Consider the following 71,205-nt stretch of genomic DNA (forward strand, 5'->3'; position numbering starts at 1 on the left):
GGACAGAGTCTGATGGGACAGAGAAGGGAGGGAACAGAGCCTAATGGGATTGAGGCTGATGGGACAGAGGAGGGAGGTAACAGAGGCTTATGGGACAGAGGAGGGAGGTAACAGAGGCTTATGGGACAGAGGAGGGAGGTAACAGAGGCTTATGGGACAGAGGAGGGAGGGGACAGAAGCTGATGGGACAGAGGAGGAGTGAGGGGACAGAAGCTATGGGACAGAGGCTGATGGGATTGAGGCTGTTGGGATAGAAACCAGTGGGACAGAGGCTGATAGGACAGAGCCTGATGGGACAGATAAGTGAGTGGACAGAGGATAATGGGACAGAGGAAGGGAGGGTACAGAGGCTGATGGGACATAGGCTGATGGGACAGAGGAGGGAGATGACAGAGGCTGATGGCAAAGAGGTGGAGAGAGGGGACAGAGGTTGATGGGACAGTGGAGGGAGTGAATCGAGGCTGATGGGACAGAGGAGGAAGGGGACAGAGGGTGATGGGACAGTGGAGGGATGGAATAGAGGCTGATGGGACATAGGAGGAAGGGGACAGAGGCTGATGGGACAGTGGAGGGAGGGGACTGAGGCTGATGGGATAGAGGAGGGAGGACCCAGAGGCTGAAGGAACAGAGGAGGGAGGGGACAGAGGCTGAAGGGACAGAAGGTGATGAAAAAGAGGCTGATGAGACAGATGTGAGATGGGACAGAGGCTGATGGGACTGAGGTTGTTGGGACATAGAAGGGAGGTCACAGAGGCTGATGGGACAGATGATGGAGGTAACAGAGGAGGGAGGGGACAGAGACTGATGGGACAGAGGAGGGCGGGGACAGAGGCTGATGGGACAAAGGACGGAGGGGACAGTGGTTGCTGGGACAGAAGTGATGGAGACGGAGGCAAAGGGACAGTGCCTGATGGAACAGATGCTGATGGGACAGAGGAAGGAGGGGACAGAGGCTAATGTGTCAGAGCCTGATGGGATTGAGGTTGTTGGGATAGAAACCAGTGGGACAGAGGTTTGTAGGACAGAGGATGATGAGACAGAGGAGGAGGTAGGGCATAGAGGCTGAAGGGACATAGGACGGAGGGGACTGTGGTTGCTGGGACAGAGGGGATGGAGACGGAGGCTGAAGGGACAGTGCCTGATAAAACAGAGGCTGATGGGACTGAGGAAGGAGGGGGAAGAGTCTGATGGGACAGAGCCTGATGGGATTGAGGTTGTTGGGATAGAAACCAGTGGGACAGAGGTTGATAGGACAGAGGATGATGGGACAGAGGAAGGTAGGGTACAGAGGCTGATGGGACAGAGGATGAGGGAGTGAGAGAGGATGAAGAGACAGAGGAGGGAGGACACAGTGGTTGTTGGGACAGAGGAGGGAGGGGACAGAGGCTGATGGGGCAGAGGAGAAAGGGGACAGAGGCTGATGGGAGAGAAAGGTGTGCACAGAGGCTGATGAAACAGAGGCTGATGGGACAGAGGATGAGGGATATTACAGAGGCTGATGGGACAGAGGAGGGAGGGAACAGAGGCTGATGGGAAAGAGGGGGGAGGAGAGAGAGGCTGATGGGACATAGGCAGATGGGAAAGAGTTGGAGAGAGAGGACAGAGGCTGATGGGACAGAGGAGGAGGGAGGAAACAAAGGCTGACTGGACAGAGGAGGAGGGGACATAGGTTGATAGGACAGAGAAGGAGGTAGGGGATAGCGGCTGATGGGAAAGAGGAGTTAGTGGACAGAGGATGATGGGACAGAGGAAGAGAGGGTACACAGCTGATGGGACAGAGGCTGATGGGACAGAAGAGGGAGGAGACAGAGGCAGATGGTACAGTGGACGAGGGAGATTAAAGAGGCTGATGGGACAGAGGAGGAGAGAGGGGACAGAGTATGAAGGGACAGAGGAGGGAGGAGAAAGACTGAATGGAGAAATGCTGATGGGACAGAGGAGGAAGGGGACAGAGGCTGATGGGACTGAGGTTGATGGCACAGAGAAGAGAGGGGACAGAGGCTGATGGTACAGAGAAAGGTGTGTACAGAGCCTGATGAAACAGAGGCTGATGGGACAGGTACAGATGGGAAAGAGGAGAGAGGGGACAGAGGCTGATAGCACAGAGGAGGGAGGAGACAGAGGAGGGAGGGGACAGAGGCTGAAGGGACAGTGGAGGGAGGGGACAGAGGCTGATGGGACAGAGGCTGATGGGACAGAGACTGATGAAAGAGAGGCTGATGGGACTGAGGTTGGTGGGACAGAGAAGGGAGGTAACAGAGACTGATGGGACAGAGGATGGAGGAAACAGAGGAGGGAGGGGACAGAGGCTGATGGGACAGAGGAAGGAGGGGACAGGTCCAGTAGATCCACTGAACCCTCAGCCACCCAGGCGGTGCTGCCCAAGGAAATTAATGGGGAAAAGTTGAAACAATTTGCTGGAATCACACAGCTGGTACCTGGGAGCAGTGGACTACGGAAAATACTAGAAGTGAAGATATGTTTTTCGGTTTCTTCTCCTCTCTGTTTTCTCTGCTTCCCTCTGTCCACCTCGACCCCAGTGCCGCTTGCGATGTCAGAGACCGTGGCTGCCGAGCGGAAAATGGTCCTGGAGAGCTGACGTACTGCCCCACGCCCAGTGCTGCTGTTTGTTACTGGGATAAAAGACAGCAGATGCTTCTGTCTGTGGCTGGAGGCGCTTAAGTGGGATGTCTTCAAGAGGCTGTTTTTGGGGGTGGGCAGCCCAAGGCCTTCCATGGTTCCCAGCTGGTGCGACCCGTGCGGACCCACCGGCAGGACCAAGGGCGTGCGGATGGCTCCCTGAAAAGCCGCCTGGGACTCAAGGGCAACTCCGCCACACGCCCATCAGGAGGCAGGTCCCTTGTCGTTCCCTGAGGTGAAGGACAGCAATGCCAACAGAGACAGCAGCGTGGCGGGCAGACTACCTCAGTCCTCACACTGTGGTTGTGGTGGGGCTTCGAGCAGCTTAGCCGAAACCCGGTTTCTGTGTCTCTGTCTCTGACCTCTGTCTGTGTGTCCTTCCTCGTCGCTCTCTGCCCCTCGCTCTGTCTCTTTGTGTGTCTTCCTCTGAGTCCCTGTGTTGGTCTGTTTCTCTCTCTGTTGCAGCACACACACACACACACACACACACACACTCACTCTCACACACTCACACACACACACACTCTCACACACTCACACACACACACACTCACTCTCACACACTCTCTCTCACACACACACTCAAACACACACACACTCACACACTCGCGCGCACACACACACACACTCTCACACTCTCACACACAAACTCGTACACACTCACTCTCACACACACACAGACACACTCACTCACACACACACACTCACTAGCTCACACACACACACTCACTCGCACACACACTCTCGCACACACACTCTCGCACACACACGCACACACACTCAACACACACACTCTCTCACACACACATCTTTCTCACATACACACTCTCACACACACACACACTCACTTGCACTCGCACACACACACACACACACTCTGAACACACACACTCTCTCTCTCACACACACACACACACACACTCACTCACTCGCATGCACACGCCCTCCCCGTCGCTGGCTAAGCATCCTGTTTCAGTGTTACCTGTGTGGAGAGGTCTTGGTGCAGAACAATCAGCTCCCCATCCTGGCACCACCGAGTTAGGGTCCACACAGGAGTTACTCTGGGAAGGTCACGCCCGCCTCCCAGACAGTCCCTGCTCCCTAGTTTCAATTCCCCTTCCAGCGTTCTTTCCCCTTAGAGATGATTCCTCTTGAATCGGAACAATGCTGCAATGAAACAAACGTCCTTCTATGAAACCCACCAAGAGAGCCGCCCCCCCCCGCCCCCCCCCGCCCCGTCCTGGAGGCACATGCAGAGGAACCCCCAGGGACAGCAGCCTGCCTCCCCTTATGCCTGCAAACTCAGGCTCCAGGGCTCCACACCCCCTCACTCCTGGCTTCCCTTTCTTCGAGTGGCACCACCACACACAGGGTGCCAGGGCCCCTGGAGAGTCAAGGGACTGTAACTTGGCTCAGGAGTAAAGGATTTGGGGGTGGCGTGGCCAAGAACTGGGTCTGTTCTTGTGTGAGTCCCAGAGACTCACGATCCCCCCACCCACCGGAGCCTCCGGAACTTGGAGGTGGGAGGGCAGGGCGGGGCAGCAGTGGAAGGGGGGCGGCGTGCCCACCTCTGAGCCCTGGCGGATGGGCAGGAGGCCCAGGATGTTCGCAGCCTTCCTGGGTGTGTCACACCCCAGGGATGTGATGATTTGGGGGGGTGTTGGGGGGACAGCCACAGACTTTGTCTTCACTTTCTCCGAGTTGCACTGTGAGCCCTGAGATGGGAGAGCTGTGTCCGGCCACGCCTCCCGGCCTCCCAGCCTCCCCCTGCCACAGGCCGGAGCTGGGGGAGCCGGGACACGTGCTGCCCCTCTGGAAGGGGACACTGAAGGCGCCAGCTCTTGGGGCAGCTGGGGTATGCTGGCTCGGTGTTCTAATTTCCGTGTTCTCCGCCTTCATCCAGAACCCGATGCTGGGCAGTGTCTGGACTGTGCTGCGCGGCCACGCACGGGGCTGAGGAGGCGACACGGTGTGTGTAGGAGCTGCACGCGGGCGGCCCGGCCTTCGGGGAGCAGGAACTTACTTGAGACGAGATTTAGAATCCCATGATCACTGTAAACGTCACAGGATGCCTGACTCAGAGGCAAGGCTGAAGGAACCCAACCTTCAGTCCTCCGGGCATCAGCACCTTTGCCTGCGCAAAACTTTTGGATCCGTCTTCCCGTCTAAGGCCGCCATTCGATTGGCCATTGCTCCTATCAATCAAAGTCGACCGCACACATTTCCCACTACGATTGGCCTCGGCACCTTTGCCCCGCCTCCAGGCAGACACTCACTTTCACCGGTTTGGGCAAAATGGCACCACTGCCAGTAAGGATGACTGACCTTGATGGTACCAGGCTCTGACCTGAGCCGCCCCGTCCAGCGGAGATAGCTCCATCTTTCGCCAAGCTGGGTCCTCTCCAGGGAGCCCCGTAGCGGACAGGCGCCAATACCAGCCAGCGAGCCGCTCCAGATGCCATCCCGGCACCCGGACCCCAGCGCCTGGCCTGGTGACGCCCTCACAAAGAACGCTGCCCCAAGCCTCGCGAGGCTTTTGGAGCGGACAAGAAGCCCAGCCTCACAGTCGCGCAGTGCGCCTAGTTCCCCCCGCCCTCCTTTTAAAAGAATCCTCACGCAGGGATATTTTTCCCATTGAATTTTTTTTAGAGAGTGGAAGGGAAGGAGGGAGCGGGATGAGAGAGAGAGAACCTCAGTGAGAGAGACACAGGAATTGGTTGCCTCCCAAATGGAACCCGACCAGGGCAGGGGATTGAACCTGCAACCCCAGGATGTGTCCTTGCCTGGGAAGTGAACCTGACACCCTGCAGGGCGCAGGCCGCCACTCTAACCACTGAGCCACCGGCCAGGGCACCCTTTTTTTTCTTCCCTAAACGGAGTGTCTGGAAATGAAACGTTAAGTCACAGGATAGAAACAAACAATGTTTGCCTTTTACCTCCCTGTTACTAACAGAAAGCAGGCCTCCCCGGGCTCCCAGCCTCAGGAATCTCAGCATGGCGTCCAGAACTGCCCAGGGAATGACACTGAGTTGATGAGGCGGCCACGTCAGCTGGGATTACAGTGAGATATTGGGGGTGCCACTGTCCCACCAGCGCAATGCTGTGTCCATGCCTTGAAGAAGTCTCCTTCCAATGGCTTTGCTAAGCAAAAGCGTCACTTGAACTGCAAAGGAATGGGCTTTGTATTTTATCAGGAAGACGAGGGAGTTGGTGTAATCTCCTGGGTGTGGACTTTGAAGGCGATCAGGCCCGGAGCACGAGGATCGAGCAGCGCGCACGCCCGGCCCTTCCCCTTCGGGCCCTTTGGGGTGTTAGGACACTGACCGCTCTGGCACTCGGGGCGCCGCTCACAGTACGTGTAGCCACAGGGGATGCCTGTCAGTGTCCCTTTCATTCCACCGACACCCTCCTGAGGGGCCAAGGACCATGTGGCAATAGAATCCCAAGACTGATTCTCCTGAGGCCCAGAAGGCACCCCGGAAACCAGAACCCTGGGGCTTTCACAGAAGATGTCACGGAAATGGTAAATGTACTTACTAAGGGTATTGACCCCGATGGTCATCACACACATGCAAATTAAAGCCGGCAAATGTGTGCCTGGAGGTGTGAGCACAGGGGTAACGTAAGTGGACTTAAAAAGGACTAGTGCCCTGGCGGGTGTAGCTCAGTGGTTAGAGCGTCGGCCGGAGCACAGAAGGGTCTCGGTTCCATTCCGGGTCAAGAGCATGTACACTGGGTTACAGAACTGATCCCCAGCCCTGGTTGGGGCATGTCCGGGAGGCAACCAATTTCTGTGTCTCTCTCACATCGATGTTTCTCTCTCCCTCTTCCCTTACCCTTCCATTCTCTCTAAAATCAATGGACAAAATATCCTCGGGTGCGGATTAACATAAAGATAAAAAATAGAAATAATAAGGTTAGGATGTTACAAATTATTATATATAACTAGAGGCCCAATGCACAAAATCTGTGCAAGAGTAGGCCTTCCTTCCCCCGGCTGCGGGCACTGGCTTCCCTCTGGTACCTGGGACCCAGGCTTCCTTCACAGCCCTGGCTTCATCAGGAAGGTCGTCCGGAAGGTTGTCGGGAAGGACGTCTGGTCTAATGAGCATATTACACTTTTCTTATTACAGATAGTATTCAGATGATATAATATGCATCTGAAACAAAAAAACAGTTCAGGAATCCCCTCCTGCTCCGCCCCAACCCCCACCCCAGCCCCACCTCTCCCTGGCTCCCTCCTCGGCTCTGACCTAAATTAAAAAAAAAAAATAGTTCAGTGTAAAATGAAAAGACATGCTTAGGTCACCCCTGGGGAAGGGGACCTCAGCTAAGAGGCTGTCCCTGAGCATGAGTCCTCCCCTCCCCGACTCGTGGGCAGCCTCCCGGGAGGAGCACTGTGTTTTCCCCGGGGCTCAGTGTCTTATGGGGGCTCTGACCACTGCTTTCTGGAGCCCGCAGAGAACTCAGAGGGAAGTATCCGGGCCAGCGCTGCCACTCCTTTTGGGGTGCCAGTCCCGAGAAAGACGAGGGAGGCAGATAATTACACCAGGCCGCCCAGGAGGCCGCCAGCCTGTAGGTGCTGCAAGGAAAAGCTTCCTACGGGCGGCCTGGAGCACAAACACCGTCATTCACAACAACACTTTGTTTGCAGGGCGTTTAAGAGATTTTCCCAAGACTTCTCATAGAGGAGAGCGCATTTGGTCCTGAGATAAGCTGTTCGGCCTTTTCAAGGACGGGGCTGAGCTCAGACACACTGGGCGCAGAGCAGGCGGGGCTGCAGCTTCGGTTCCCATAGCATCGCTAGGGTGTGACCTGGGGAGAATTACTCCCATTTTTCTGAACTTTAATTTTCTCACTGCTGAATGGAGACACGAAGAACAGAAAAGGACAATATACTCGGAATGCCTAGCTTGGTGAGGGCCGCGTGGGGAGCCCTGCCTGCATGGTGTTTGTTATCAGTTATTCTGTCCCGTGGACGCGGTGAGTGGTGACGACGCCCTGACTGGAACACAGCACCTGCTGGTTCAGGCCTTTTCCTCTGTACAGGTTTGGTTGGATAAAATAACACCACAGCCCACCGATGCTGCAGAGAACATCTGTGGACGTGGGCAAGGCCCCCCTCCGCTCCTCCGCCCCCCCCCCCCACCCAGGGCTGGAAGAAGAAGAGGACACGCAGCTTCGTGGCACCCTGACCTCAGCTGAGGGCATGAACCCCAGGGCCCCCTAAGCCGGCACCTGCCATTGGCGCCTGTTGATCTAACAGGATACCACCGCCTCTGGGAAGCGTCGGTTTCCCTGGAAATGTTCTACTCTCTGGCAGTTTTGTGTGTCACACAGTCCTTTGTTCTGGGCCTGGTGATTAAAAATGGACTCTCACGGGTTCCTGGCTGTGTGACGTTGGAACAGTGACCCCCAGGCTGCGACGTTAACGGCCACTTCCTTTTTCTTATTCTGTGCCTTTTAGTGGGAAGATTTTGAAATCAACTAACCTGGTAACACGATGACCCAGGAAATTTGAAAGACAGAATGGGCCACACAAATCCCCCCATGAGCCTGTCCCAGGGTAACTGGGCTTACAGAGAGGAGCAGGGACTGCTCACGTTCAGAGGACATTTCAATGACTCGCTTCCCGGGAATAGCTGCAGCTCTCAGCTGGTTTAAAGACACATGAGCTGTCAGCGATGCAGGAACTCAGGTTAATTAAATAACCCATGGACATGCAATCACAATTTTTTTAGATCGGGGAGTTTACCGGAATTTCACGGAGCCTGCACGTGAACACGATATGGTGGGTGTTGTGCCCAGATTTCAAGGTTCCCAAATGGCCCAGCAAGGAGCCAGCGAGTCCGATGCAAAAGCAAAGAGTCTTTCATTTCGTACCTGTTCGGCTCCCCAACCACACTCACCGATGCAACGGTAAGCCCCAGTGGCCGATAGAGAGCGAGGCCTGATGGGATTGTGGGTTTTATAGTAAAAACCTTTTATGCATACTAGAGGCCCCCGTGGGGGTCCCTCCTCTGGCCTGCGGGGCTCGGACATGTCCTGAGGGGTCCCGGATGGTGAGAGGGACAAGGGACCCCACTGGTGCACAAATCTGGGCACCAGGCCTCTAGTTATAGGTCAAATTGTTTTTCTTGAAATCTTGTTTACGGCATGTAACATATTTTAAATAGTTTTTCAAGAAAAAGAGAAAGAAAATGCCAAAGAAATGAAAAATGAAAATAAATAAAATAGAGCTTAGTAGAGGTTTTCAAACGAGCAATAGCATTCATGTGTTGGACTTACTGGAGCACCTGCAGTGATTCCGAGGGGACGTGCACACAGCTCTGCAGGCCTGCTGTCTGATGGATCCAGGAGCCGAGGGCAGCTCGGGGGCGGCCCACAGGCTCGGGACAGACCCTGGGACAGACTCTGGGCCCCACGAGGACGCCCCTGTCGCCACAGGCTTGGAGCGGAAGGCCGTCCCTGAGCGCGTCATGGCCGGTGTCCGTCCTGCCGCGGGGAAGGCTGCAGCGCCAAGTGCACAGTGACCACCTGGGCCGCGTTCCGTGGACGCTGGACCGGCAGCGGGAGGTCGGGGTCCGTGGCTCTCACTCCCCATCGGGACCTTCTGTCTGAGCCGAACCCTGTGGCTGAGGAGGTTGCGGGTCCGGGAAGCCCTGGAGCAGAGCCCTGAGCGGGGCCACATAGGGCGGGGCCGTGGCCGGGTCCAGCGCCCTCTGCAGGGAGGAGGGTGGCCTGGCCGGTGAGGGGGCGTCTTCCTCAGACACAAACCCCGACTAGGAAGGCGCCTCCCTCCTGGAGCCACTGGTGCGGGCAGAGCGGGGGTCGCTGCCCAGAGGACCTGGGGCCTGAGCAGGGCGGTCCTCAGCCCGCGCCCCAGGGCCCCGCGGCCCCCACTCGCCATCTTCCTTGCAGAAGCCTCCTGGCTGCCCTGGCCGTGCGCTGCCAGCAGCCACACAGGTCGGACAGTGCCCACACCTCCAAGTTGTTGGCTCCACAGGCTCCAGGCTGACTTCCGGGAGGGGCTGGACTTCCGCGCAGTGGGCGGTACCTGCGAGGGCCCGTTGTGCGCCACCTCGTGGCGGGAGGCGGCAGCACAGGGAAGTGTCAGCAGCCAGGTGCCTCCTGGGGGAGCTCTGTGCTCTGAGCTGGGGCAGCAGGGGCTGCTCTAGCTCCCACAGCAAAGCCCTGCAGGTCCCAGTGCAGACGCCTCCGCCTGCCCCGCCATGGAGGGGCCCTGCTGCTCGCAGGCATCACGTAGGCACACGTGGGCGTAGGGACTTGGAGACCATGCCCACAGGGAATGTGCCCTTGGCCTGGGCGCCTATTGGCCAGAATTGACGGGAAATTTCTACTCAGCTTGCTGTTGCCACTCAACCCCGGGCCTCGTGCCTCCGTGTGCCGTGTGGGGCCTCTTCTGTGGTGTGTTCTGTGCCCCCGGTCCATGCGGATGGGACAGAGTGGCCGTGGCCTTGTTGAGAACGGCCTTGGCCTGTGGACTCCAGGTCAGAGGGGTCTCAGGGTCTGGGGTGGGTGGGCCTCACTGAGTGACAGGTGTCCTGGTGGAGGGAAATGAGACTCGCTGGCAGAGAGAAGGTCATATGACTTGGACGCAGAGATGGGTGGGCGGATGGGGCTCCCAGCCCGGGAACCGAGGACAGCTGGCTCCACCTGAAGCTGCGAGAGGTTTTCCCTGCAGCACCAGGAGGACCAGCCTTGCCCTCTCCCTGATCCCGGGGCTGAGAGTCTCACAGGCAGCGTGGAGAGCTCCGGTCCCTGCCCACCTGCCCGGTCACTGCCTCCTGGGCTCCTGGAGAGAAGCCACAGGAGAGGAAGGGGCTCCAGGCTGGGGCTGAGGAGCAGGAGGAGGGGTGCCTGGGGCGCTGGCTCATCCCTGATGCCCTGGGCACCTCCCATCCTATACCCTGACCTGTGGACCTGGGTTTATATCTGCCCAGAGGGCCTGAGGACCAGGGTGCAGGGCCGTGCGAGGGAGACTCAAGAGCAGGCGTGACAAAGCTCCTCTTAGGTCTGAGCCCACCTCCTCTAGTGCTGCCTGTACTCAGCACCCTCACTACCCCCACCCAAGTCTCTACAGCGTCTCCCTTCTGTCTTACACCCTGGAGCCCATGACTCTTTCTCATGCAATGGTTTCTCTGGTGCTAATTGGGAAGAGGGAGTCAGTCGCCCCCTTTCACAGGAACCAAATGAAGTGAATCCATTTATTCCCAAGGAGTGCTGACAAGGGCTCTGGCACAGAGGAGCTGCTCAGTGAATGAATGCCAGCGCCCTCCGCAGGCACTCAGGGCAGATGGTGGACAGGAAGTTCTGTTTCTCTGCTCCTGGTGAAAGGCCTGGTCGCAAACATAAGACAGTTCAAGAATGACACGGAGGCTGACAGGTGAGAGCTTGGGACAGGGTGCTGGTGTGCACGCATGTGTGCACGAGAGAGAGAGAGGGAGGGAGAGAGAGAGAGAGTGGGTATGTGTGTGTTTGCAGGACATGCAGTGTTTCCTAGGCTGTCATCCTAGAACTAGCTTAGGGAAAATGCATGAATCTATTTTAATGAAAAGGTAAGTGCAAATGTCCAAGCTGCTCCTGTGCCAGCTCACACTCAAATGGAGAGTGAGCGCCTGTTCGCCACACCCCCTCCATCATTGACTCCTTCCTGGGTTTTCATCTGTGCCCATCTGGTAGGTGGAAGGTCAGCATAGAGAGACCCTGTGAGAAGGGAAGGGATACGGGGGACCCTAGGCTGCAAGGTCACCCAACCCTCTTCTTCAGCTCCCTCCAGCCAGCCACCCAGCCACACCCAGCTGTTTTCCCCCCTGAGCCTGGGGAGAACATTCGGGCAGACCCTGGGAGCCTCCCAGTCTCTTCTCCCATCCTTGTGACCATGGTCCTGCCGCTCCTCCTGCGGGTCCTCTTCGGTGCACGCGCTGGCAGAGGGCTCACTCTCACCCTCGCAGGCCCCTGCCATTCAGCCCACCCTACCAGGCAGTGGCCCTGGCTGAGCTGCAGCAGCCTGTGCTGCTGCTGAGAGCCCATGGGTGTGTCCAGGGGCTTCAGAGGCCACGTGATACACACAGACATGGCTAACAATTAACTCATATGAACTTGGGATTCAATAAATTATATTAAAAGCAAAGGTGGTAACCCTGGCCGGTGTCGCTCAGGTGGTTGGGCATTGATTGTCCTGTGCTCCCAAAGGTCACCGATTCCATTCCCAGTCAGGGTTCAGGCCCAGGTTGCATGTTCAGTCCATGGTAGGGGTGTTGGCAGAGGCAACTGGTCAATGTCTCTCTCTCTCTCTTTCTCTCCCTAATCCTCTTTCTAAAATCAATAAAAACATAATAAGAAAGAAAGGTTATAAATACTCAAAACTTGCCCCTTGGCCTTGTTGGCGTGGCTCAGTGGTGAGCAGAAACCAATGAAACAGGAGGTCACGGTTCAATTCCCAGTCAAGGGCACATGCCTGGATTGCAGGCTTGATCCCCAGTGGGGGGTGTACAGGAGGCAGCCAATATATGATTTTCTCATCATTGATGTTTCTCTTTTCTCTCACTCTCTCTCCCTTCCTTTCTGAAATCAATAAAAATAGATTTAAAAAAACACAAAAATCCAAAACTGGTTACTTGGAATTTTTTCCCTGTTACCCATACTCTTGGGGTTATTCAGACCTATAGTACCTGCGTGGAGGTGATATTATAGAGCAGGGTGGACCATACATCTATCCCCAGGTTCGTGGTCGGGACACCATGTCAGCAGCCTGAAATCACCTCTGGTGAAAATATTTGCACCCTAGGAATTGGCCAGTGTTACCAAATCGCGACTTGATTTGTTTTCTTCTGTGCCTGTGGTCTCTAGACTTGAGAAAGTGATGCAGAAAATGTTAATAGTGAAGATTAAACCTGAAAGTGTGCCCTGGGTGAATATTATGACACGTAAATCGTCTCTCTGGTTTTTAAAAAGACCTCTGTAGGCCTTGCAGTGTCAACACATTATAAGAATTGAGGGACTGGGCTGGCATTCAGAAAAGCACTACCTGACTGAGTAGTCACTCACATCATGAACAAAAGAGTGAGCATCTCATAGGCACCTCCAGTTTGTCTTACTTGCTTACATAACAGCAAGCATCACCCAACATTCTCATTGGAATGACACTCATCCGTCAGTTGAGGGCAAGCATAGGGTAGCTATAAATTCACCTGTTTGGCAAAAATCAAGAAGAGCTTTCGAAGGGAGTCAATGGGCTGTGTATCTACATGTTTATATTCTCGTGTGTGTGTGTGTGTGTGTGTGTGTGTGTGTGTTTATGTGTGTGTGTCTCTATGTGTGTCTGTGTTTGTGTATGTGTGTGTGGACATATAAACACACTCCCTCCTCTTCCTCTGGTTGGTTGATAAACATGTGGCTGGATGCTTCTTTCCCGAGGTGTGTCTGACCTTTTCCCATTTTCTCACTTTCCTGCTCTCCCCAGGGGGAGCCCCTCTGGTGCCACAGGTGACCCCGCCCTCTCTGCAGGCAGACCTCAGCCCTGAGCAGTCACGTGGATGTTTACCACCCCCCAGAGCACACAGCTCCCAGCCAGTGCAGAGAGGTGGGGTCCTGGAGCTCAGGAGGGCCTCGTTTGGGTGCTCCCTCAGCCATAGGACCCCATGGCACAACCCTGGGAGGACCACCCCCTGGGTTGGGTGGTATGTGAGTGAGAAGTCAGAGTTGGGAGCAACTGGGGGAGTGAGGGATAGGACACGGGGAAGGGAGGGCGATGCCCAGCATGGTCTGGGGCAAGGGGACAGAGGGGATGAGAGGAGGAGCAGAGAGGCTTTGGTGGGGGAGGAGCGTGAACGGTGTGCTAAGCATTGTGGGGTGGAGGTGTCTTTGGGACCTACAAGCTGGGAACAGATCAGGCGGTTCCCAGGAGAGGCCTGGCCTAGCGGTGCTGGGAGTCTTCTGGGAAGATGGCAGTGAAAGCTGTAGGTACGACCAGCTTGTCTGGGGCTGGAGGGGGATGAGAGCGGGTGGGGTACACCCCGCGGTGAGTCACATGGAACACATAGTCCGCAGAAGGATGGGTGTAGCTAGTGTGGAAGCTGAGGGAGGGAGGTTCACAAAGGTAGGTCAGCGGGATGGATGCCAGAGGTGTCAGGGGCTGAGAAGTTGTGGGAGGCAGGCAGACCAGTTGGCCAGGCCCTGCCAAGACCCAGGGACAGGGCTGTCAGGGGGACCTGGGATGAGAACAGTCAGCTAAGAAGGGCGGGCACATTCCAGATCCATTCCACACCCAGGTTCAGGAGAGCGAACACCTGTGGGAAGTGGAGAGAGGAGGGGTCCAGCCCGCACCCCAGGTTTTGGCTTCTGTGATTGACAGCTGGTGGCCTTGGTTAAGCAGGGAGCCCAGAGGAGTCAGGGACAGTGGAGAAGCCTGCAGCCTGGGCAGGGGGTCTAAGGCAGCGACCTCAGGCCTGAAGCTCAGGAGCAGTCAGTGCTGGGGAGCAGGTGGCTCAGCCTTGCAGAGGGGCAGGGAGGGGGCTGCCTCCATGGTGGAACCGGGGAGCAAGCACACAGGGAGCTTCAATGAGTGTTTGTGGAAAGGATGAGGGGGGACCCAGGGACCGGCCAGTATGCGCCCTGAAGAGCTGTCCCAGAGGGGAGAGAATCAGGGGACAGAGGCTGAGAGCTCCCAGGGGTAACCGGTCAGGTTCAGACCCTGCAACAGCCAATGGCGGAGGGGAGGCGGCCTGCAGGGGTCCACATGCTCAGTTTGGCTCCCATCTTTGGGGAGGGCAGCTCGCAGAGGGGGCGGCTCCCCCAGGGGCAGGGCCTCGGAAAGAAGGGGAAAGGAGGCCACAGGAAGCACCTTACAGAAGAGGCTGGTGAGGGAGGAGGGACACGCAGGCGGCAGCTGGACGGGCTGCCATGAGGTCAGGTCAGGGGGGATCTTCACCTGCCGTCCTCCTCCCTCCTCGGCCTCTTCCTAGTTGAGTGGCCTTGGAAAACCCAAGGATCATTTTTTTTTTTAATATATTTTATTGATTTTTTACAGAGAAGAAGGGAGAGAGATAGAGAGTCAGAAACATCGATGAGAGAGAAACATCGATCAGCTGCCTCCTGCACATCTCCCACTGGGGATGTGCCTGCAACCCAGGTATATGCCCTTGACCGGAATCGAACCTGGGACCTTTCAGTCCGCAGGCCGACGCTCTATCCACTGAGCCAAACCGGTTTCGGCCCCAAGGATCATTTTAAGCTGAGCTCCTGCTGTGATAGAAATCCCAAATCAAAATGGGATTCCACTTAGAGGGACTTAAAATACACCAAGGCCTGGGAAGAGGATACACGGGGAGCCCGGAGCTCGGGCATCGCTGCCAGTGATGAGCGGTGAGGAAATCCAGGACTCAATTCTACTCCAACTCATTTTATTACAAACCCATCTTTGTATTCCAGAATCAATGGCTAATCAGTACAGGTCACAGCACTCGGAGACAGAACACATTTGCACACCCAGTTCTTTGTCAGCACATTAAGGCCAAAGGAAAACCTCTTTATAGAGCCCCGGTCCCCAGGCCAAGCCCATCCCAGGAGAGCACCTTAGGAAACCGGAAACCATGTGTCAGGAAACTGGCCATATACACACTAGAGGTGTGACTCCTAAAGAGAAAGATTGATGCCAGCTGATGTCAATATAGCCTGTCCCCCCCAAAAGGTAAAAAGAGGTAGGGCTGCTGATGGAAAATGAGTCCCCATTGGATGTAAATATGGGCTGTCCCCCAAAAAGGTAAAGAGAGGTTGGGCTGCTGATGGACAATGAGTCCCCATTGAATGTAAATATGGGCTGTCCCCCAAAAAGGTAAAGAGAGGTCAGGCTTCTAATGGACAATGAGTCCCCATTGAATGTAAATACAGGCTGTCCCCCAAAACAGGTACAAAGAGGTCAGACAAGTGATGGAAAATTCTCTCCATTGAATGTACATGTAGTATCCCCCCAAAATGTAGACACATTAAGAGCTGATAACGCACTTAATTTTCACTTCTTTTCAGTTTGAACAGATTTGAAGAAATCAGTGAAGACGGTAAGATTTGAACGAAGAGCATGTCTCCACAGGACTTTTTATGGGGACACAGAAAAATTAAAGTTGAGGGGACGCAACACCCAGCAGTCGAGGAATCAAGGGCAGTTATTGAGAGATATGCGTACAAACACCTAACCGAAGGAACGATTCTTGATGTGTGCGGCTCCATGGCTGCGTCAGTTGTGGTCCAGGCGCTGCTGCTGCTGAAGCAATGGAACCGCAAACACCGAGAATCGCTGCGTTCCGTGTTTCTGCGCATCCTCTGTCCACAGCGGCCCTGGATGCCTGGACTGGGGCCCGTTCGGGACCAGACACTTCATCCTGGATGTGTCCCCATCACAAAGTCCAGAGGATACATCTTCTTGGTTCCAAGCTGAGTCTGGCTTCACCCATTACATCAAATCCGCTAACCCTGAAAAGGAGGGAAAATTGAGTTCTCAGCTGTTAAAGTGTGTGTACATTTGGTGGACAGCCAGCCTGTGGTACATCCATTTGGGGGACACCTCAAAACACATATATTCCATGAGTGCCTACACGGGTATGGAATATAGTAAATTGGGTTTCTATCCCGGGGAGTGACTCAGAAACAAAGACTCAAAGTGTCATCCTCGATGGTGGACACCGGGGGCTACAGCCACGTTAGCGACCAGGCTGTACCCGCCTCTCGCACACGCTCCCCTCTGCACACTGTGGCCTCTGCTGGGAGGGGCGGGCAGGGCTTCTCTGCGCCAGGCGGGGCAGAGCCCATGATGGTAGAAAAGTGAACCCGGGGGCAGGTCCGGGGCCCAGGAGCCAGCTGGAGAGAGGCACAGCCTGAGGCCACCTGCCTGGAAGGCCTCGGGCCCCGGGCTCAGGAGTGTGGGGCCCAGGCCTGGCTCGGCAATGCTCTGGCGTATCAGTGAGCCCGACTCCAAGGTCCACCCAGGGCCGCGAGTTCTTGGTCGTCAGGCCAGTCTGGGCTTCTCCTGGGAGCCCCAGGCTTCTGGAGATGGAGTCAAGTCCGGACCACAGGGCCCAGCCCTGAGAGCGTGCCTTCATGTACCTGCTCACCCACAGCAGCACACACATGGACGCTTTCATGGAGGTCAGGTTGCTGACACATGTTGTAAGGGGCACAGCATCTGCCTCAGGGAGTGTGTTTGTGACTGCACTGTGAGCATCCCCGGGCCAACGTGGATTTGTTCAAAGAGACCAGTTTCTGAAGGGTCAGACGTGTGCAGCCATCGTGGGAGTGTGACCCTAGGGTCCGGCAGAGCCTTGTCACTCACCGAAAGATGGGAGCAGCGGCGGGAACACTTCTTCATTCCAAAGTCGCTCCCGGCCCCTCCGGCCGATGGGAGAGGGGGCCCTGGTGGTCAGAAGGGGCGTCAGGAGTTTGAAGGCTCAGGGGCTGCGGGTCCAAAAGACCAGTCACCCACGGCCACGCTCATCTTCTGAGCTCCACCTGCTGGTCCCACGCAGCTGTGGCGACACCCGCCTGCTCTCTAAGTTGTTCCCATGACTGACGTTCTCAGGGGCCCGTTGGCGTGGGAGCCACGTCGGGTGACTTGCGTGGGCTCTTGGCAGGGAGCCCCTCCCTGTGGTCCTGCCCTGGACCCGTCGGGCTCTGAGAAGCTGACACTGCCAGGACAGGGGCCACGGTGGCCACGTGCCCTGAACGTCCGGGGCTGAGGCCTCGTCCTGGCAGCCGGGGCTGCAGTCACTGTGTGGTGCTGGGGCTGGAGCTGCTGTGGCCGCCACCTCCCGTGGCCATGGCGGGGCCGTGGAGGAGGCTGCAGGGGAGCCAGCCTCTCCTCCTTTGGGGGAGCCAGTGAGAAGCGCCTCCTGTCCAGTGGTTGGCACTGGGGACCCTGGCGGTGAAGGAGCTGGGGCAGAGGGTGTGGCTGGCTGTTTCTGCCCTCGAGTCCTCAGAACCCCCGCCTTCAGGTGACTCCTGTTTGCCGGCCTGTGGCCTGAGGTCCCAAGCAGCTGGGCTGAGGCTAGGCTGACTGCCCTATTTAGGGACAGGCACCAGCGGGCAGCTGTGTGGGAGGTGGGGGGGAAAGGGGGGAATGGGGTGGCCTGGCTCTGCCCAGAGAAAGGCTCTGAGGAGGCAGGGCTGCCTCAGGGCGCACTGGGTGGGCCTCGGGCTCAGCAGGTCTCAAGTTGGGCTTCACATACCGCCCGGCCTTCAGCAGCTTCCCCCGCAGGGGCTGACAGTCCTTCTGCGGGCACAGAGCTGGAGGGCATCCTCCCTTTGCTACTGGCAGGTGCGCCTGCCTGGCCCCCGGGGGTCAGGAGATGAAGGTGTTTCTGAGCAGGTACCTTGGCAGGTCATCGGGCACCTGGGAGTGTCCTACAGAGAAGAGAGGAACGATGGAGAGGACTTAGTGAGGGCAGGAGGGTTCTCGGAGAGCCCTCCCCTCCCAGGGCCGCCCCTCACAGGCCACATGGCCAGGACCAAAGTTTCCGCTCCTGCTCAGCCTGTTCACAGCCTAGCGTCACCCCAGCTCCAGCAGCGCCTTTGGTCAGGACGCCAGGCCTGGGTGCTGGGTCAGCAGAGGCATCTGAGTGGTCAAGGCTGCCTCCGTGGAGGGCCCCTCCCTTCAGTATCCGGTCTCCAGGGATGCTTCATCCAGGTCTAGGCGTCACCTGGGGGTGTGTCTGTGAAGCTCAGAAATGGCATGCCATGTTTCTGTGAGGACCTCCGTGTCTTTCCTGCACTTTTCACAGGGTCTGGCCCTACAGGGTGAAGGAGCACTGGCAGAGGGGAAATCAGCGCGCCCCTCACCGCCCCAGTCCCACCGGGGAGCGAGCAGAACCGGCCTGGAAGTGCGGCAGCTCCGGGTGGAGGCATCTCAGGCTCCTAGTGACAGGACTCGGCGCAGATGGAGAGGCCGGGACGGTCCAGTCACAGCTCAGCCTCCAGCTGACCGGGTCCTGCTTCCGGGCTCCACTCGGCGCCGGGGACAAGGCGGTACCGGCGGGCGGACCCAGCATCCTCCCCCGAGGCGAGCAGAGCCGGACCGCGGGCTGCGGCACCTCCCGCGAGACCCGGTGCTTCAAGGCCCCGCCCCCGGGCCCCGCGCGAAGCAGGACGGGAAATTCAGCGGAGTCCGTCGTTTGATTTTAGAGCGGGAGCTGACGCCCGCGGTCCTGGGCTGCTGCTCGCCGGTTCCCGGGAGCGGGGGGCGGAGGGGGAGGAAACGCTCAGCGGCGGCGGAGTCCCCGTGACCGACTCTGCTGTGGCCCCGGGGGCGCAGCCGGGCTCCCGCGCCTCGCACGTCCCGAGTGACTCAGGCGAGTCCCGGCCGGCGGCACTGCTGGTCGCCGTGTGTCCCTGACCCCGCACCCGACCGCCCCGGGCGGCGTGGCCTGGGCTCCGCGCCGCCCCTCCCCGCGCCTCCCAGGCCTCCTTCCCAGCTGAGCGCGGTGTCCCCGCGGCCGAAGCTCAGAGCGGGCCGCCAGGCGGCTGGTGCTGCTGAGGCCCCGGCTCAGCCCGCGGGTCTCGCTGACCCTGAGGCCCCGGACGCGGCCCTTCTGCCCAGACCCGGCTCCGGTGCCTCCTGTGCCTTCGGGTCCCCCCCTCCCCCCCAGCCGCCTCGGGTGCTCTTGGCAGGTCCCTGTTCCCAGGAAGCCAGGCCGCGGTCTCCCTGGGAGCGCATCAGTTCCATGCGGAGCTGTTATAGGGCCCGGGGAACCGCACACACAGTTGGGGCTGCAAAGATCTAAATATACTAATCAGCACAAAGTGGTCATTGTTCTGTGCAGGCGATCCTTTAATTACCGATTCTGTGGCTTCCTCTCAGAGTTAATATGTTGGATAACCTGTTGACTAGAACATAGGAAGGCCGGCTGGATTTTGTGGTGTTTGGTGTAAGTTTTATAAGGCACTGTGGGGTGCACAGTCCTCTGCCAGGGGCTGTACCCACGTGAATGCCGGGCAGTAGACAAAGAGGACATGAGAGACAGAGGCATATAGGAGAGTCTTTTTAAAAAAATATTTTCATTTTTTTTTACGTAAAGGAAGGGAGAGGGATAGTTAGAAACATCATGAGAGAGAAACATAGATCAGGTGCCTCCTGTACACTCCCTACTGGGGATGTGCCTGCAACCAAGGTACATGCCCTGGACTGGGACCCTTCAGTCCGCAGGCTGTTCTCTATCCACTGAGCCAAACCGGTTAGGGCAGGAGAGTCTCTTTTGCAGGCCATGTAGCCATTGCTAACAAGGAGCCATCAGACAAAACAGTTCTTCAAAGTAGCTTCACACAGTGGCTGCGCCAAGCAGCCCTTGCTAATACAGTAGCAAACAGGAGCCATACCAAGCAGCCACCCACCGGCTGGTTAGGAACACGTTTGTACTAACTTAGACACAAAGGCTTCCTGCCCAACAGTGACATCAGTATTTGGGTTATAGTAAGGTACTCCTGCCCAGTGTGTACAGTACAATCTCTGTGTCCTTGCTTAGATTGGCCTTGAACATCCCAGTTAGGATTCTCCTGCTCAGATTGGCCTTGAACATCTGGCGTACCCTGATGAGGCTCCCACAGGCACTATCTCAGTCATGGCCCAAGTTAAACTGTTCTCAAAACTGACTTATCAGAAGGAGGAAAAAGTGTCATGAATGTGACATAACCGTTCTCTCAGGAATAACACTTAATTCACAGAAAACATAACTGCAACCCTAGAGGAGCTGCATGGGAACCACAGGCTTAGATATTTCAGCCAAGAAAGCTGCTGGTGCCAAAAAGATCTCAGAGGAGAAACGAAGTCAAATTAAACTGTTTGTGATGTGAAAGCCATTTCAAACACTGTTTTTAAAGGTTGTCTAGTGCTGACATGAATGTTTGTTTTGATTCCTGTATTTGAGGATTGCAGCTTAACCGCTATGCCACAAAACCGTTTTACATATAAGAGTTGTCTGAGGCAGAACTGTCATCCACCTTCTACAGTGGCCGAATTTGACTGGCTGTTAGTTACTGTTCATAGAAATGTTCTGGAAGTAAGGGGTGAGGGCTCTTACCACCCACAGCTCATCCACTTCTTTGTAGTAATAAGCTGAACTGTTAAGTTTGCAAACAAGCACGACTGTTCCATTGCCAGTAATTTTATTCATGCCTTGGTCTTTTGGGTTAGCACCAGAAATTGGAATTGCTTGCAATTATATGTTTAGGTGGATTGAGCCTCAAAATTAATGATGACATTTACTAGTTTCTTAAAGCACCAAGTGGTTCAACTTTTGATGCATTAGAAATGATATGTTGTTTTTGTTTGTTTCATTTCAATATGCCAGTCATCTGTCAGGTGTGCTTTTTAAATGTTGTTCCAGCATTTGAACAGAAATGCCCTTAAATGTTGAGAGCCATTTACTATAAAGTAAAACTTGTCTAAATCCTTAAATGTGAAATGTGGAGAAATTAGTGAGTAGTAGTAGGAAATGTAGGATCAATATTGTCAGACATCAGTGCTTATCTCTCAGCCCAGTGATTTCCTACAGTTGATTTTGTCAGCAGCTAACATGTAGCTGTAATGTTAATTATGTACTGATAGTGTGAGGTAACTATGAAATGGTAACTAATTCCCTGAAAGAATCAGATCTGGAATGCTCTTTGATGTTATGATTACTTGTACACCTACAATGTGATAGGATTGTATGACACTCATCTAAGGATTCATGGCTCTTCTGTAAACTTCTGATAATTTTCTTCTCGTTTTGATCCCAGCAGCTGGCCAGAATGTGTTTGAATTCATACAGAAATAATATTGATATCTGAAAGCCATGTTGAACTTCTCTGAAGAAAGGGCAACAATGATTGCAGCTGGGGATTTGCAGGAATTTGTTCCTTTCCGTCGAGACCACTGCAGACAGCACCCTAATGCTTTGAACCTTCAGCTTCGGCAACTGCAGCCAGCCTCTGAGTTGTGGTCGTCTGATGGTGCTGCTGGCTTGGTGGGATCCCTGCAGGAGGTTACAATCCACGAAAAACAGAAGGTTTTACCAAGTTTCTCAGTTTGCTTTTGAAATGTAGAGAGATTCGATCTACTTGTAATTTAAGGCTACCCAGATGCAACTGAGAAATGAGTATGATGCTACTTCTAGGGTATTGGTTAAGATTTGGTAATTTTCATGAAAGCTAAAAATAATGACCTTAATTGTATTACAGTGTCATGGCTGTTTAGACATATAACTCAGGGATTTATAATGAGAGTCACTATGATTATGGTCCATTTAAATCTCTTTTTCTTCATTTAGTACGTGGGACCAGATTTCATGTTATTTGATGGTTAGATAGTCGAGTTAGCAATGGTCCCTGCTGCCCAAAACTTACATATTTCTAGAGGAGAAAGGAAATGCCACATAAGTAGATACAGTACTAGTTTTTAAATAGGGGAATGAGAAGTAAGTGCATGTTAAACAGTCAGTCATTCTCATCTTAATTCCATTTCTGTATCCCTTTTGGGATACCAAAATTTCCAGGAGCGGAAGTCTGTAGTTAGGAATCCAAACCTTTCTCTGCCCTGTTCATTCTGATGGTTGGCACAAGGGCAGGAAAGTGAATGTATATGCAGTTGTGAAGCAGGGAAGTCTGCATGGTTGGTAAGCTCCCCCAGTGTCCCATGTGCACTTCACTGCCCCCTCTGCTTCACCCCCCATATGCTTCATATGTCTTTAGTCTCCCAAGAATGTTGGTTTAATTTTTGGATATATAGGTAAGGTCTAATTTTTGTTTATTTATGTTTTTGGCAGCATAAAATGGTAACGTAATAATAAAATACTTAATATAGAGAATTCTTGAGGTAAATTCCCATTTTTGAAATCCTGTAAGATACAGTATGATACATACACCCACACCCCCTCCTCTGTTAATCGGTGGCACCAAACCTAAGAGTTGGGCTTGGACTGAGCCTTACTCCACAGACAGAGCAGGAGACTTGTATCTGAATTGCGGTTCAATTTTAATTAATAAATCTTGCTCCATAATGTTGCAAAAGAAATAAAAACTGCTTAAACATGTCTTACATATGTAAATTTTTTAGGAAAGCTGGCAGTTAAGGAGAGGCAGAAATGAAATTGGAGAAATGGATTATGACGAGGAACTCTATGTGGCTGGAAATATGGTGATCTGGAGCAAAGGGAGTAAAAGCCAGGCATTGGCTCTTTACAAGGCCTTTACCGTTGATAGTCCTGTTCAACAGGTGAGTTGATTTGAATTTTAGTATTTGATTGATTATTTAGTGTTTTTTTTTTTAAACAATGCTTTTATCCTAATTTTAACAGAAATAATAAAAACAATATATAATGATCTCAGTAGCTAGATATATGTTTTAACATGTAGTGAAGATAATGGTAGGGAAATAAACATTTCAGTTATTTTCTATATCATCATTTTTTTGCACTGTTCTTTGTCAATTTCATGGTAATGTTTAAACACTTGAGTAATTTAATTAGTTATTGCCGAGAAAATTCATGACTTAAATTTAAGGGTATAAGAATATATTAGCACATGATTATATTTGGTTGCAAAGTGTTGAATAAATAAAAATCAAGTTCATAGTGAAAATAGAGAGTACGGGAAAGGAAAAAAAAATCTAATTTGCTGTCATTGCACATGCTTGGGTTGCTGGCTTGATCCCCAGTAGGGGGCATGCAGGAGGCAGCTAATGAAAGTTTCTCATCATTGATGTTTCTATCTACCTCTTCCTTTCTGAAGTCAATGAAAATATATTTATATATGTATTTATATTTCATAAATTTATATATAAATTTATATGTATATTTATTTATATGTAAACTACATGTATTTCTAACTGATTATAAAAAAAAGAATAGAAACAAATAAAAATTAGTAATTAAAGGGACAGAATTAAGCATTTGCTCTGCCTTTTTAGGAAGCCTTGCAGTTCATCTCCAGTTAATAAAGGAAAACCCTTATTTAAAGTAGAATTCCAGCTAATAAATATAGAAGGACTGGTAGAATTTGAAAATCGCTATTCTGTGTAACCTCTTACTCCAGTGTAACCTCTGATTCAGACAAGGATTGTAAATGGGATAGTAATGCCATTGCGTGAAAGGTGTTAGCATGGCACCAAGGTGTCACCCAAAGTGAAGAAATAAATGCATCTCTACTTTGAAGCTGCATGTTGTTCTCCACCTCCACAACCTGGTGGGTTACCATCACTGATAGGGGACAGAGGACTCCTTTATACCTACAGCTGTAATGTGGCATGGAGACATGATGTCATCTACTCAGTTTTCTTCCCCCAAATATTTGATATGAATATGTAGACCTAACTTCCAGTTATAGGAAGTATGGGGCCTAGAGGATCAGTTTGTAAAATGAGATGAGGAATGGGTGGAGGTATAGATGAAACAAGAACCACCAGAAATTGAGAATTATTGAAGCTGGCTGTTGGAGATTTATTATGTTACTCTGTTTCCTTTGTATATATTTGAAATTTTCTATAATAAAGACTTAAAGAAAAAACCACTATGAGATACAATTAGACAAATCCAGAATATGGGATAGTCTACATTCTGGTCTCCTTAAAGAGTTAGTCATGGAGAGAAACCAAGATGGCAGCATAGGTAAACACTGGAGTTTACTGCCTCGAACAACCACTTCAAAAATACAACTAAAAGACGGAATGGACACCATCCAGAACCACAGGAAGGTTGGCTGAGTGGAAATTGTACAACTAGAAGGGAGAAGGAAAGAGAAAAGCATACCGAGACTCAGAGGAGACGCAGTATGGCAGTAAAATACTATGGTGCGGAGGTGCATGCGGAGCGGGCTGGCGGCTGAGGGCATGGTTGTCGTTTTCAATCAGGAGGTAGTCTCAGGCTCTGAGCTCCGGTTCCAGGCAAGTCTCTAGGGACCCAGACTCATACGGGAGAAGCGGGACTGTCTGGCATAGGTCAGAACTCGAGGGCAGCTTTCTCTCCGAGGTGCTTGCAGCGATTACCAGGACATTGAGAAGCAGAGCCTCTGAGGGCTGGACTGAGAGCAGCCATAACTGCTAGCCCCACCCTGTTGATCCCGTGGGACCCGCCCCGCCTAAGCCCTGCAGGGAAGATTTTGCTGTATAGCATCAGGCAAAGGCTAGATTAGCACCTCCCTAGAGATCCAGGAGCCAGGAAACCCAGAGGTAAGAGTGGAACCATCCAGTTTGCAGCTCCGTGGAACCATAAAGGACACACTCAGGGGGCAGACTCAGTGAGCACCAAAGCCCCATTGAAGCAAGTCTTGCCCCAGAGGAGTGTGTCCAGCACAGAAGTTCTCCCACTGCAGACACAGCTGATACTCACAGCCAATTGGCCTGGAGGTCAATTCCTCCCAGTGATAACTGCAACAATCAAGGCTTAACTACAACAAGAGTGTGCACAAAGACCACAAGGGGGTGCACCAGGAGTCTCCTCCTCAGGTAATTGGGGAGGCTGAACCACTGGGCCCTAGTGGACACTCAGCACAGAAAACCACTTTATCAACACAGGGAAGCATAAAAATGCGGAGACAAAGAAGAAGGACACAAATGACAGAAATGGAGGAAAGCAAACTACTGGATATAGAGTTCAAAACCACACTTTTAAGGTTTTTCAAGAATTTTCTAGAAACTGCCGATAAACTTAATGAGATCTATAAGAAATCTAATGAGACCCTCGAGGTTGTGATAAAGGACCAACTAGAAATTAAGCATACACTGACTGAAATAAAGAATATTATACAGACTCCCAACAGCAGACTCTCTAGCCTTGATTGCAAGAATCAAGTCCACGATTTGAAATATGAAGAAGCAAAAAACATCCAACCAGAAAAGCAAAATGAAAAAAGAATCCAAAAATACGAAGATAGTGTAAGGAGCCTCTGGGACACCTTCAAGCGTACCAACATCCGAATTATAGGGGTGCCAGAAGAAGAGAGAGAACAAGATATTGAAAACCTATTTGAAGAAATAATGACAGAAAACTTCCTCTACCTGGTGAAAGAAATAGACTTACAAGTCCAGGAAGCGCAGAGAAGCCCAAACAAAAGGAATCCAAAGAGGACCACACCAAGACACATCACAATTAAAATGCCAAGAATAAAATACAAAGAGAGAATCTTAAAAGCGGCAAGAGAAAGACAGTCAGTTACCTACAAGGGAGTGCCCATACGACTGTCAGCTGATTTCTCAACAGAAACTTTGCAGGCCAGAAGGGAGTGGCAAGAAATATTCAAAGTGATGAATGCCAAGAACCTACAACCAAGATTACTTTATCCAGCAAAGCTATCATTCAGAATTGAAGGTCAGATAAAGAGCTTCACAGATAAGGAAAAGCTAAAGGAGTTCATCACCACCAAACCAGTATTATATGAAATGCTGAAAGGTATCCTTTAAGAAGAGGAAGAAGAAGAAAAAGGTAAAGATACAAATTTTGAACACCAAATACACATCTATCAACAAGTGAATCTGAAAATCAAGTGACTAATCTGATGACCAGAATGAACTGGTGATTATAATAGAATCAGGGGCATAGAAAGGGAGTGGACTGGCTATTCTTGGGGGGCAAAGGGGTGAGGGGGATGTGGGAAGAGACTGGACAAAAATCGCACACCTCTGGATGAGGACAGTGGATGGGGAGTGAGGGAAGTGGGTGGGGTGGGAACAGGGTAGAGGGGAGTTATGTTGGGAAAAAAGAGGAACAAAAGTAATAATCTGAACAATAAAGGTTTAATTAATAAAAAAAAGAACAGTAGTAGAAAGCAAAAAAAAAAAAAAAGAGGCATGGAGGGGGAAAAAGGTGGGGCCTATTGTAGGTTAAAAGAGACTAAAGGACATCACCAAATGCAATATATTTTGCACCATTTTGAATGAACTTTGATTGAGTCCTGGTTCTAGAAAATTGTCTTAAAAAAACATTTTGGGGAAAATTTGAAAAAGTTGCAAATGGACTGAATATTAGGTGATGTTAGAAAAATTTTTTCTTAGGCAAGATGATGGTTTTGTGGTGTATAGGAGAGAATATTTATTTTGGGGAAATGCATGATGAAGTCATGATGTGGGGGATTTTCAGGTAGTCATCATCCCCCAGTCAAATCCCTCACATGCACATAAGCAGATATGGCATATTGGTAACCACTGTTAGATTTATTTGTTTATTTTTAAAACATTTTTTATTGATTTTAGGGAGGAAGGGAGAGGGAGAGAGAGAGAGAGAAACATCAGTAACATCAATGGTAAGAAGAGAATCATTGATCGGCTGCCTCCTGCATGCCCACTACTGGGGACTGAGCCCGCAACCTGGGTATGTGACCTGGACTGGAATCAAACCCAGGACCAGTCCGCAGGCCGATGCTCTATCCACTGGCCCAAACCGGCTAGGCCTTAACAACTGTTAGATTTAGATGAAACAGGTGTTCACTGTATTATTTCAACTTTTCTTACTGAATATTTTTAGAATAAAAAGTTTTCGGGTGGGGGAGAATATATCTATAGCAGTTGAATTAATTATTGGGCTATTGACAAGAGATTTCAAGACTTTTTGACTAATGTTAAATTCCTTAGTGGTAAGCACTGCAATCTTGGTACCTGGACATTGCTTTTTTGTGTTTTCCCCCATTAACTGTTTCCTGATGAACATTGTACCCTTCTAACAATATACTGGGAATGATAAACTGAATTATTCCTAAACTTGAGGGCATGTGTAAAAGCATTTCTGTCCAGGAGTGTTGAAGCCAGTGACCATTTTTTTAAAAATATATTTTTATTGATTTCAGAGAGGAAGGGAGAAAGATAGAAAGATAGAAACATCAATGATGAGAGAGAATCATTGATCGGCTGCCTCCTGCACGCCCCCTACTGGGGATTGATCCCGGAACCTGGGCATGTGCCCTTGACTGGAATCGAACCTGGGACCCTTCAGTCTACAGGCTAATGCTCTATCCACTGAGCCAAACCAGCAAGGGCCCCAGTGACCATTTTGATGATATTTCCGCCCCCCCTGCCCCCCCGTAACCATATGGTTAGTGTAGTTGTGAAAGTGGCATGATGATATCCAACAAGGGTTTTTTTTTAATATGTATTTTTATTTTCCAGAGAGGAAGGGAGAGGGAGAGAGAGATAGAAACATCAATGATGAGAGAGAATCATTGATTGGCTGCCTCCCGGGGATCGAGGCTGCAACTCAAACATATGCCCTGACCTGGAATCAAACTGTGACCTCCTGGTTCATTGGTCGATGCTTAACCACAGAGCCATGCTGGCCGGGCTCAAACTCATTCTTTGCTTCTATGTTTCCATCTTAAATTCTCCAAAGGATGATTGCATGTTTACTAGATTCCATGGATGTGCAGTTAGATGAATTGTCTCTTTTGTCTCCGTTATCTTAAGACTGCTTGTAAATAGAACGATAAGATTTTTAATTTCAGTCCTTTTGGTCTGGAAAACATATTGTTCTTTAGTCTTCTTACTATATGCGGGAAGATATTTTATATTTTGGTTAGGAATCAATACCAGGTGTATGTGACTCAGATTTAGTTAAACAAATAAACAGATAACTAAAATGCTGTATGCAGATGAATTAAAATGCCACATAATACCTGTGTGTCCACAGTGTGGTGAGAGTCAGGGGACTGGCTCTGAAGGAAGGATTTCTCAAAGAAGTTGCTGATTGAACTGGAAGTTGGTAAAAGAAGGGCATTCTAGGCAGAGCGAATCAGCCAAACTATTTATGGAAAAACATGATGTTTTTAAGTTCAGAATGGATGTACACAAGGTTTGGGTGTGGAGAGATGCTTGCAGGTGCTGAGTGGATCCAAACTGAAGGGCCTTGTTTGTACCTGGGAACTTGAAATTTAAACTGTACACAGAAGGAGCCTGTCAAGGATGTTAAAATGGAAAGTACATCTTCAGTTCTGTATTTTGAGAAGATAGGACTTTGGTGGCAATGTGTAGGATGTGTAGGATTGGCTGGAGAGTAGAGAGACTGTTGTCAAGGATACTGTTCTATGATAGTTCAGGGGAAAAAGATTGGCTCTGAAGAGAGAAGACAGAAATGAGAGACAGAGCTGAGGGAATGTGTAAGTCCTGAGACATCAGGAGTAAGGGAGAGTATGAAAATACTGTTGGGGTGGGGTGGGGATGGGAGTGGCCCAGAAGAGATTAATGCGGGGAAAGGAGGACCTATGTAATACTTTCAACAATATAGATTTAAAAAATAAAAATAAAATAAAATACTATCTGCTTTTAGAGACTGGGAGGATGGGATTTCATAAAAGGAAGCTGAGTCAATAATAGGTACAGCGTAGATTTGGGACATTTCAGGTGGGAGTGCAGCTCTAATGCCGGTTTTTCCTAAATTCAACAACCACAGATCAGACAATTCAATTTAAAACTGGACAGAGGGCTTGAACGGACATTTCTCTAAAGATATGTAAATGGCCAATGAGCACATGAAACAGTGCTCAGCATGTTTAATCATTAGGCAAATGCAAATCAAAACCACAGTGCGATACCATGTCATACCTACTGAGATGACTGATTTATTAAACAATGAAAAAAATAAGTGAGGATGTTGAAACTGGAACCCTGTGATTACTGGTGGAAAAGTAAAAAATGCCACTGTGGGAAACCATTTGCTGTTTCTCAAAATATTAAACCTAGGCAGGGTGGAGGGGATGAATGGGGGATAGAAAGGGACATCTATAATAATTTCAACAATAAATTTCAAGATAAATTAGGGGGGGGAGTTAAACCTAGAATCACCATATGATCCAACAATCCCCCTTTTGATTATATATACACAAAAGACAAAAGCATCGATCAGATGCTCAAACCTCAGAGGGAAGGTAGGGGAGGGTGGGAGTAAGGGATCGAGGTCAACCAAAGGACTTGTATACATGCATATAAGCATAACCAATGGACACAGACCCAGGGGAGTGAGGTCATGAATGGGAGTAGGGTCGGGGCAATGGGGGGATAATGACATATGTAATTCCTTAATAAAAAAAAATGTTGAAATAAAAGGAAAAGATTTGAAAGTGGGGACTCAGTCGAACACCAGTGTTCATAGCAGCATTATTCACAATAGTTGAAATTGGAAACAACCCCAGTGTGTATGGAGAGATGACTGGATATACAATATGTGGTATATGCCTACAATGAAATATTTAGCCTTTAAAATGAAGGAAATTCTGAGATGTGCTACCACATGGATGAACCTTGAGGATGTTATACCCAACATAACATAAATACTGTATAATTCCACCTTCATGGGGTACTTTGCTTTGAATAGGTAAATTCATAAGGACAGAAAATATAATAGAAGCTGAGGGAGGGAGAAAGGGGGAGTTGTTGAATTGGCAGTTTCTGTTTGGGATAATGGAAAAGTTCTGGAAATGGATAGCATTGAGGTTACACAACTTTATGAATGAATGTATTTAATGGTACTGAATTTGTACACCACGAAATGGTTAAAATGGTAAATTTTACATTATGTATATTTAACCACAATTAAAAAACCCATAAAATACCATTAAATAATTTCAAGTAAGTGATTGTTAGGCATGCTAGTGAAAGTTGAATGGCATTTCCTAGTTTATGTTTTGCAAGATGAAAGGGAAAGTTTAGTTTTTCTAAAGATATTTTTCTGACTGTCTAAGAATGATAAGATCATTAAGAAACCTGTAGGTTATGAATAGCTCTTCTGGTAATCTTTAGTTTTATAAAGGACATAAGGTCAATACAGGTTGAGCCACGGTTTGAGGTCACTTTTGTGGCAAGGCTTCTAGCTAGTTGATTTTTAAATTTTTGTCTACTCTTTTCTTAAAATTTATTTACACACATACTTTATCTTATAATATTTATCATTCATTTGTTTAATTTTATTTTACCTTTTTTAGTTCCCATGGTGCATGTGTTGAGCTGGTGAGAAGGTAGTATATAGCTATATGTCATTATTATTTATTTATTTATTTTTAAAATCTTTCCTTTTGAAAGTATTATATATGTCCCCCCTTTTTTATTGTCCCCTTCTAGCTCACCACAATTCTTATTTAGATATGATTTGTTAATAGGCTATTATTTAGATGCAATTCTTAGATAAGCATTTTTTTTTAATTTTAGGCATTTATCATATCACAGGGTAAGTCTGAAAAAGCCTACAATAAGTTTCTTTTTGGAATTTTATTGAACTTTTTGATTCCAAATGTATACCTCTTTTGTTGTTGTTCAAAACCAAATGAATAATGGTGGTTTTGTCTAAGCATTTTTATATTATTCATTAAAGGAAGAGTCCACATCTCTTTCCGTAGAAGGTGCTGTGGAGACTGTGGAAATGACAACAAAGAGCCTCAAATCTCGTGGAGAAAGTGCTTTGGAGACTGGAAATGACAACAGAGGATTTAGAAGATCACTAAAGTCATTTAGGTGTTTTGATATTCCTTTCATTTTCCAGCATTGTGATTACTTAATTTTTAAAATGTTTTAATTGATTTCAGGGACAGGAAGGGAGAGGGAGAGAGATAGAAATATCCTTGATGAGAGAGAATAATCAGTTGGCTGCCTCCTGCACACTCCCTCCTGGGAATAAAACCAGAAACCTGGGCATGTGCCCTTGTCAGGAATTGAACCATGACCTCTTGGTTCATGGATTGATGCTCAACCACTGAGCCACACCTGCTGGGCCAGCATTGTGATTTTTTTTTCATATTCTTAGATCAACTGAATATGAAAATGGAACTTGAATTGCTTTAATTGAATTTTTTTATTGTTTAAAGCAGCGGTTCTCAACCTGTGGGTCGTGAGCCCTTTAGGGGTCGAATGACCCTTTCACAGGGGTCGCCTAATACCATGGGAAAACACATATATAATTACATATTGTTTTTGGGATTAATCACTATGCTTTAATTATATTTAATTTGTAACAGTGAAAGTGGGGGTCAACATAACATGAGGAACTATATTAAAGGGTCGCGGCATTAGGAAGGTTGAGTTTAACACTGGTTTAAAGTATTACATATGTCTCCTTCTCCCCTCATCGACCCCTCCTTGATCACTCCCACCCCCCTAATTACAAGGAGGCATGATTTAAAAAATCAATATCTGTTTCTTCTTCTCGGGATTGGGATTATTTACTGAATTCAGACCACCACCAGAAGGTTGAGTCTCACCTTTTGAACAGATCTTTATGTCTGAATCTTTTGGAAAGTTTCTCAGATGAAGGATGAAGACTTGTCACAGAATCTTAGTCTGGATTCTTCTACACTTCTCTCACATACCTGCAATCTTTTTCCTACTTCACTGGGTCTCTGAGGAGCCTAAATGGAATACTCTGATGGGAGAAGGAATTCATTCACTTGTTGACGCCCCTTGTTCAGTTGGCAAGGTAAATACTGTGTGTAGAGTGAAAACTTCCAGGAGTGCTCAGGTGACTCAGACGTTGGCCTTAAGAACCCAGAGCATTGTTTGCAAAACCTAGAATTGTTTGAAGATACTGGCTATGTAAGGGCTTGTGAGTCATCTTTGTCCTAAGATCAGTAGGAAGTCAGGAAACATGGTAAACACTGGGGGTGACCCGAAGAGCATTTCATGTTGACAGGCTGACTGCCTGCACTGTGGTGGAAGGTCTATAACAATACCTGCTATGCTGTAACAATACCTACATTCTAGTAGTGCTTACAGTTCAGAGAACTGCAGTTTAGCTACATAAATTGTCAACCAGGCCAGGGAACCATGACCCCCATTAGTGATGAGAAAACCTGTCAGTGTGTTTCCAAGACCCTGACGCTTGGTTTGCTGTGGGCTCTCTGCTGCACTTGTGCTGTTGCCTTCGGTGTCTGTCAGGTTCCTGGTGGATCTACGTTTAAATGGTGCTAACACTGCACTCTCACAGCCTGGCCAGCACTCTGTTTAACACTGAATTCTAAAGGTCACACACTTGGGTATTGTGACCGTTGATAATAAATAAAATTGAATGGAATAAAAATACCAACATCTGAGTTAATATTACAGAACGTTTTCTAATTTTTGTGATCTTCCTTGAGATAAAGAAGTTGTATTCTGAGACATGGCACTTTTAATTTTTTTTTTTATTTCTCTTAGGACAAATCATTACTATCGTGAAAACTGTTTTATAATGAAATGATTTCCAACCCTAATCATGGGCTCTGGTATTTTTTACATATTTTATTTAGTTTTAAAACTTCACAGTGAATTAACTGGTATTTCCCCATTTTCTGGAAGAAAATATTGAGGCTCTAGAGATGGTTTGTTCAAGATCAACAGCCAATAGGTAATGGAAGAGAACCGAGATCACAGTGTTTTTACAGTAGTTTCACCTGCACAACATCTGTCTAGCAAAAGTAGTTGAGGTTGCACTTACAATACTGGGCACAGGAAAGTCCAGAAATAGAATAAAGGGGCTCTGGATTTGATTATCTTTTTTCTCATAAGTGTTTTTAAATGGGAAAGTTCTATTGATGATTGCTAACTGTTGGGGGTAAATATTGGAATACCTTCCTAGTTATTTGTATTTTATATGTTCTTGTTGTTGTAGGGACTTAAAAATGGAGTTTTACTTAGATCATTACTGCAAAGATTACACAATGCTTTTCAGAACAACTGAAGAAGTATGCACACTTGATCAAGGTAAGCAACTGTGTCATTAAAGGTTTTGTGAACAGTATGGTGACATTTGCTTGTATTTCGATTATGTTTGGACTCTATGTTATAAACTCGCTTCTAAACAACATCAAGTACAGGCCAGCTGATGGGGTGTCAGGTCCTGTCACTTGTCTTGTACTCTCGTTCTTGAGGTCCCTTCCTTCCTCTCAGCCTCTCTCTCGCATTCTGTGTGTGTGTGCGTGTCTCTGTCTGTGCCACTGACCTGTTGTTCTGTCTGGAAGCTGAGTCCACACCCTTTTCCTTACCACTTTAGCAAGTCTTGGTTTTGGTATGTTCTCCACTTTGTTCTGAGAGTGTTTTGATCTGAGAAAAGATACGGCATATCGTGCTACTTTATTGTAACTTCTAGACATAAGCTGTCAAGTGCCTTGAGTGGGATAGATTTCCACCTTGACATTCCTGATACAACGATTCTAGTGTGAAGCCATCAAGGTTAGCAGCAAGAGTACTAAGCCCCATTGACTTCGGGGCCTCCTGATCCCATGTGTGCTCTGTGACCTGTCAACCTCTAGTATCGCCAGGTCCCTAAGCATTCTCTACGGGCAGACCGAAGGATCTTTTGAAAATGTCAATATGATCATGTCTCTTCTGAAAACTGCCAGTGGTCTCCTATGGCCTTTAGAAATGAGTCCCAAATACTTAGCGTGTCCGTCCAGGCCGACCATGATCCGACCTTAGCTCCTATTGCAGTCTTGTCTCTCCCTCACCCCTTTTCTGTGGTCACACTTTGAGATCCTCATTGGCATCACACTCTGCCAGCCCAGCTTAGAGCTGTGCCATGCCCTGTATCCCGACGTCTCCCTCTGGAGTCGGTGGAAGGCTGGTGTACTTTCCGGCATCTCCCATCTTTCCCCTGTCTTGCTCTCTGCTCCCATTGTTTTTTGTTTTTGTTTTCGTGTTTGGTGTTGTTGTTGTTTTGCAATACCATGAAATGCTACAACCTTGTCCACCCTCAGGAGTTTTAAGGATCTCATTCAGTGTGGAAGCTGAGAATTATAAGCAGCAGAATAGTGATGCAGCTAACAGTAGGGACTTGTCTTTCTCACAAAAGAACAAGTCCACAGGTAGGTGGATCCAATATTGAATTCAGCTGCTCAGTGATGTCAGGGTAAGCTCCCAGCATCAACGAGAGGAAAAAAATCCTCTCCTTGCTGTTGTGCTTTATATCAGGGAGGAACTTAGTGTCTCAGAAATCAACTATGAGACTCTTGCGTGAACCCTTGGGCAGAACGGGCCAAATTGCAAGGGACATGGGGCAGTTTAGTGTCAAAGTGCTCCCGAAGGAGGTGCCTCAGCCCAGGAGGAGGTGGTGAGGGGAAGGGCAGTGGGGACGTGTCAGATGGAGAGCTTCCTGTTTCTACTGTGATCACTGAGGGCCCCGTACATTTCTTCTGTGTGGACTTGTGGAGGACAGGTGTCCCGAGATTCAGCGATGACTGTTTCACAACAGTTGCCTAGTGTTTTGAAGTACACTGTCTCATAGGGTCCATATTATCCACATAGAACTGGTTAAACATATATGTTTTCATTGATCTCAGAGAGAGGAAGGGAAGGGGAACAGAGAGAGCAGGGGGGTGGAGGTGGGGGCGGTGAGGAGGCTGGGGAAGGGGAGAGAGAAACATCAATGATGAGAGAGCATCATCCGTCTCATAGCCCCTAGCGCGCAACCCCAGTATGGGCCCTGACTGGGAATGAAACGGGGATCTCTTGGTTCCGGGGTCCACGATCAAGCACTGAGCCACGCCAGTCGGGCAGCCACATATCAATTTAAAATGAAACTTTTTTTAATTCAAATTTAGTAAAACTTAAAATTCACTGAGACATTTAGGTTTCTCCTGTTGGATACCTGAGGAGTGTTGGCTTGGTGTATTGACCAGCTAGCTGGTTTTCCTTGAAAGCAAATATGAAATGAAAGAAAGGAAATGTGTCTCCCCTCAGAGCAAGAGTACTGCTCACATGAGAACGATGAGCTTTGGATGAGTGGGCCACAGCACTGAATGGATCCCTCTTGCACAGCGTGCCTCCTTTTGAAATACTCACCAGTGGCATTCCTTTGTCCTTTTCTGCTTAGAATTTTCTGACATGGTGGTTTTCATTTTAATTATAGATTGTTCCCGTGGTGGTGGTGTCAGTGAACTATGGCCCCTCGGGTAGAACCAGGGCTGTGTACCTTGTTTCCATACCGTCCTGTTCCAGTGGAACCATTTCCTCTCCCTAAGCTGAGTTTGACTGGTGAGTTAAATTCTGGGCTCATGGAGGAAGGGAAATGATTCAGGAAGTGTTTAGTGGAGGGAGTTGTTTTGAGTTACTCCTGTTGCAACCAAAGCAATGCTCTTGCTATCCCTAGTGATTTTAAGTATGGTTGAGAGCTAGTCTACTGGTTGTTTCTGGCCAAATAGCAAATGCATCTAAACAGCGAGGGAAGTAGAATGCCCCCCATTAAGTAATTTTTCCTTTCCTGAGACCATTTCAAGATACAAATTGGCACTTGGGAAAGTTTAGAAAGATATGATTGAGTCTGGCCAGTGCTGCACGGTGGTCGAGCGTCCGCCTGTGAAGCAGGCAGGAGTGCACAGTTGGTTTGATTCCGGGTCAGGGCACAGGCCCGGTTGCAGCCTGGATCACCGATAGGGGTCGTGAAGGAGGAAACCGATCCATGCTTCTCTCTCATGGTTTACGTTCCTGTCTTGCCCTTTCTCCCTCCCTGAAATCAATCAAAGTGTATTTTTTAAAAATATATACTGAGTCTAGCCCCGGCTGATGGGGCTCATTGGATGGGCATCTCCCCTTGCACTGAAAGGTTTCCGGATCAGTTCCCAGGGAGGGCATGTGGCAGGGTTTTGCGGTCAGTTCCATGTCGGGGTGGGCACGAGGCGGCTGGTGCACCTCTCATCTGTGTTCTCTGCCTCTCCCTTTCTCTCTCTACTGTCTATGTCTATATATTGGAGGTATGATCCTTGTGTCAACCAGAACCTATACATGAAGCAAAATGAGAAGAAACTGTCACTTCTGGTAGTTTCACTGCTGACAGTTCACCAGTGTGAACATTCTGGTGTATATATTTCCAGATTTTATTTCCCCATTTTATCAGTGTATACGTAGTTATCAGAGGAAATTAAATGTTTCAAAACTTATTTTAAAACTGTATTATACAGTGAGCACCTTCCATGTCAGCATATATGTGTACGTGTGTGTGTGTACGTGTGTGTGTGTGTGTGTGTGTATGGAATTATGTATATGTACGTGAGAAGACATGGTCTACACGTGTTTTTAATAAACAACCTTATTTATTCAAAAGGAGTATTTAACTTAATGGGAAATAGTCTACATAAATAGGTAGGTACTTTTAGAAATTATCCTTATTTACTATTATAAATGTACAGTTGGGATGTATTCCTCTGAATTATTTAAGATAATCGCCTAGAACTCTTCTGACAGCACGAGGGAAGGCTTCCAGCGCAGCCAGTAGCTGGCTCCATAATGGCTTCAGGTACTGCCTCGAGCCAGGCCTGGCCAGGGCAGGGCCTCTCGTTGGACCAGGCTCTGGCCCCTGAGCAGGCCCTTCCTCTGCCTCTGGAGAGCTCTGGAGCTCTGGGCGTGGACCTGGAGCAGGAGAAAGAGACACATTGACTCACACTCCTGGCTTTCCTGTGACTTAGTGCAGACAGGAAAGATGCCACCGCCTTTAAGGGAACTCCAGCCCATGAGCCTGCCCTCCCCCGATGATCTGCCCAGATGATCATTCCGCCTCACCTTGTTGAGTTGCCTCGGTGGGCTCAAGGTGCTGCAGCGCCAACCATAGATTTTGGGTGTGGCCCACCAGGTTTGGGCAGGGGAATTGACGGGCACCAAGGCCTGCTCTACCTTGAAGCAGGCGGAAGGAAGGGGCTGCCCCAAACCCTGGACGTGGTCCAGCCAGGTCCCCACCATCGCAGCAAAGGCCCTGGGGAGAGGCAGGTGGGCAGCAGATTCTGAGTCCTGCTCTTTCCTTCCAGTCTGCCCTCCCATGGTACACTTGTTTAGATATGAGCTTCTGTGCAGGTCTCCCATGACCACCCATGGGAGAGCACCATGGTAACCCCGGCCCTTGTGTGGCTGTCATGGTTGTAGCAGTTGTGGGATCCAGCAGGTTTAACACGGAGTCTGTGTGAGACTCTTCTTCCCACTGGCAGCTCACCTAAAGGTCCAGTGCACTGCCCACCCCCACCCTTCAGGCCCTGGGCATCTGGACTGAGGACTGAGACAGGCTTGTGAGCACCCTGCTCACCACAGGCCTGTTCTGAGCCTGGCCACTGTGGTCAGGGGAGATGGATATGGAGAGGGGCAGGCAGAGCGGGGTGGGTCTGTGGGGGGGAGGGGACTGTGAGGGACCAATCAGCACAGCGTCCCCTCTGGGTCTACAAGGCCCGGGACCCCACCCACTGTCGTCTTTGACTCCTATCCTCCTGGAATAGAAGACTCCAGAGCCCAGGCCTTTCTTGGGAATCAGATGATGTATAAGATTAGGGTTCTGCCAGGCACTCTCCATCCCCCACCCACCACAGTCCCCACGATGCTGACTCTGAGGGCCCTCCTTCTGGACCCGGAGACCACTCACTTTATGACTTGGTCCTGTGATGTGTCAGCCCGGTCATTCTAAACAGGTGTGCATCCAGATGGAAAAATCACTCTGATGGCATCAGCCCTGGTGGATGGTGGACACGAGCTGCAAATGATGGTGAGCGTGACTGCTGGACCCAATGCCCAGAACTGAGGCCCAGGGATTGTGTCTGCTTCATTCCTTGAGTCAGGCTAAGTGTCTCCAAAAGTGCGTGCACATTGTCGAGTAAAGAAACTCCAACCAGGAGCATGCCATACATCTGAGTGGGCCTGGGCCCCTGCTCTCCCCAGAAATCCCCAGTGTGGTTACACCAAGGACCAGGACCGGCTAGGTGAAATCTCACACTGCTTAACAGGTTGCTTTGCATGTGCTTTTCCAACCTCTGATGCCACAGGCCGCTGATGGGTGTGTCAGAGTTCTTTCCGTGGGACAGAGTGAAAGAATTGCCAACAACAACTGCCGCACATCCAGCTACCCTGTCTGCAGAGCCAGGGAGAAGGTGAGACCTGCCATGGCTTGTCCCCACAGCAGTGCTATGAGGTTCCCCCCCCCCCAGCAACCCACTTTTCAGAGGAGCATCCTGAGACTCGGGAAGATGTGGTGACATTTTCATGCCTCACAGCTAGCAGTGGGCAGAGTCACGAGTGTATGCTCACCGAGATAGAAGCTCGTCCAGGAACCGTTGGGCTCTGCAGAAGGCCAGCGTGGAGACGTGGGGGTGATTCCCCCTGGGAAAGCTGGTACCGTGGCCATGGCAAGATGAGGGACAGGACACAGTTCACACGACATTTCTCTCTCTGATATTGCTACAAATATGTGAGGAGCTTGTCTTTACCGTCCCATGTAGCTGGACGGGGGCGGGGGGTCCTCATTTCTTTGTCTTGGGGCAGTGGGACACTAGGGAGAGTCCTGGGAGGGTATCTGTGGAGTCCCCAGATTGGAGTGTGGGTTCTGGGCACTGCCAGGTTGTGTTGGGGTTTTGGGTGTAGAGACCCTCGAGGCCAGCTCTCACCTCAGACAGGCACTGGTCTGTGTCGTCAGCCTGATGCACCTGCACCCTGACCCCGTAGGTGGTGTAGTCGGGTCCATGGGCCAGCACCTCAATGATGTCCTCCTTGGAGCTCTGCAAAGACAGAGTGGGTACTGAGCCAGGAGGCATCAGGAACCTTCCACCCAATCTGTGGTCCTGTGTCATGGCAGACCTAGCCTATGAGGACAGTGAGGATGTTTCTGGCAGCCCTGCTGAGCTTGCAACAATTGATTTGTGTCAAGGTGTAGCCACAGTGAAAGCCTGAATGACTGAGGAAAACTCTGTCCTTGTTGGGATGATATGGAGTTGGGTCAGGCCACAGCTCCTGAGCTGGCCGCACTGCAATGGTTTGTCGTCCTCTGTGAGGTGATAGGTTGCAGAGAAAAGTATTCAAGGCCTTTATCCCTTCCTACACCCCTAACCCCCACCCCCGCTTCCCCCTCCCCTTTTTTTTCAATACACAGCACTATCAAGTGGGATGATGTGTATAGCTTGGAGAAGGTCTGCAAGGACAGTCGGGCTGGGGCTGGTCCACAGGATACTTTGGGCAGGGATTTCATCAGTTGAAAGGAGCATGAGGCAAAGAGAGCAACAGATGCTTTCTCTCTGATCCCAAGAAGCACAGGAAGAAAGACTGCTTTTCTCCCCTACCAGGGAGCTGGTCAGGAGGATTGAAGGTGCAGATCACTTTGGGAGTGGGCCTGTGAGAACTTGAGGCCCCAGATTTGAGTCTGACTTCTGGTCCCACCCCAGTCACCTCAGAGTCCTAGGTGTGGGCCAGCTCTCACCTCAGTTTGGCACTGGATGGTTTTCCTGTCCTGACGCACTTGTCCTTTGTACCCGTTGAGGGCATAAGTGAACCTGTCAGCCAGCTCCTCGACGTGCCCTTGTTGGAGCTCTGCAAAGACAGAGCCCGCTACCGGGCCAGGAGGCATGAGGGGCCCGGGCATTACCAGTGGGGAAGATGCCCACCACCCATTCTGCTCCCCAGATCAGGCAGAGAAGGGCATCTGCAAAGACCTCCAGGCAGGGAGTGAAGTTGATGACCCCTTGAGCACCCCTGCGATTTAATAAGTGGGTAGCAGAGCTCTGACCCCAGCACTCGGCTTCCCTTCCTGTGAGCCATGACCTGGGCAGTGAACATGACACACCCTCCAACACCCTCCAGGCTTCTGACACTTACCAACCTGCTCCTTAGCCCAGGTTGAGCATCCCTCATCCCCCGCTTTCTTCACCTCACCATCCCGGACACACACACACACACACACAAACACACACACACACACACCTGGGATGAGGGGTAAGAGGTGTGGGCTCCCCAGGTATGACCCCCAGTTGGCGCACAAGTGTGAGCTGAAAGGGCCTGCCCTTGGTTACCTGTGTGTGCCTCGTGCCAGAGGGCGAGGGGTATCAGTGGTGGCGCTTGCGCCTGTTTCCCCAGCAACAGAAACATCTCTTGCCCTGGACTTTCTTCTTCGCAGAGTGTCGGAAGAACGGGAAGCAACAGAGAGACATCCTGGTCTCCTGACCTTCTCCACTCAAGTGAGCTGGAAAGGAAGTTGTCTCTAGAAGAGGCATGGGTAAACTTTTTGACTTGAGGGCCACAATGGGTTCTTGGCAGGCTGTAAGATAAGCATGGATAGAGTGTTTGTGTGAACTAATGTAAATTCAAAGTAAACATCATTAAATAATAGGGTGCGGTCTTTTTTTTTTTTTTTTTTAGTTTTATTATTTCGAAAGGGCCAAATCCAGCCCGCGGGCCATAGTTTTCCCATGGCTGTCCCAGGTGCTGGGACTTGGAGTGTCCCATGGGGTAGTGGCTGTTGTGGTCGGGAAGGGCTCATTCCAAGGGTGAACTTGGGCTTGTCAGGTATTTAAAACGCTTGGAGGATTGGGGTTCCCCTGGGCCTTGCTCTGTGGGGGCAGCCAAGGAGTCACTTTCCCAAAGGGTGGGACTTGGCCAGCCCCTGGTTCCTGGGAGAAACCAGGAGAGTGGAGAGGCTCGATCAAGTCGCCACCTGGGACCAAGAGCCCCAGTGAGAGACCAGTAGCCCCCGTGTGGGCTCCTTCCCTGTGCGGGGCTGGTCCCCTGTCATTGTGGGGCAGGTTGCATGTGCTCCCTGGACCTGGAGGAGTGTTGGCTGCTGAGCTGACAGGAGGCAGCTGGGGACAGAGTTCCCGCCAGACCCCAGCAGGGCCCCCTGTCTATTAAGCCAGGAAGTGAGGGGTCCTGCTTCTCTGGGGCTTGTGTCTCAAGCCAGGGGACAAGACGGATCTGTAGTCCCCAGAAAGTTAACTACCTGGTCAAATAGGGTGTATGTGTGGGGGGGTGTGAGCAGGGGAGGTTGGAGAATCAAGCTGAGGGAAGGGAATGGGCATGGGCAGAGCTTATTCCAGGCCTAGGAATATGTGTCTAGGAGGGTAGTCACCACGTGAGCCCATATACAACTTGGTGTTTATTTAGCAGTGGCTTCAGTGCAAGGATTATGATTAAATTGTGGTTGGTTGGTTGGGTGGGTGGTTGGGTGGGTGGGTGGGAGGTTGGTTGGTTTGGTCTCAGAAGAAATAAGAGGTAGAGACAATTGTCAGTCTTTACTTAGAGCCCAGCAGTGGCCTGACTGGGTCTTGGCTGGTAGGGCCTGTCCTTCTCAGGATGAATTTGGAAGTATTCTGAGAGAGATGGCAGCACTTCTCCCACCTGTGAGCTGAGGCTGGTTTCCTTGCTGCCTAGCAGCTGGCTGTCCGAGGGGCTTAGTGGTAGGAATGATTCACACACAGCTCCCTTCCTCACTGGGGAGAATAGGTGACATGTGGCTCTCAGTCCTTGCACTAAACTAATGTCAGGTTGGGGCAGACCCTACATGGAAGTATTTCAGCTTCACAAACCATTTGAGTGAGTTAAATAACAATTCTTATGTTTTTTTAATTTTTAAGGCAGAAAATACAGCCACATTTTAATTTGATGTTTACAGGAGTTGATTTTTACACCCCCAAAATTGGCTTCAGCTGAAGTTTTCCATACCTGGGAAGTTACTTGTTGAATTTTAATAAAAGTGACATATGGTGCTCAACACATCTGTATTTTCTGAGCCTTTTCACACCAATACAAAGAATATGCAATTGATGTTTTAAAAAGATAGTGCTAAATTTACTAATTTGGGTTATAGTACAGTTACTAAGAAATGTTTAATAGTATCTACCAAAATGTTATAGGATAAGGTTTATAGAGGTTGTATATTTTTAAAATGAGTAGTATTATAAAACTGTGTTTACATTTTTGTGAAGTTTTGTACCACAAAGTTTAAAACAAGGAAAAGTTTATTATTGCTGAGATATTTAGGAACATTGTAGAAATCTGAACCTACAATTATTTTTTGAAGCGTTTGTAGAAACCTTATTTAAGAGGTCTAATTTTACCCTCATCCTATAGATGCAGCCTGGAGACCCAGAAAGGGTAAGTGAAATCCCCAAGACCACAAGCTATGAATAGCAGAGATCAAATGAGAACCCAGGGCAAGTGCTCATTCTATTTTTCCTGTCAGCCTCTGTAGACCCAGTTGAGGTTAGAACCATAGAGCTGTGACTTAGGAGATCTGAATTCTTTAAAAATCTTTTCTGTATACATATGTTTCTCTTAGGCGTCTTGATAGTATTATTTAATTACTAGAGTCCCAGTGCATGAATTGGTGCACATTGAAAGGAAATTAATTAGAAGAAATATTGTAAGATCACTATTTGCCCTTTCTCAATAATAGAAGTGTATACCAAATTCACGATCAACAATGACAGATGGAAACACATGCAACTGGCGCCAGAGAGATAGATAGATAGATAGATAGATAGATAGATAGATAGATAGATAGATATAGATGTAGATATAGATATAGATATAGATATAGATATAGTTATAGATATAGATATATAGATATTTGCTTACTTAGACCTGCTTTCTGATTAGGTAAACTTTTTCCAGCTTGGTGAAGTGCCCCAATTTCTTTTTCAGGATATTGACAGCAAAACAGCATAAATACCAAAATGAAAGCAGATTATTATTGTGCATCATGCAGAGATAACAAAGGGAGAAATATTTAACTATAACCCCGTTTGACTATATTCCCTGCAGTGAGAAAACCTGAAGTCATGTTCAGGCTCTACCATTTCTTGCTTCTTTTCAGTTGGGTCAATTTTTAAAACATTCTAAATCTTCATTTTCTGGCTAATGAAATGAAAACAGGATTCTACCGAGTCTCCTCTCTACCTATTCCGGGACTTCAGTGAGGATCAAATGAGATGAGGCACATGAAAACACTTCAAAGACATTTGGTTAAAGTGTAAAATGTTTGCACCTGGCTATAAAGCAAGTGGGTGAAGAAACTCCAAGGAGGCTAGTCGCTAGGGAGAGGAAGCCTGGCATTACTATGTGACATCATTACCTGGTGCCCACAGCCACCATTTCTGTGCTGGGCTGGCCTGTGGGCTTTGTGCCATGGGTTCGTGGCCGGGCCTGTGTCCCACTTGGGAAAAGCGGAGTGTTGCTTGTGGACTCTGGGTGCGCAGTGCCCTGCCTCTGTAAAGGGCCAGTTCAGGTCACAGCAGCTCCAGTATTGAACGTCTGCCCCTGGTGGTCAGTGCTCTTCATAGCGAGTGGTCAGGTGGTGGAATCCTTAGCACATTAGCCTTTTATATATATGGATTTGCAATAAGAACGGCAAAAACCGTTTTTAAAAAAGTTACTGTGGCTCATGTCTGAAGTTTATCAAATCTGAAACTTTACTGTAGATATCAGCCTTCCAATGAGGAATTCTTCAAATACAGCCTGAGCTGTGGACCCTGAGGCATCCTACCTAGGAGCCTCTCTTCAGGGTTGCTGACCCGCCCCATCCCCTACCGTGCCTCCAACCCCTGCCCATTATTTTTTCCAAGCAGACCCAGCATCTCCAAAGCCCAGTGTTCTCATTCAGGAGCTGTTGGAGTGCAAGAATGCATTTTAAAGGATATTTCACAACGCAAAGCACTTTTTAAGCTTCTCAAAGATAAGTGGATGGTCACTGAACATGGATGCAAAATGCATTTTACACCAAAAAAAGTTACTTAAATGTGTTTTAGAAGATTTTTTTCATTATCAAAATAATATAGGATCATTAGAATTTTAAAAAGAATAGTATAAAGTAAAGGAAATCACTTCTTTCCACTATCCAAGGTTAACCACTGTCAACATTTCAAAGTATTTCCTTTTGTCTTTCGTACATTTATATATCTAGATACCTTTTTGAGGTGATACTATTAATTCATTTATATTAATATATGTTGTATTGACTTCAGAGAGGAAAGGAGAGGGAGAGAGAGAGGTAGTAGTAATATGAATGATGAGAACGAATCATTCATCACCTGCATCCTACATGCCCCCTACTAAGGATGGAGCCCCACGTACTCTGACAGGGACTCCATGTATGACCTCCTGGTTCATAGATCAAGGCTCAACCAGTGAGCACGCCACCAGGGCAAGATGATACTATTTGTTATGTGTGTATCCTGATTTGTTTTCTCTTAGTTATGGTGTTTTCATTCCACTGCATCTATAACCACTTTTTCCCCGTTTATGAAGGCACTGTTTATTTTTCCCAGCTTTATTGAGAAATAATCAATATACACCACTGTATAAGTTGAAGGCAGACAAAAGGATGGTTTGATTTGCCTACATTGTGAAATGACTACCACAGTGAGTTCAGCTAACATGTACTGAAGATGTGACAAACCAAAATTGAAATCTCTAATGTAATTTGGGTTATTTTTTCTTCAAAGTCAAATCTACAATTGTTACTATTGCAAAAAAGAGCTTGTACTTGGAACTAAAGTGCAGGGTGTGGTGGGTCTGCAGGCTGGGGCTCTACTGCCCTGGCCCCTTGCACTTGAGCCCTGTGCCTATTCACATGCAGATCCTTTCTCCTTCCAGACTTCACATGAGGCTGGTGATGGATGTGCTGCCCCTGCTGGACGGGTTCCACAGTCTGTCTTCCCACCACGGAGTGTCAGAGGTGAGAGGCCCCTGTGTAAGGCTGTGGAGCATATGAAGTTCAGAGTCACTTGTGTCTCAGCAGCTCTGGGGGTGACCTCAGCATCAGCATGCGCAGAGCCTATGCTGGCCTCCAGGGTGTGCTCTGTGCGGGTCCAGCTCACCCACAGCTCCTCTCTCCCTGGATTTCAGCCACCTTCCTGGTCCTTCTGCTAGAAGCTCTGGTTCTCTCAGAACCTTACACTCCTCTCCACCCATGAGCTGTGTGGCAGCTTCATATAACAGGATGGTTATCAGGGAAAACTGGCAAGAGAAAAAGAAGAAAAATAATCAGGAGTCGCCACAATGCTTTGGAGTCCAGGGCCTGGCCAGGAGAGAAGGGGGAAGGGTCCAGGGCAGCCGCCACTCTGGCTCCAACAGGCCCCTGGTCCAGTCCTCTCTGAGTCATTCCCGTCCTGCGCACAGAGCAGTGCTAAGACTCACTGTCTTCAAGACAAATCAGCTCACCACCGTGCTGGTCACTGGTCAAGTTCTCAGTTCGCTCCCCACTCAGCCCACTGCTGCTCTCTCTGGAGTCTGCAGATAGTATTCTCTCTGAGACCACGGTTGTCATCATTGGGTGGACAGCTGGCCATTGGTCTGCTCCATCTCGGTGGCTCCAGAATGATGTGTTTTCTTCTTTGGAGAAGAAGAAAAAAGAGCAAGAGTATGGGTCTGGACAGAAAGTAGCCTTTCTGTAGAAATGCATGGACAGTGAGTTTTTTACTCTTAGTACTTTGAAGTGCTATGTGGATTGGCATGAGGTACTTTTGTTTTATTATTCTTTCTGGATGTTCTCCCTGAAGGTGACTGAGTTGGCTGGCTGCACAGGTAAAGGAACAAGAGGGTGAGTGTGCTGCCCTGGGTGCCAAGTAGCAAGGAGTTTGTGCTGTTCTGCATTTCTGAGCCTCTCTCACCATGTGAATCAGCTCTGGCCAGAGGCAAGGACAGCCATGAGTGGCTGCTCCAAGTCCATCCTGACTCCACTCGTCTGTCCCACCTCCACACGATTGAGCTGTGCTCATTGCCAGCTAAATCCACAAGCCAGGGGAGCCCTGGAGCCCTCAGTCACTGTGGGAGAGGATGAGCATTGGTGGCTCCCTGGCCCACATCATGGACCAAAAAGAGCAAGATTTTATGGGGTACAGACACTGAAAAGGCCTTCATGACAGCCCTACATTATTACCCTAATGATACAGGTTTGGATGGACAATTACAAACTCCCTACTTGACCATAGAGTAAAGTATGAAACCTTAATGAGTGACACTCCGTCTCTCATCTTCATTTCACCCCTTAAAATAGGGATGTGTTGATTTCATCCACCAGCATTACTTCTTCCATCTTGCATTCAAGTTGACAGGAAAATTGGAGCCATCTATGGAAGGAGAGAGCATATGAAGACAGGGTATTATTTTTACCTTAATTTTGAGCACCACTCTGTTGAGTACAAAGAAAAAAATTATTTATCTTTCCAGACCTTTAACAGAGCATAGGTATCTTTTCTACAGTTGAGATCTGCAGATGATTAAAAGGCACGTGCTTCCAACGACAATGCTGCCTTCCTTCATCCTTGTCCTTGGGAAGTGTCACCCTGGGCCCTGTACCCTGGTCCCAACCTTGACACCGAGAAGTGAATCTGCTCTGTCGACAGGACCCTGGCCCAGTGTTCCTGGAATGGCACAAAAGGCCCATCCTTGTCACTTGGTGGATGTGGTTTAATGAAGCAGAGGGTCACTGTGGGAGGATTGCACTACCTGCGTTGTGTTTTGTGAGATGGTTAAAAGGTTTGAAGCTCCTTTAAGAAACCAGGTGGCACAGTGAAGGAGCTGTTCCCCCCAGTGATCGCATTAGAGGTGGCTGAGACACAGCAGCTGTATTAAAAGCTGTGGAAGCTTCATGATGGGATGAGAACTTAGCTGTGTAGGTGACTGGTCTGGATGGTGGCCCTCAATCCCACTGACCACCAGTTCCTGTGGGCAATTCCTTATACTCAGCCCTGACCCCAATGGGACCTGCTGGACCAGATTCTCTGGGGCAAGACAACCAAATCTGGTTGTCGCCCCTTTTATTTTTTAACCTTTTAAAATTACAATTGTAGATTCCCATTATTTATAAGAGATAAGACAGAGGTGGCCCATGTAATCTGACCCGGTTTCCCTCAATAATATCTTATTAAAATCTCACAACCAGGATATTGACAGTGACCCAACCAGCCATGTAGAGCCCATAGAAAACAGCTCTACCCGATTCTCCCACACCCAGGACAGTGCCTTCTATTTTTATTTTTTTTTTGGTATATTGTTATCACAGTAATATATACACAATGAAATTTACCATTTTAAGTATTTTTCAGGGCACAGTCCAGTGGTGGTAAGTGGTCCTTAACACAACTTAACAATCATATTGTTGTGCTGCCCTTACCACCATTGGCTCCATCACTGTTCTCATCTTCTCCAACTGAAGCTCTGTCCCCACTAAACAGCAACTCTGCATCCACTCCCCCATTACTGGTGCCCTCCATCTTACCTCTATGACTCTGATGGCTCTAGGGACCTCATGTGAGTGGGATCACACACTATTTGTCCTTTTGTGACTGGCTTATTTCATTGAGCATCATGTCTTCAGGGTCCATCCAGGTTGTAGCATGTGCCACAATGGCCTATTTTTCTAAATTGAATATATTGGGGTGAGATTGGTAATGAAATCATGTAGCTTTCAGGTATACAGTTCGGTAATACATCATCTGTATGTTGAATTATGTGTCTCACCGCCCTCCCCCCGACCCAAGTCAGGTCTCCTTCAATCACAATTTATCCTTCCTAAACCCTCTTCTACACACACCCCTCTCTCTCTGATAATCACCAAACTGTTGTCTGTGTCTATAGGTCTTTTCTTTGCTTAATCCCTTCACTTTTCCCCTAGTCCCCCAACCTCCTCCCCTCTGACAGTATTCAGTCAGTTTTCTGTATCTATGAGCCTTTTTCTATTTTGATTGTAGTTTATTTTGTTCATTAGATTCCACATATAAGTGAAACTATAAGGAACCTGTATTTCTCTGACTGGCTTACTTCACTTCACTTAGCATAATACTCACCGGTTCCATCCATGCTGTTGCAAAAGGTAAAATTTCCTTCATTTTCTATTGTGTGTGTGTAGGTGAGTAGTATTCCATTGTGTTAATGTACCATAGCGTTTTCTCCATTTATCTGCTGCTGGGCACTTGGGCTGCTATGAAATCTTCGCTATTGTCAATAATGCTGCCGTGAACATAGCATTGCATATATCCTTTCCGATCTGTGTTTCAGGTTTCTGCAGAGATATTCTCAGAAATGGAAATGTTAGGTCATAAAGCAGTTCTATTTTTAATTTTTGAAGGAACTTCATACTGCTTTCCACAGTGGTTGCACCAATCTGCATTCCCACCAAGAATACACGAGAGTTCTCTTTTCTCCACATATTCACCAGCACTTGATGTTTATTGATTTATTGGTGATAGCCATTCTGACAGAGGTGAGGTGATACCTCGCTATGATTTTAATTTCCATTTCTGTAATGATTAGTGATGCTCAGCATCTTTTTATTTGTGTAATAATCATCTACAGATCTTCGCTGGAGAAGTGTCTGTTTAGGTTATTTGCTCATTTTTAAATTGGATTGTTTTATTTTGTGATGATGCTGAGTTTTTTAAGTTCTTCATAAATTTTGGATATTAAACCCTTATCAGATGTATCATTGGCAAATATGTTCTCCCATTCAGTGGGTTGATGGTTTCCTTTGCTGTGCAACAACTTTTTAGATTGATGTAGTCCCATTTGTTTAGTTTTTCTTATGCTTCTGGTGCCCAAATAGATATATCAGAATAAAAAATATTTCTATGAAAACTTATTGCCTTTATTTTCTTCTAGAATTTTTACGGTTTCAAATCTCACTTTCAAGTCTTAATCCATTCTGCATTTTTTCTTCAATATGGTGTAAGAAGGTAGTCAGCATTCATTTATTTTTCTACTTATGTGTCCAATTTTCCCAATTGCATTTATTGAGTGGACTATCTTTACCACATTGTATAGTCTTGTGTCCTTTGTCAAATAGTAATTGACCATAAGTGTATGGGTTTATTTCTGGACTTTTTATTCTGTTCCGATGATCTTTATGTGCGTTTTATGCCAGTACCATACTATATTTATTACTATGGCCTCGTAGTATAGTTTGTTATCAGGTAGCATGATTCCTCCCACTTTGTTCTTCTTTCTCAAGATTACTCTGGCTATTGGTTTGGTTTTATTTTGTGTGTGTGTTTTTTGTTGTTTTTTTTTTTTTTTTTTTTTTTTTGTGTGTGTGTGTGTTGGGTTTGTTGTTGTTGTTGTTGTTGTTGTTGTTTTTGTACTTCCATATAGATTTTTGTGATATTTGTTGTAGCTCTCTGGAATACGTCACTGGACATTTGAATGTTGTTAATTCTTCCTATCTTTGAACACCATATATGCTTTTATTAATTTGTATCTTCTTCAACTTCTTCCTGTCTTCCTTCCTTTCTTTCACTTTCTTCTTTCTTTTTTTCTTTCTTTCTTCTTCATAATCTTTATTATGTTCAGGGGAATTCCCTCTATTCACATTTCGCTGAGAGTTGTTATAATGAATAGGTGTTGTGTTTTGATGCTCTTTCTGCATCTATTGTTATAACCATGTGATTTTTATTTATTTTGTTTACGATGTATCATGTTTTTTATGTGTAGATACTGTACAAAGCTTGCATCCCTGGAATAAATCCCACTTCATTATGGTGTGTAATCTTTTTAATGTATTACTGGATCCAGTTTGCCAATATTTTGTTGAGGATTTTAGCATCTATATTCATCAGGGATATTGGCCTATAATTTTTTTCTTTGTAAAGTCTTATTCTGGTTTGGGATTAGGAGAATGCTGAACTCATAAAATGAGCTTGGGAGTCTTCCCTTGTCTTGAGTGTTTTGGATGAGTTTGAGGAGAACAGGTGCTAGTTCTTCTCTGACTGTTTGATGAAATGCACTGTGAAACCATCCAGTCCAGCACCTGCATTTGTTTTTTGCTGCTTTGTTTATTTCTGCTCTGATCTTTATTATTTTCTTTATTCTTCTCACTTTATGGTGTCTTTGTTTTTCTTTTGCACTAGTTCCTCTAAGTGTCAAGTTAGATGATGTATTTCAGATTTTTCTTGTTTCTTGAGGTAGACCTGTAATGTTAGGAATTTCCCTCTTAGGACTGCTTATGCTGTGCTCCATAGAGTGAGGATTGTTGTGCTCTCATTTCCATGTGTTTCAAGGTATTATTTCATTATTTCCTTGATCTCATTGTTATCTATTCATTGTTTAGTAACATGTCAATTAGCCTCCAAGACTTTCTGTGTTTTACAGGTTTTTCTTTTTCTTTTTCTGTTTTCTTTTTAATCCTATAATTACTAATTTTTATTGTGGTAAAATAAATATAACATTTAGAGTTTTAACCACATTTAAGTATACATCAAGTATATTGACATGCAATGCTCACCACCATGTATCCCCAAATTTTTATGTATTTATTTATTTATTTTTGCTTGTCATGGTTTTTATTTCTCTGTTAATAAATTTATTGGGGCAGGGTGGTTTTAGGTGTGTACAATTCAGTAATAGATCACTTGTACATCAGTTTTGTCTAATTGACTTCTAGTTTTATACAGTTATGACCAGAAAAGATTCTTGATATGATTTCAATCTTCTTAAATTTACTGAGACTGTTTTTGTGCCCTAACATGTGGTCTATCCAGATAATGTTGCACGTCCACTTAAAATGAATGTATATTCTACTGCTTCAGGGTGAAATGCTCTGAAGATACCAATTAAATCCATTTGATCTATTGTGTTATTTCTGTCCACTCTTTTTTTTTTTTTAATTTAAAGACTAGGTGTGAGGCCGCCCTGCACAAGGGTGAGAAGGTGCCCAAGTCTCCCCCCCACCTCTCCCTCCCCCCCCAGCCCCCGCCCGTCTCCCTCCCCCCCCAGCCCCCGCCCATCTCCCTCCACCCCCACCCGCAGGGGCCCCAGCCCAGGGGAGCCAGGGGAGCCTAGGGGAGCCAGGAGAGCATGTCCCACGCTAGGGGGAAGGGAATGCTTCACTGATTTGAGTGTCACCCTTGCGCAGGGGCCAGCCTAATCTCATCTGTATCATTCCAGCTTTAGGGTATGTGCTCCTGCTGCTGCTGCAGAGTCCAGCACCAGGCCACTCTTTGCTTCTTGATTTTCTGTGTGGAAGATCCAGCCATTGATTCCAATGGGATGTTAACATCCCCTACTGCGTCTGTATTATTGTTGAACTCTCCATTTATGTACATCAGGATTTGATTTACACATTTACTTGCTCTTATGTTGAGGAAATACATGTTTGCAAGGGTTATATCCTCTTGTTGGATTGCTCTCTTTATCATTCTGTGGTGTCCATTCTTATCGCTCAATATAGCCTTTGTTTTAAAGTCTGTTTTGTCAGCTATATAGGTTTACCTCCCCGGCTTATTTTTCATTTGTTTTTGCATGAAATACCTTTTGCCATCCCCTTGCTTTTTGTCTGTATATCTTTCATTCTGAGATAGATCTCTTGTTGACTGCATATATATGGTTATTAATTTCTTATCAATTCAGCTACCATGTCTTTTAACTGCAGCAGTCAAGCCACTTACATTTAAAGTGATTATTCGTAGATATGTTTTATTCTTTTAACTCTGTTTCCCTTTTATTCCTTCTTGATAGTTCTTATACTAATGGTTTGGTGGTAAAACACTTGTTTTGCTGTTTCTTGTCTAGGACGCTCTTTATTTCTCCATCAATTTTAAATGACAGCCTTGCTGGGTAAAGTAGTCTTGGTTGAAGGTCCTAGCTTGTCATTATTTTGAATAGTTTGTGCCAATCCCTACTGGCCTGGTATGTTTCTGTAGAGAAATAAGCTGACAATCTTATGGGAGCTCCCTTGGAGGTAACTGACCGTCTTTCTTTGGTTGCTTTTAAGATGTCCTGTCTTTAATCTTTGTCATTTTCATGATGATGTGTCCTGGTGTCAAGCCTTTTTGGGTTCATCTTGTTTGGGACTCTCTGCTTCCTGGACTTGTGTGTCTCTTCCTTCACCAGGTGAGGGAACTGTTCGGTCATTGTTTCTTTTAATATGGTGTAGTCCCTTAATCTTTCTTTTCTCCTTGTACGCCTATAATGTGGACGTTGTTAATGTTTCATGTTGTCCCAAAAGTCCCCTAAACAGTCCTCATTTTTAAAAGTTCTTTTTTCTTTTTGCTGTTTTGTCTTCTGTGACTTTGTCTTCCAAATCACTCATTTGATTCTCTCCTTAATCAAATTACTTATTTTCTCTAGTGTATTCTTCATTTCAAAGATTTTACTCTTTATTTCTGACTGGATCTTTTATATGGCTTAAATATACTTTTTCATGCCTACTATCAGTTTTCAAGTTCCTACTGATTTCATCCATTTTTCACCTAACTTCAATTAACATCCTTACAACCATTTTATGTATATATATATGCGGTATCTGGAATATTGCTTGCCTCACTTTGTTTAGCATTTTTTCTGGATGTGTCCCCTGTTCTTAAATTTGGGGCATGTTTCTTTGCATTTTGGCTGCCTCTGTGTGTTTCTTTCTTTGTATTAAAATCCAGGTCTTGATAGTGTGGCTTCGTGTAGTAGGAGTCCTGTGGAACCCAGTGGCGATTTCTTCTTGATCATCTGAGTTGAGTGCTCCAGGGATGTCCCGTGTGTGTTATGTGAACCTTCCTGTGGCAGTTGGTTCTTGATGGCTGTTGGCCCATGCATGTACTAAGTCGATGCTCAGGCTAGTTGGCTGCGACCACAGTGTACCCTGCCTATAGTATAGTGTATAAGCTGCTGACAGGTGTTGACCACGTGGAGTGCAATTCATCTCAGCGGGGTCTGGTGCCTGCCTAGATCTCTCTTTGGATCTGCCACTTCTGAGGCTAATTGTATCCTTCTCTGATGTGCTCTGAAGCTGGCCACTGGGCTTGTTGGTCCTGAGGCTTCCTGGGAGCGACTCTGTTGCTGAACAATGTCAGATGCTTGATGTGACTGGCCCAGGGCAATCTATTTGCATCTACAAAGCAATTCACAATTTGTGACAGGCACTCCTGAGGCCCAGTAAGCTCAGGAAGGCCCTGGCAGGGCACCAAAGCTGGCTTTTACTAGCACTGATCCCGGGGACAGGTCAGCAAAAGTCCCAGAGCACACCATGTTCTGCCTCCCTGTCTGCTTCCATGTGCCGAGTGCCTGTTATTCTCCGCTAATGAAAGCGTCTCTGGAAGCACTCAAGTTGCATGAGGTAGGTTCTCAGGGAGTCCCCAGGTAGAGGTGAGTGGTGTTCACCAGATGGATGCAGGTTCAAGCTCAGTGTCAGTGTTGGGTCTGAGGCCACTCAGCAAATGTCCCAGGGTATACCACGTCCAGCTGCCACCCGCTGGGTCCTCACACATCTTTGAGCAGTGTACAGAAGACACAGACCTGGCATTGTTTGTAGGAGGAGAATGAAAAATCAAAAGAGGCTGCTTCCCAGGATTGAAGATGTCTGGAATCTGTAGTCTGAGATCAGCCGTGTGAGCTTAAGGGCTTTGCAGAGGGTCTGTGGATTTTCAAAGGCCAGAGAGCTGCTTTCTGTTGTAGATGATCCATGGATCCCCTGGGATGCCACAGGGGAGCGAGAGCATGGTGGGATCATGCAGGTGTAATCCAGTCATCATGTAGTGAAAAGTTGAGTCCCCTTATGGGTGGCTGATTTCAGCAGATTCATCCCTCCATTTCTGTCCTAAGAGAACTGAAGCTCTCTCCAGACTTCTGACCACATGCATGCTCACTGGCTTCCCAGGCAGCACTGTCCCTGCCTTCTTTCCTCCAGGCTGGGTGAGCCAGGCTGGCTGGAGTGTAGGGAAGGGAGGATAGAGGTCCATTTGGTGGGTTGAAATGCTGTGAGAACCTTTAAGGCTTAAATTTATTTTTTCTGTGTTGGCTCCCACACTACAAATAAGCAGCCAAAGTGATGCTTAGCTCACTCTCAAGGAAGCACAGTTCTGCCCTGCACCAGTGCCACACATCACCAGAGCCATGAAGGGAGCTACTGGAGGAAGAAAACAGGGCATTCCTCTCCCAGGAGTGTAACACCCTCACAGGCATGATGCTGTCTGTAGAGCTGACCACTGTTGGAGCGCTTAAGGCTTTTAGGCACAGAGTATAATGATCTGATTTACATTTTTTAAAGATCACTCTGATTCGCATTTTCATTTTTATTCAAAATTGTTTTACTACTTTAATTTAGTTTCAATTAGGGATGACATTCAATATTAGTTTCAAGTGTACAAAAGAGTGGTTAGACATTTATATAACATATAAAGTCATCTCCTGATAAGTCTAGCATGGGATATCTTTGAAAAGGGTATTAATCGTATTCATGAGGGCTCCACCCTCATAACCTAATCAACCTCAAAAGACCCACCTTTCATTTACTTTTAATCAACCGTATTTGGGTGACATTCATTAATGAAATTGCATAGGTCAGGTGTGCAATTCTATATTGCATCATCAGTAGATTGCATTGTGTGTTCACTGCCTTCAAGTCAAGTCTCCTTCCATCACCATTTATCCCCCCTATTCCCTCTTCTCCCTCCCCCACCTGTCACCCACCAACCCTACCCCCTACTCCGCACCGGCCACCACCACCTGCCACCCGACAACCACACCCAGCCCCCACCGGACTCACCACACCCCCAACCCACAGCCCCCTCCTGCGACCCCATACCACCCACGTGCCAGCTCCCATCCCCAACCACTACCGCTCACCCCTACCTCAAACTCTTACCCACACCCCTACCCACACCCCACAACCCACACCTCACACCGCACACCACCCCCCTGATTCTTGACCCCCCATTCCCCAGTCCACACGCCCTAGCCCCCACTCCCCTCCCACCACCCCCACCTACCATACCCACCCCCCAACTCCCCACCCCCAACTCCCACTCCCATCCCCCACTTCCCACTCCTAACCTCCCACCCCCACCCCCCTTCCCCTGTTTGTGATTTGACATTTGAAATGATATTTGAGATGTGTCTTGAGAGCACAGGTAGGACTTAGACAGATGAAGAAGGTGAGAATGTACTTCAGGTACAGAGAGTGGACACTCAGCCTAAAGGCAGGAGAGATGAACACTGGAGAGGCCAGAGCATATGCCCCTCAGATGCCTGTGAGTGAGGGGTCAGGGCAGGGAAACAGAAGACTCTGGCATGGAAGGAGAAGGCAGAGGGATAAGGTGACCAACCACAGAGTGGTCAGAGCAGCGGAGACAGCAGGCCCTCCATGGGAAGGCAGGGCAGTGGGGGCAGGGGACCAGGGGAGGGACCAATGGACAGGGAGGACAGGGAATGCTGTGAAGGGGCAGGGCTGGGGGACAAAGGCCCCACCATGGGGGAACAGGGGACTCTCCATGGAGGGGTGTGTTTCCCCTGTTACCTATCTCTACTCCCCTGTCCTCCCTTCCCTGGCCCCTCCATGGATGGTGCCCTAACCTCACTATCCTGCTCAGACTATGTGGGGTCCTTTGTCCTCCCTGCCCTGCTACCTCGCGAGAGGATGTCCTCTCTCCCCTGCCCTGCCATCTATCTAAGGACCTGTGCTGAAATCCTTGCTGTCTCAAAGTAGGGTTCTCTATGCCCCCAGCCTCTCCCCTCCATGGAGATATCCCTGTTCCCTCTCCTGCATGACCTGTCCCTCTATGTAGGATTCTGTCTCCTCCCTGCCCTTCTCCCTCAAACCGGGGTTACCTTTCCCCACTGCTTGCCCCCTCAAAGTGAGGTTCTCTGTCACCCTGCCCTGCCCCTTCCATGAAGGAAACCTTATCCTCCCTGCCCATCCTCCTCAAAGTGAGGTTCTCTACACCCCTGGCATGCCCCATCCATGGAGGGTTCCCTCCCTCACCTGTCCTGAAGCCTCCATGGAGGTTTCCCTGTCCCCACTGCCCTGCCCTCTCCCTGGAGTGTCCCCTCTCCTCCCTGCCCAGTCAACTCCATGGAGGATCCCCACTTTCCCAGCCCTCCCCCCTCCATGAAGATTCCCCTCTACTCTCTGACTGGCCAATCATAGAGGGTCCCGTGTTCCAAGTCCGCACTGCCCTACCCTATCAATGGAGAGTTCCCTGTTCCCTATACCCCCTTCACTTCCCCCTCCACATAGAGTTCCCATTCCCACTATCCTTGCCTTCCATGGAGGGTCCTCTCCTCCCTGCCGTGTTACCTCCATGGTAAGTCTCCTCTCCTCTTTACCTGAAACATCCATGCATTGTCCCCTCTACTCTTTATTCTCTCCCTCCATGGAAGGTCCCTTCTCCTCCCTGTCGTCTCCCCTCCATGGAGGGTCCCTTGTCCTCCCTGCCCAGCCCCCTCCATGGAGGGTCACCTCTCCTCTCAGTCTTCTTCCCTCAATGGAGTGTCCCCTCTCCTCCCTGCCCTACCCCTCCATGGAGGGTCCCCTGCCCCACCTGTCCTGTAGCCTCAATGGAGGGTTCCTTGCCCACTGCCCTGTCTCCTCCACGGAGGGTCCCCACTTCCTCTGCCCTCCCTCCTTCATGCAGTGTCCCCTCTCCTCCCTGCCCAGCCCATTGTTTGGGGTTCCCTGTTTCCCGTCCCCACTGCCCTGCCCCCTCCATGGAGGGTCCCCTCTCCTCCTCTCCCTTCCCACTCCATGGAGGTTCCCTTGTCCTTCCCGCAGAGCCACTTAAATTGAGGGTCCCCTCTTCTCCCTTCCCTGTCCCCTACACTCCCCCCTCCATGGAGGATACCTTCTCCTTCTTGACCCATCGCCTCCATGGAGGTTCCCATCTCTTCCCTGCCCTTCCTCTCCCTGGAAATATCCTTCTCCTCCCTGATCTGTCCCCTTTATTGAGGGTCCCCTCTCCTCCCTGTCTAGCCCATCCCTGTAGGGTTCTCTGTCCCCGTCCCTGCCCTCTCCTCCCTGGCCTGTACCCTCCACTGAGGGATCCTTCTCCTCCCTGAACTGTGGCCTCCGTGGAGGGTCCTGACTCCTCCTTACCTGTCCCCTCCATGGAGGGTTCCAATAACCCTACACTCCCCCCTCCATGGAGGGTACCTTCTCCTCCATGACCCATCTCCTCCATGGATGTTCCGATCTCCTCCCTGTCTTGTCCCCTCCAGGAAGGGTCCCATCTCCTCCCTGCCCTTACCTCCATGAAGGGTCCCCTCCATGAAGGGTTCCCACGTCCTCCCTGCCCTTCCCATGCATGGAGGGTCCCCTCTGCTCCCTACCCTGCCCCCTCCTTGGAGGGTCCCATCTAATCCCTGCCCTTTCCTCCCATGAAGGATCCCACCTCCTCCCTGCCCTTCCCCTCCATGGGGGGTCCCATCTGCTCCCTACCCTGCTCCCTCCATGGATGGTCGCCTCTCCTCCCTGCCCTTCCCCTCCACTGAGGGTCCCCTCTGCTCCCTACCCTGCCCCCTCCATGGAGGGTACAATCTCCTCTCTGTCCTGCCCCTCCATGGAGGGTCCACTCTCCTCCCTGCCCTTCCCCTCCATGGAGGGTCCCCTCTGCTCCCTGCCCTACCCCCTCCATGGAAGGTACAATCTCCTCCCTGTCCTGCCCCTCCATGGAGGGTCCCCTCTACTCCCTTCGCTTCCACTCCATGGAGGGTCCCATCTGCTCCCTACCCTGCCCCCTCTATGGAGGGTCCCATCTCTTCCCTGCCCTTCCCCTCCATAAAGGGTCACCCTTCCTTCCTGCCCTTCCGCTCCATGGAGAGTCCCCTCTCCTCCCTGCCCTTCCCCTCCATGAAGGGTCCCATCTCCTCCATAACTGTCCCTTCCATGGAGGGTTCCCTGTAACCACTGCCCTGCACCCTCCATGGAGGGTCCCCTTTTGTCCCTGCCCTGTACCCTCCATGGAGAGTCCCTTCTCCTCCCGGCCCACCCCTCCATGGAGGGTCCCATTCCTCCCTGCCTGTCCCCTCCATTGAGGGTCCCCTCTCCTCCCTGCTTTCTCCCCTCCATGGTGTGTCTGCTCTCCTCCCTGCCTTCTCCCCTCCATGGAGGGTCCTATCTCCTCCCAGCCTGTCCCCTCCATTGAGGGTCCGCTCTCCTCCCTGGCTGTCCCCCCATGGAGGGTCCCCTCTCCTCCCTGCCTTCTCCCCTCCATGGAGGGTCCCCTCTCCTCCCTTCCCTTCCCCTCCATGGAGGGTCCCATCTGCTCCCTACCCTGCCCCCTCCACGGAGGGTCCCATCTCTTCCCTGCCGTTCCCCTCCATGGAGGGTCCCCTCTGCTCCCTGCCCTTCTCCTCCATGGAGGGTCCTATCTCCTCCATAACTGTCCCTTCCATGGAGGGTTCCCTGTCACCATTGCCCTGCACCCTCCATGGAGGGTCCCCTTTTGTCCTTGCCCTGTACCCTCCATGGAGAGTCCCTTCTCCTCCCGGCCCACCCCTCCATGGAGGGTCCCTTTCCTCCCTGCATGTTCCCTCAAAGGAGGGTGCCCTGTCACCACTGCCCTGCACCCTTCATGGAGGGTCCCCTTTTTTCCCTGCCCTGTACCCTCCATGGAGAGTCCCTTCTCCTCCCGGCCCACCCCTCCATGGAGGGTCCCACTCCTCCCTGCCTGTCCCCTCCATTGAGGGTCCCCTCTCCTCCCTGCCTTCTCCCCTCCATGGAGTGCCTGCTCTCCTCCTTGCCTTCTCCCCTCCATGGAGGGTCCTATCTCCTCACTGCCTGTCCCCACCATTGAGGGTCCGCTCTCCTCCCTGGCTGTCCCCCCATGGAGGGTCCCCTCTCCTCCCTGCCTTCTCCCCTCCATAGAGTGTCTGCTCTCCTCCTTGCCTTCTCCCCTCCATGGAGGGTCCCCTCTCCTCCCTGCCTGTCCCCTCAATGGAGGGTCCTTTTCCTCCCTGCATGTTCCCTCAAAGGAGGGTGCCCTGTCCCCACTGCCCTGCACCCTTCATGGAGGGTGCCCTTTTGTCCCTGACCTGTACCCTCCATGGAGAGTCCCCTCTCCTCCCTGCCCACCCCTCCATGGAGGGCCCCCACTCCTTCCTACCTGTCCCCTCCATGGAGGGTCCCTCCTCCTCCCTGCCCGCTCCCCTCCATGGAGGGTCCCCTCTCCTCCCTCCCCTCTCCCCTCCATGGAGGGTCCCCTGTCCTCCCTGCCCTGCCCCCTCCATGGAGGGTTTACTGCCTCCCCTACCCTGTCCTCTCCATGGAAGGACCCCTTCCCCCTGCCCTGCCCCCTCCATGCAGGGTCTTCTGGTTCCCTGCCCTGTCCCATCACTCACAGGGTCTGAGAGGCATGTGCTCTGGTCCCCAGTGTTCATCTGTCCTGCCTCCAGGCCGTGTCCACTGTCTGCACCTGAAGCACATCTCACCGTCTTCATCTGCCCAAATCCTCCCGGGCTCTCAGGACACATGTCAAATATCATTTCAAATGTCAAATCACCGAGTGATCTTTAAAAAATATAAATCAGATCCCCCTATTCTCGTGCCTAAAAGCCTTCCTGCTGTGACAGCATTTTCAACCCACACTAGGGCCCTCTATGCCCCCCCCCCTCTGCTGTTCCCAGCCAGCCTGGCTGTCCTTGCCCTGGGGCACTGCCTCTCCTTTTGGGGTGGCTTCCCCAGGTCTCCATGGGGCCAGCTCTGTCTCAACAGCCATGTCTCAGTTTAAATATGTTGGGGAGCCCTTTCCTAAGCCTTCTGGGGAGTCACTTTGCTCAGGAGCCCCCATCTAGCCCTATGGTATATCACCGTCAGTAGGTCACAATAGTAACAGAGGTCAGAATGGTAAGACAGGTCATAGAGGTAACCTAGCCACCATGCCAGGTCAGCCATGTGGGCCAACCTCTCAAGTTTTCTGGTGGTGGTGTTGTTAAAAATCAGTGAATAAACATTTATTGACACCAACACACCCCAGGTCCTCTACAGAAAGCACAGGAGGTGTGTCTCCCCCCGAGGTCCTGGCCCTCAGTAACCAGGTGTTCTTCAAAGTGAAAACTGGCTGGGAAGGAGGGGCAGAGAAGCCAGGGAGGGACCCCATTTGAGTTGCTGGCTTTGAGGCTGGAGGAAGGGATCAAAAGCCAAGATTTTTGGGAGCCCCAGGAAGCTGGGAGTGGCTTTGGCAGGGAACAGAAGGGAACTGTGCCATAAGGAAGGGAATCTGCCACCTCCCCATGAGCAGGCCCCCCGAGGCCTCCTGGGAGGAGGGCAACCCAATGAACCACCTCAGGTTTCTGACCCACAGCACCTGGGACCCCACACTTTGTCCTGTGAACCTCTGCCTTTAAAGTCATAGGTCAGGGCACCAATAGAAATCCTTTGTGCCCCTGTGGCTCCCTAGTCATATAAGCTAAGTCTGTTTTCTCATGGCTCTTCCTGTCCTCTGAAATAAAGTGTGGCCTTGGTTCTTGTTCACCTGTCTGTCTCTCAGGCCCTCTCAGCACCTGAAAGGTGACCTGTGAAGGCCCTGCCCCGAGATCCAGGTAGACATCACACACTTGCTGAATGAATTCCTGAGCAAAGAGCTCTTTTTTGATTTCCTTTATTTCATATTTGTAATAAACCTGATTCATTAACATGTACATACATATGATATCTTAATCCTCTTTAGGACATCCCACATAGATTCATGAATTTTTAAAATATCTTAATTTTTTGGTCAAAACCCATGTCTCAATTTCTTGTTCAGAAATGCAGTAGCTGCTTTATGACCTGCCTTGGGGAGGAGAGGGCTCTGACTGCAGACCAGGTTCACGCCAGGATGTGGCTCCTGTTCCTGGTCCTTCGCAGGCCAGCCCTTTGGCCTCTGGTGACCAGTTTACCCATGATGCACCTTTACACCTCATCTTCTGTTCACCAGCCTGGTGTTGCTTCCTCAGTTGGGCACAAGGTGCAATATACAGATCCTGTCACATAGAACCCACACCTAAAACCTGTATGTTCTTGTTGACCAATGTCACACTAGTGGATTTCATAGATAAAAATATTCTTTAAAAAATCACATATTAGTTATTTTGCAGATTGAAACTGGTTCAGGGAGATGAAGTGACTGCTCTGAGGTTCCCCAATATTCCCACTGCTCATGATTCTGAATGCCCAGCACTTTCTTCTCTTTCTCCCATTAGAGTTCAAAGGCCCTGCCTTTTAGAAATCCAAAGAAGCTGAAAAAACAGTAGGAAGCTTCAAACCTCCTTTAGAAAGCAAACTTTAAGTCGGCAGAGTGGAACATCTTCTCTGTCAGTGTTTCTTTGCTTCTTTCTTCACTCATTTGCCAAATGTATGTTTTACAGACATTTCTAGAACTGCCCTTTTCAGTACTGGATCTCCCTCTCAGAAGGTGCCTAGGCCTGTGCTAGGACCAAAGAGCCCCCAGTGCTGAGTGGGAATTCAGCAATGACTTTTGAAGGTTTCTTTTTAAGAAATACATACAAATTCTGATTTTACTTTAATCACTAGATACAGTGGAGCCTTGACTTACTAGTTTAATTCATTCTGAGACCAAGCTCGTTAAGGAGCTCGTTAAGGCGCTCCTTAACTCAAATTACTCTGTCAACTCAATGCAAAAAATCAGCCAAGAGACAGCTGGTATCTCAAAAAACTCCTTAGTGGGGACACTTGTAAGTCAAGGCCCCAGTGTACTAGGAAGGGTTCTCTCCTCACAAGAGCCTTTATGCTATTTTCACAAGACACTTGCTCAGTGTCTGGTGAAAGGAAGCTCAGCTTATTTCACAGAAACACAACAGCTAAAACCACAGCACTATTTTCATAATAAGAAATTTCCTTTGCACATTGTAGCGAGGAAGAAACACCTTTAAGAAGAAATGTCAGATAGAGTTACAGTTTTGCATGAATAAAGATAAGTAGGGCTCAAAGTTGCAAATATATTCAGTATGTTAAATGTGCAGAAGCAATATAGCTTATTTACTTGTTTCTAAATGAATTTGCTCTTGAGTCCCCCACCAAAGGATAGAGGGGAGAGGAGCAAAAGAAAATATTTAGCCCAGTTTAATATCTGAGTTCAGCCTCATGAAGGGAATCCTGTCTTTAAATGAACCCAGTGCCTTTCCCATTGGTGTTATATGGGATGGGAGGCGGAGCTATTTTGTTTTTCTGGCAACAGGGGCAGAGTCTTTGTATCTCCTATTGTCTCTCAGGGAGTAGCTAGCCTGGGTCCCTGCCTGGGGTCCTACTCCAGGTTTCCTTCTGGAGTTCTACTCAGCCAGAGAGTGAGGACATGCAGCATCCCTCCTGGGGGCTCCCAGTCTGCCCAGATAATCCCAGGGGAGCAGTCCTCAGCCCTCCAATTCTAACCCCAGTGTCTGTGTGTCCCCCTCTCCCCTCTGAGAGTCCTGGCTGCAGAGGAGGGGGCAGGAGGCATCTGCAGTTCCCTGTCCTCAATCTCTTCATTTGTTCCCACAGTTACCAGAGCTCAGAAGGCTTTGCTTCTCCTTCCTATCCATAAAGACCTTCCCCGATGGAAAATTTGAGAACATTGGAATTCAGGGCAGGTAAATGCTTTTCAAGAGCATGCAAGTGTATACAAAGTATTTGAGAAAATTAATTTCGAAATTCCACATTTCTTTTAGGTGCTGCTTTCACATTTGGTCTGCCTGACGAGTCATCTGTGATTTTTTTTTTTCCATCTCACCTTTCACAGTCTCTTCTCTCATTTTAGTTAAGAAAACCATGCCTTCCCCACCTCCTCCCAGAAATCTTACCATTGCCCCTGGGGGTGACACTCTCCAGCCCTCTGAAGTATGAGTGCATGCCAACTAATCATACTGCATGAAGTAAACCCTATCTGAGAAGGAATTCTTAGGGTAATCTGAAGGCAGCAGGAAAAACAAAAGCAGAGACTTCAGAGATAGTTGGAGCCTAGGTCACCTCCAGCTACACAAATGTTAAACACAGCCTGACACCTGGCCAGACAGTGTAAAATCTCACAGTGCTCAAAATGGTTGATAAAAGGGAAAAATGGATTATTTTTTTGTTAAATAAACATCAGCATAATAAGAACTAAAAAAACCTAGTTTTCTTCCATAATTCAGGCACTTTACATGTATTGTTCTAATCCCACAATGGTCCCCATGTGCCTCCCATTTTAGAAAGCAGAGAACTGAATTCAGAGAACTGAAGACAGGAGGCCAGAATTGGTGGGGCTCCAAATCCAGCCAAGTCAGCTCCCCCAGAGCAAGCTGCCTCCTGTGTCCAGGTTTTCCTTGTCCTCCCTGATGGAAAGTATGAGTTTCTGTTCCTAAGACTCATGCTGGTGTCTTCATGAATTTCAACCAATTTCCTAAAGAACCAGTGGGAAAAGAATTTTTACGGTTAAGGACTAGCAATAGGGATACAGAGGAGACTCTCATTCAGAACAATTGGAGCATAGAAAATGTTTACAGATCTGCTTCCGAATAAATGAATGAATGTCACCTGGGCTCAATGTTTAGACAGGTGCAGCTACAGAGAGAATCCAGAGACCACTCCGCTGCTCTGTAGACATGGGAGCATCCTACGAATGACACTTGCCTTGACACCTGCCTTGGTGACAAGAATTATGCAGACGGCTTGAGCGGATATACAAAACATTTTATACATCGAAAAAATCTTTAGTTGTGTTTTTTTTTTAAGTGAATTACTGAATCTTCTGAAACTTATTTTGGCTTTTGCAAAAGTTCAAAAAATTTCACATTCTTTTTATAGTTTCTTCTTTTATTCATTTTTCCCCTGATATTGGAAAAAGATAAAAAATAAAGGCATGTTCAAAGAACATAAAATCTGCCATAATTTCACATCCCACAGTTAACAGATAATAGTATGATCTTTTTCCTTTGTTTCTTTTACATATATATATATATATATATATATATATATATATATATATATGTATATATATATATATCTCTTATAAAATTGCAAAATTTGGAATTATATATTCAAATGTGTATATACATATATTTATGAAAATATAAGTACACATACTTTTTGCTTCCTCTTGTTCTTAATATTATGCCATAAACCTTCCTGCACATTCTAAGAAAAGACTATTTTAATGGCTTTGTAATATTCCAGCATATGTTTAAATCACAATTCAGAGAACCCAAACTCTATCGCTGGACATTTAAGTTTTTTCCACTTGTTCAGCATTATGAATAATAGGAAGAATCAGCACTTTCTAAAACTTTCTCCATTTTTTAAATGAAAGGAAATTAATTTTAAAATCACTAGAAAATCTGTGAGAATAGAAATGTTTTATTTTGCACTGCTCAGCAGTGTACCCAGCAGGCACATATGGCTATTGAGCTCTTGATAGGTGGTTAGTGCCACTTAGGAGTGTGATTTCTCCTTTTACTTCATTTTAAATTAGCCTCATGTGGGTAATGACTACCTTATTGGTCACAGCAGAACTTGAGAGCGCCGAATCCTAAGCACTAGACCACCAGAGACTGTGGTACACATAATGAACAACATAAACTGATGAACAAAATCAGATCCAGAGACAGAGAAACATCTATCAGACCACCAACCTCAGAGGGAATGTAGGGGAGGGTGGGGGTAAGAGGGAGAGATCAACCAAAGGACTTATTTGCATGCATATAGGCCTAACCAATGGACACAGACAACAGGGAGGTGAGGGCATGAGTGGGAAGGATGGGGAGGGTAATGTGGGGATAAGAACACATTTGTAATAACTTAATGAATAAATAAATCTTAGAAAAACAAACAAACAAACAGAAACCAACAAAGCAGAACTTGACACTTGGGAGCTCAATGCACTGCTTTGAGAATTTGCTTGTATGCAGGAATACCCCCATCTTGTGGTCTTTTAGAATATTGCTTCTGAAATATTGGGAACTTAGGTGTATTAGCAAGTATGAGCAAGTATTTTTTCTTATAACTTCAGAAGGTTCATAAACCATAAGAGTCATCTGGTAGATTATGTAAAGTATCTGGAAGTTTAAAGACTGGGGTGACTAAAAGACAGTGAGTACACAGGGCAAATGAATTGCAGAGGACAGTAAATATTTAGAAAAACACTAAGAATAGAGTCACTCTTTTGATTGGGACACAGGGAGGATTTTAAACAGAGGGACCTTGTTATCTTCCAAGTCCAACAATATTACTATTTGCAGATAAGGCTTCATATGGTTATTCCTAGAATTAGTATAATTGGGAAATGATCACATTTAGGCATCAAGGATATCTTTTTCCAAGAATGGCGAAATGTGAAGAGTTCCTGGAAGTTGGTTCATCCTTGAAATACCCTTGAAACAGATTTCATTGGAGATTTATCCCTAAAGCACACCCCTTTGGGGCATGTTACCAAATATCCAGGATGCTACTTTAATATCCAGGTTTCAGAGCAGACCGTGACTTCCTAGTTCATTAGTTGATGCTCAATCACTGAGCAAGACTAGCTAGGCATATTTTGTTGATTTTAAAGTGTGCAATATGCGACATTTAAAATCATTTGAAATCCAAATACAGTGCTAATAATAACGCACACGGCCTTCATCTACTCTGTGTAGGACAAGGGTCCGCAAACTTCCTGTGTCAAGGGTTTGGTAGTAAATGGTTTGGGCTCTGTAGACAATACCATCTTGGTCATAACTACTCAACTCTGCCATTGTAACATGCAAGTAGCCAATGACAATGTGTAAATGATTGTGCATGACTGCTCCCAGTAAAACGGTAATTATGGACACCAAACAGTAATTATGGACACCAAAATGTTAATTTCATATTATGTTTATGTATCAAAAATATTCTTTTCATTGTTTTCTAACTTTTAAAAAGTGAATAAAAATGATTCTTATCTCATGTGACATATATAAACAGGCAATAGTCCAGGTTTCACCCGCTGACTATAACTTCCTGACACCTGGTACACAGACAATATAATGACATACACTCCTTTATAACATCTACAAAAAAATTATTTCCTTCTTTAATATAAAATATTTAATAAAATAAGTCAAAAATTAAAAGCTCAGATATTGTACATGATGATGAGCAAACCAGTGACCTAATGGAAAATTCTGGCTCTCGACAGTGACTTGGTCAGAATGCAGAAGTGTCCTGTGTTGAAGTTATTCTGCAGGGACAGACTGTCAGTAAGCAATGCTGGGTGGAGGAACTAACCCAGACTCCTGAGCACAGCAGGATGGCAGCAAGGAGCCCAGGGTGGCCTCTTGGTACTGTCCAGAGGCGCCACCAGGTGGCGCTGCAGCGGCAAACCATCCTGGCAGGCCAGCCTGGCAGATGTGGCCACAGGTGCCCACATGGGTGAGGGGGACAAGCCTGGGGTACCGTGAGTCACAGGAACCGCTGGGCTTCCTGGCTCCTGCTGCTGCCTCGTCCGGGTCCGCCAGGGTCCCGCGGGCGGAGGAGCCGTTGGAGGGCGAGCCCAGCTGGTGTGGAGCCGCCCCCGCTGCCAGACCAAGTGCATCTGCCTGGAGTCCAGGCCACCATCCTGCAGGCGCTCCTCTCCCGCATGTGGGCTGGATCCACTTGCTCATCTGAGGGAGGAGCTGGAGCGGAAACTGGTGAGGGGCAGCAATGGGCCAGACCACCTTCCTCAATGTCACCAAGGTGAGTGCCCTCCTGCGCACCTGCCCAGCGACTCCCGCCTAAAAGCCTAGTCGACCCCCCGTTCCACCCCCCACCCCCAACTGTGTGCGGGTTCCAGCCTATTTGGCACCTCCCAGGTGCTAGGACTTGGAGTGTCCCATGTGGTAGTGGCTGTTGTGGGCGGGAAGGGCTCATTCCAAGGGTGAACTTGGGTTTGTCAGGTATTTAAAACGCTTGGAGGATTGGGGTTTCCCTGGGCCTTGCTCTGTGGGGGCAGCCAAGGTGTCACTTTCCCGAAGGGTGGGACTTGGAGAGCCCCAGGGTCCTGGGAGAAAGCAGGAGAGTGGAGAGGCTCCATCAGGTCGCCACCTGGGACCAAGAGCTCCAGTGCGAGACCAAGAGCCCCCTGTGGGCTCCTTCCCTGAGCTGGGCTGATCCCCTGTCCTTCTGTGGCAGGTTGCATGTGCTCCGTGGACCTGGAGGAGTGGTGGCTGCTGAGCTGAAAGGAGGCAGCTGGGGACAGAGTTCCAGCCAGACCCCAGCAGGGCCCCCTGTCTATTAAGCCAGGCAGTGAGGGGTCCTGCTTCTCCAGGGCTTGTGTCTCAAGCCAGGGGACAAGACGGATCTGTAGTCCCCAGAAAGTTAACTACCTGGTCAAATAGGGTTTGTGTGTGTGTGTGTGTGTGGGTGTGTGGTGGGGGGGGGGCGGTGAGAAGCAGAGGAGCCAGCCTCTCCTTTGGGGGAGCCAGTGAGAGGCGCCTCCAGTCCAGTGGTTGGCACTGGGGACCCAGGCCGTGAAGGAGCTGGGGCATATGGTGTGGCTGGCTGTTTCTCTGACTGCCCCCCCCCCCCACCAAGTCCTCAGAACCCCCGGCTTCACGTGACTCCTGTTTGCTGGCCTGTGGCCTGTGGGTCCCAAGCAGCTGGGCTGAGGCCATGATGGCCGCTGTGTTCAGGGACGTGCACCAGAAGGCAGCTGTGTGTGTGGGGGGGGGGGGCGGTATTCGGTGGCCTGGCTCTGCCCAGAGACAGGCTCTGGGGAGGCAGGGCTGCCGCAGGGCGCACTGGGTGGGCCTCGGGCTCAGCATGTCTCAAGTTGGGCTTCGCATACCGCCCTGCCTTCAGCAGCTTCCCCCTCAGGGGCTGACAGAGCTGGAGGGCATCCTCCCTTTGCTCCTGGCGGGTGTAGCTGGTGTGGAGGCTGAGGGAGGGAGGTTCACAAAGGTAGGTCAGCGGGGTGGATGCCAGAGGTGCCAGGGGGCTGAGATGTTGTGGGAGGCAGGCAGACCAGTTGGCCAGGCCCTGCCAAGACCCAGGGACAGGGGTGTCGGGGGGACCTGGGATGAGAACAGTCAGCTAAGAGGGGTGGGCACATTCCAGATCCATTCCAGACCCAGGTTCAGGGGAGCGATTACCTGTGGGAAGGAGAGAGAGAGGAGGGGTCCAGCCCGCACCCCAGGTTTTGGCTTCTGTGATTGACAGCTGGTGGCCTTGCATAAGCAGGGAGCCCAGAGGAGTCAGGGACAGTGGAGAAGCCTGCAGCCCAGGCAGGGGGTCTAAGGCAGCGACCTCAGGCCTGAAGCTCAGGAGCGGTCAGTGCTGGGGAGCAGGTGGCTCAGCCCTGCAGAGGAGCAGGGAGGGGGCTGCCTCCATGGTGGAACCTGGGAGCGAGCACACAGGGAACTCCAATGAGTGTTTGTGGAAAGGATGAGGGGGGACCCAGGGACCGGCCAGTGTGCGCCCTGAAGAGCTGTCCCAGAGGGGAGAGAATCAGGGGATAGAGTCTGAGAGCTCCCAGGGGTGACCGGTCAGGTTCAGACCCTGCAACAGCCAATGGCGGAGGGGAGGCGGCCTGCAGGGGTCCACATGCTCAGTTTGGCTCCCATCTTTGGGGAGGGCAGCTCGCAGAGGGGGCGGCTCCCCCAGGGGCAGGGCCTTGGAAAGAAGGGGAAAGGAGGCCACAGGAAGCACCTTACAGAAGAGGCTGGTGAGGGAGGAGGGACACGCAGGCGGCAGCTGGACGGGCCGCCATGAGGTCAGGTCAGGGGGGGATCTTCACCTGTCGTCCTCCTCCCTCCTCGGCCTCTTCCTAGTTGAGTGGCCTTGGAATACCCAAGGATCATTGTAAGCTGAGCTCCTGCTGTGATAGAAATCCCAAATCAAAATGGGATTCCACTTAGAGGGACTTAAAATACACCAAGGCCTGGGAAGAGCGGCTGCCTGGGAAACAGGAAAACTGGCTTCCCCTTCTCTGGCCTCCTGGCCGAGGGAGGTCTGCATTCCAGGGGCCCAGGACCCGGGGACGGACGCAGGGACCCCGGAGCCCGGGCATCGCTGCCAGTGACGAGCGGTGAGGAAATGCAGGACTCAATTCTACTCCAACTCATTTTATTACAAACCCATCCTTGTGTTCCACAATCAATGGCTAATCAGTACAGGTCACAGCACTCGGAGACAAAACACTTTTGCACACCCAGTTCTTTGTCAGCACATTAAGGCCAAAGGAAAACCTCTTTATAGAGCCCGGGTCCCCAGGCCAAGCCCATCCCAGGAGAGCACCTTAGGAAACCGGAAACCATGTGTCAGGAAACCGGCCATATACACACTAGAGGTGTGACTCCCAAAGAGAAAGATTGATGCCAACTGATGTCAATATAGGCTGTCCCCCAAAAAGGTAAAGAGAGGTAGGGCTGCTGATGGAAAATGAGTCCCCATTGTAGGTAAATAGGGGCTGTCCCCCAAAAAGTTAGAGGTTGGGCTGCTGATGGACAATGAGTCCCCACTGGATGTAAATACGGGCTGTCCCCCAAAAAAGTAAAGTGGGTTGGGCTGCTGATGGAAAATGAGTCCCCATTGGTTGTAAATATGGGCTGTCCCCCAAAAAGGTAAAGAGAGGTTGGGCTGCTGATGGACAATGAGTCCCCATTGAATGTAAATACAGGCTGTCCCCCAAAACAGGTACAAAGAGGTCAGACAACTGATGGAAAATTCTCTCTATTGAATGTACATGTAGTATCCCCCCAAAATGTAGACACATTAACAGCTGATAACGCACTTAATTTTCACTTCTTTTCAGTTTGAACAGATTTGAAGAAATCAGTGAAGACGGTAGGATTTGAACGAAGACCATGTCTCCACAGGACTGTTTATGGGGACACAGAAAAGATAAAGTTGAGGGGACCCAACACCCAGCAATCGAGGAATCGAGGGCAGCTATTGAGAGAGATGCGTACAGACACCGAACCGAAGGAACGATTCTTGATGTGTGCGGCTCCGTGGCTGTGTCAGTTCTGGTCCAGGCGCTGCTGCTGCTGAAGCAATGGAACCGCACACACCGAGAATCGCTGCGTTCGGTGTTTCTGCGCATCCTCTGTCCACAGCGGCCCTGGATGCCTGGACTGGGGCCCGTTCGGGACCAGACACTTCATCCTGGATGTGTCCCCATCACAAAGCCAGAGGATACATCTTCTTGGTTCCAAGCTGAGTCTGGCTTCACCCATTACGTCAAATCCGCTCACCCTGAAAGGAGGGAAAACTGGGTTCTCAGCTGTTAAAGTGCGTGTACATTTGGGGGACAGCCAGCCTGTGGTACATCCATTTGGGGGACACCTCAAAACACATATATTCCATGAGTGCCTACACAGGTATGGAATGTAGTAAATTGGGTTTCTATCCCGGGGAGTGACTCAGAAACAAAGACTCAAAGTGTCATCCTCGATGGTGGACACCGGGGGCTACAGCCGCGTTAGCGACCAGGCTGCACCCGCCTCGCGCACACGCTCCCCTCTGCACACTGTGGCCTCTGCTGGGAGGGGGCGGGCAGGGCTTCTCTGCGCCAGGCGGGGCAGAGCCCATGATGGTAGAAAAGTGAACCCGGGGGCAGGTCCGGGGCCCAGGAGCCAGCTGGAGAGAGGCACAGGCTGAGGCCACCTGCCTGGACGGCCCCGGGCTCAGGAGTGTGGGGCCCAGGCCTGGCTCGGCAACACTCTGGGGTAACAGTGAGCCCGACTCCAAGGTCCACCCAGGGCTGTGAGGTCTTGGTCGTCTGGCCGGTCTGGGCTTCCCTGTTCCAAAGTCGCTCCCGGCCCCTCAGGCCGATGGGAGAGGGGGCCCTGGTGGTCAGAAGGGGCGTCAGGAGTTTTAAGGCTCAGGGGCTGCGGGTCCAAAAGACCAGTCGCCCACGGCCACGCTCATCGTCTGAGCTCCACCTGCTGGTCCCACGCAGCTGTGGCGACACCCGCCTGCTCTCTAAGTTGTTCCCATGACTGACGTTCTCAGGGGCCCGATGGCGTGGGAGCCACGTCCGGTGACTTGCGTGGGCTCTTGGCAGTGAGCCCCTCCCTCTGGTCCTGCCCTGGACCCGTCGGGCTCTGAGAAGCTGACACTGCCAGGACAGGGGCCACGGTGGCCACTTGCCCTGAACTTCTGGGGCCGAGGCCTCGTCCTGGCAGCCAGGGCTGCAGTCACTGTGTGGTGCTGGGGCTGGAGCTGCTGCGGCCGCCACCTCCCGTGGCCATGGCGGGGCCGTGGCGGAGGC

At 49.2% G+C, this 71,205-nt stretch overlaps 1 protein-coding gene and 1 long non-coding RNA gene across 2 annotated transcripts; one reads left to right on the forward strand and one right to left on the reverse strand.

Moving 5' to 3' along the window:
• Positions 1–15,052: 15,052 nt before the first annotated feature.
• LOC308526182 lies at positions 15,053–17,700 on the reverse strand. The gene is made up of 3 exons (XR_013996516.1): positions 16,762–17,700; positions 15,851–16,131; positions 15,053–15,753 (listed from the first exon to the last, which is right to left on the reverse strand). It is a non-coding gene; the product is annotated as an uncharacterized lncRNA (long non-coding RNA).
• Positions 17,701–33,291: 15,591 nt separating this feature from the next.
• On the forward strand, positions 33,292–46,492 carry LOC308526246 (uncharacterized protein). The gene is made up of 6 exons (XM_081101334.1): positions 33,292–33,325; positions 35,469–35,593; positions 38,005–38,078; positions 38,356–38,460; positions 44,945–45,026; positions 45,850–46,492. The coding sequence occupies exons 2-6, from the start codon at positions 35,500–35,502 to the stop codon at positions 45,855–45,857; spliced, it is 363 nt and encodes a 120-aa protein (XP_080957460.1). The 5' UTR covers positions 33,292–33,325; positions 35,469–35,499; the 3' UTR covers positions 45,858–46,492.
• The last annotated feature ends 24,713 nt before the right edge of the window (positions 46,493–71,205 follow it).

This window comes from Myotis nattereri (genome assembly GCF_964212035.1).
Source record: "Myotis nattereri genome assembly, chromosome: 10".
NCBI lineage: Eukaryota > Metazoa > Chordata > Mammalia > Chiroptera > Vespertilionidae > Myotis > Myotis nattereri.

What these genes read in the sequence shown, in the direction of transcription:
- LOC308526246 (XM_081101334.1), top strand. Translation starts at nt 35,500, where the DNA reads ATGGCCCCTCGGGTAGAACCAGGGCTGTGTACCTTGTTTCCATACCGT. An exon ending in CCCTAAGCTGAGTTTGACTG is followed by an intron (nt 35,594 to 38,004) that starts GTGAGTTAAATT and finishes CATTCTAAACAG; the next exon opens with GTGTGCATCCAGATGGAAAA. An exon ending in GACACGAGCTGCAAATGATG is followed by an intron (nt 38,079 to 38,355) that starts GTGAGCGTGACT and finishes CTGATGCCACAG; the next exon opens with GCCGCTGATGGGTGTGTCAG.